Genomic DNA, 72,089 nt, shown 5'->3' with positions numbered 1-72,089 from the left:
TGTCTATGTACATCGATATTCATCTGGACTGTTGAGTGTTTAGAAATGTGAGTGTGGCTGGAAGGCCAATCAAGTGACCTTCTCTTGTTATTTCTGGAGCTTCTGATTTAACAGATTGAAAAATTATTGAGGAAAACAATTCTGAATTACTCGGTAAGCTGTGAACATGTATGCCAATCATGTTTAGACAAATCCTTGCCTTATTACTATTCTTTTTTTGTTGCGGTGGTGGGTAAAATAAACATATTAATCTCTCTACGTCCTCTGTTTCCTCATCTTTGAAAATGGGAATCATTATGATTACCCCTGGTTTGTTATGAGGACTCAATTATATAATGCGTGAAACTGATCACACTGGTCTTGGAACCTATTATATAATCAATAAATAGTAGCTACTGTGGCTATCCATGAGGAAAGGGTAAAAAGAAGAGTATTTGTAGAATTCTAACTTCTCTTTTCCTTTCTACAGAGAAGTTTTTTGTTTTGTTTTTAGCTTAGAATTGAAGTATTTATAAGGAAATATGTAGTCAGAGAGAGGGAGGAACATTTTCTTTTTTTTTTTTTTGGCCACACGAAGTGGCATGTGGGATCTTAGTTCCCTGACTAGGGATCTAATCTGTGCTCCCTGCAGTGAAAGCACAGAGTCCTAACCACTGGACTGCCAGGGAATTCCCAGAAACATTTTCTTAAATTCTAAGTTTATGTGCATTCAAGTTTTAAAAACATCTTTCCTCCAAATAAAGTTAACTGGAAAACCCTATTACTCACGTCTAACTAGAGAAATGCTACCATTGCTAACGGCAAATTAATAAGGTAAGTAATAGTATAGTAGGGGTACTTATGTGGCCATTAAGGCATGTAAATCATTTAATCCCCTTCTGTGTGTTGAGCATCATGTTGGATTTAATAAGTACATGAATTAACACTAAAGAGTTTACAGAGTAGATGAGGACATAAAGCAAATAATACAAAAGCTAAAATATACAAAAGCTTAAAAATAACATAAGTATGAAAGAAGAGAGCTCTCTAAAGACGCTGGAGACAATAGTGACAGGATCTTACATATTCACACTGTACAATGTATTATAACATTAATTCTTTAATTTAAATCTCACCAAAACATACTGTTTTTAAATTACAAACTAAAGATTAGAGATGTTATTTCACTTCTAAAATTCACATACATGAAAAGTTCTAGAGCTGAATTTATAATCTATGCTTTCTGATTACATACCTATACATTTCATCAGCTTGGCTTTATAACAAATAATCAATATGACTCAGTCAGATTCTTCTTGGCTGCTTCTTGACCCATAGTTCTTTGACATTACAAGATAATACTTTGGTCAATTTTTTTCTTTTACCACAAGACCATTTTGTCAAATATTATTAAGAAATGGCCTGTGTTTAACAATTATTATTCAAAGGCTCTGTTAAGGTTTTTTTGCAATTCTAAATTGCTAAAATCTGAAAATTTATTTTATAATCCACTCACTTTCTTATACATTCCATTTTATTTTGTTGCACAGTGAAATAGAGCACATTCAAAGTGTTAAAAGAATTCCGTTTCTACATGGTTGTCATTGATAAGGAAATTTTATTTCATATAGCCTATGAAAGCAGCAACTGAGGGTCAACTTTGAAGGCCATGCTGATGAAGATTTATGTTGCCTGAAGGCAGAGTCCCTAAATTAGGTGTCAAAGCATCAGTGAAACTTCTACCACAGTAATGAAGAATTCACTTTCTAAAACCCTTCTTCAGCTTTGAAAATCATTGTAAAGATACATTACTTGGCAAATGGTGGAGAGAGGACATCATTTTACATTTTAGGATAAGATTACGTTATGAATGATCTCAGTGCTGAGTAAAGAAAATAAAGAGAAAAAGGGAAACTAGGGAATTCTACGCAGTGATATTTTTGTTTAGCATTCATAAGGAAAAACTATGAGTTGTTTATAAAAATTTATATTTTGACAGTACATTTATACTAGTGTATTATTAATCTATTGAATAGGCTTAGGGCTATCATTTTATAAACTGGTTTTAAATTCAGTAGTTCTTAACCCTTTTCAGCCACTGTCTTCTGTGAACACTTAATGAAAGCTATGAATTCCCTCCCCCTAATACTTACACATGCATGTACAATTTTATTTATAAATAAACATGGGACTCATAGAAACCTTCTGAAGCCCTGACCATTGACCTATGCAGGATACATCTGAACATATACTATGTAATCACTGAAGTCTCTTCTCTAAATAATTCAAAAGCATTTCTGACAATTATTTCTGATAGACCCAATATAATTTTATGATGTTGCAGCATGGGCTGGCTATTGCTCTTTGTGAACTGTTGTGTTTACTTCAGCTCTTCTTTCTTTGTTCACCCGTTCCTATCTTATTTTTGGATTGTTTTAATGATATTTATTTTAATTTAAATATTAGCTTTTATTTTCTACTTTTTTTTTTTTTTTTGGCCATGCCACGTGGCTTGCAGGATCCAGTTCCCCAACTAGGGATTGAACCCGGGCCACGGCAGCGAGAGCCAGGAATCCTAACCACTAAGCCACTTCTAACTATATTTTTGCCTCATTTTTTAGTGGTTAGTCTAGAAATTGATATACATCATCAACTTAAAAAAATTTTACACCTTAATTGAAGTATAATAAATAGAATATATTTAAAGAATACAATGCAATGTGTTTGACATATGTATACACCTCTGAAAATATAACCACAATCAAGGTAATAAGCGTATCTATCATCCCCCAACGTTTTCATTTGCCCATTTATATTCCGTCCCTTCCCTCTCTACCTCCCCTCTTCTCCTAGAAAGCACTTATCAGCTTTCTACTACTATAGACTAGTTTGTACTTTCTAGAATATTATATAAATAGAATAGAATCTGTGCTCTTTTTATTGACTGGCTTATTGACTTAGCATAATTATTTTGTTGCATGCATCAATAGTTGATTCCAGTTGCTGAGTAGCATTCCATGTTATGAATATGACATAATTTGTTTACCCTTTCACCTGTTGATGGACATTTGACCTTTTTTTGATATGGGACTATTGCAAATAAACCTGCTATGAATATTCAGATACAAATGTTTGTGTGCACATATGCCTTCATTTCTCTTGTCTAAATGCCTAAGAGAGTAATTACTGGGTCTAAGGCACTCCCCACATTGCATGTCTTTCATTACTCTCAAGTAATGAACCTGGGCACTTCACCTATGGTATAAAAACCTTGCAATTTTCTGGGTTCATTTAATACCTCTGCCCTTTACACTACCGTTGCCATATGCATTATATTATAAACCCCTCAAGATTATAATTTTTGTTTTAGACCAGCCTATACATTTTAGGTAGAGTAAGAAGACAAATTGTCTTTAACTTTACCAAGATATTTACCATTTGCAATACTCCTCATTCCTTCTTGAGGGTCCAAGTTTTAAGGATTTGCAGTAATGCAGGCCTTTGGAGAGAGATTCTTAGTTTTTTAATCTGAAATATTTTTATTTTGCTGTTGCTTAAAGGTTATTTTCTCTGGACAGAGAGTGGAGGGTGGATTGTATATTGTTGTTTTCCAGCATTGCTAGGATGTCTCACTGTCGTCAGCCCTTCGTTCCTTCTGAGGAGAAGCCAGTGGTTATCTATGTTGTCATTTCCATCCATGTAATTTTCATCTTTGGTATTTAGCTGTTTCTACACAGAATTGGGGTTCCCCCTCACAGGCTTTCTCATTTCTGAGATTCACACCTCAATTTCTAGTATCTATGTTTGCAGTGAAGTCTGTTCTCTAATTCTCCATGATAGTAAAACATGGATTTCTGAGTTCCAGCTACCTTCTTGTAGCCACCTGGCAGATCTCAGATCCAAAGCTGTAAAAAAAAAAAAAAAAAAGATGAGAAAAAGTGAAAACTTACTCCATGCTCTTCTTTTCTAAATGTTAATGCCTCCATAATATTGATCTAATTTTATTCACTCTCCAGTGTCTTCAGGTAGTTATTTTATAAATTTTGCCTAGGGTTTTGTTTTTACATATTTAAAGGTTGGTCTGACAAGGAACTTAGTCATGATGAGAAGGGAAAACTTTTTTGTTTTTAATGTGGAGAGATTTGAAGACATTTAAAGGATTATGGGAAATAAACAGAAAAGAAGGGGATTTTAAAGATAATGGAGAGCAAGGGAACTGATGGAGCCTGGGCACTAAAGGAGAAAGACAGTGAGACATCTAGTGAACAGATATATGAGCCTTAGACAGGAGGACACAAATGGTGAAAGGAGTAAGGGAAGGGATGCTTTATGAAGATAAAGTTTGTAGGTATTTTCAAATAGATTCAGAGTGCTTCTATCATATTCTTTCTATTATCTGAAGTATAAAGAAGTGTAAGCTCTATTTATGGTGTACAGTCATGTCGGTAATACTATAGAGTACATTCTGTAAAAACAGGAATTTTTAAGTATTCCATAATTCATATTCTTTTCTCTAGCTCCCTAACTGAGCCTTCACATAGCTTCCTACACCTGAGATTGGCTTCACAGTGGGATGGCATGTCTACCTACATGAAGTGTTTCTCCCCCTGAAACACTCAGGTACCTCACATTTAACATCTTTGTTCACAAACTGGCTCCTAACAAGCGAACTAACGTATGAAAAAAAGAAGGAATAAATGAAACAAAATGAAATAAAATAACCATTAATGATGCAAAAGACCTCAGAAGACATTTATTCTCTTCTTTGAAGAAATTCTTATGAACTGATTTGCAGACCTTTAATCCCTTCACAGCACAAGTGGGAGAAAATTTCATGTCTTTCAGACAGATGGATGAGAAGACATGCCAAAAACAGTCACTTCACTGGGTCTAAAAGAGACCAGCCAAGCTACTGGTGATGACAGGGACAGATGGGAAAGACTGAAGTCTGCAGTATACCCAAAATGCAACAATATTTTGGTTGGTGTTATACCTATCTATACTTATCCCAATTTTGCTGAAAAAAGGGCAATAAAATTGGAATTGAACAGGAGAAATAGTATGGGCAGCCTCACCCAATTCCCCAGGGTCTGGAACATCCAAAGGTAATACCTTGGCTCAACAAGACTTCTGGCTTCAGACTAACACACTATTAAGGCCAACAAGACTATGGTTTCCCAGCAGCAGTAACAGCATAGACTGGTAAGGGTTGGTTTATCCAGAATGAGGTCAGTCTTCCTATTACTGTGACTCAGTCCCAGACGAACTGAACACTCGGCTGCTCAGCTTAGTGCAAGACATAGAAATGAGCTCTTTCTGTTGAACAGAACACAAATTATTTCTATACCTCTCTCGTTGTTCTTCTACGTAAACATCCTGTATAATTTTTTTTAAAGCATAGGAAATAAAAAGAAGCAAGTAATGTGACATAACAATCAAGAATAAAATTAACAGAGGTTAACCTCCAAATGACCCAATCACTGGGATTAGTAGACAAAGACTTTAAAACAGCCATTATAAAAATGTTCTCAAATATGCAGGAAAAGATATAAATAATTGATGAATAGATGTGGAAATCTTACAATGAAAAATGAACAATAAGAACAAACTAGAATGTGTGCTTCAAGAAATCTAAATAAAACTAAAACCCCTGGACACTATATATGGAAGAAACACAAGAAGATTCTGAAAGGTAAAGAGCAGAAGAGAGGCTGTCCAGGGACATGGTAGTGAATTCTCCTGGGTTTTCTCTTATGTCTCACAGATCCCAGACATGGAGTTGAAGAAAATGACAACCCAGAAATGTCAACAAGCACAGAGAGCAAAAGCCCTGACAAACCCTACTATCTAATCAAAGGACCAGGAAAGGGGCAGTGCAGCCAGATATAAAACTTTTTGCCAAACCCTACAGAAAAATGTATGGCCCCATACCCACCCATGCCAGCAAAAGCCAGGTAGGGAACCTAGACTTGTGCCCTCATGAGGCTACACTGAAGCACTCCACTACTGTGGTTGTTTCAGAGAAGGCAAAGAAGGGAGCTGAGAATTTCATTCCCATTGGCCAGCAATGAGACTTTCACTGCCTCCCTGCTCCTCAGCCCCACCCACCACGGGAGATCACATGGGGAACCTGGACTTCCACTCCCATCAGGCAGTAACAAGGCACCCCTTTCTCCCTCTGCTGGGATGGTTTTGAGAAGGCCTAGTGGAAGGTCAGTACTTTCACCATCATCCAGTGGTTGTTATGAGGCCATCTCCACTCAGTGGAAACAACTTGGGGCACCTGAGCTCCTACCCCTACCCAGCAGTAATGAAGGACACCTCTTTTCACATGTCAATGGAAGCCAAATGGGGAACTGGGACTTTTACTGCCACTGCAGTAATGAAGTTGCATCCCACCTTCCCCAGCTGGAGCAGTGTCAGAGTAAGCCAGCTAAAACTGAAGATTGACATAAGATACAGAGTTTTATAATATAATACAGAAGTGTCAAATTTTCAGTCAAAAATTACTTGTCATACAAAGAACCAGGAAAATTTCAAAATGAATGAGAAAAAATAAGCACTAGATGCCAATACCAAAAAGACAGATATATTAGAATCATCGGACAAATGGTCATCATAAAAAATGCTTCAATGAGGAGTTACAAACACACTTTTAACAAATGAAAAATTAGAAAACTTCAACAAATAGTCTCCATAAAGAAATAGAACATATAAACAAGACTCAAATGGAAACTGAAACTATATTTTAGAACTGAAAAATATAAAACTGAAATAAAAAGCTCAGCAGATGAGTCAACAGCAGAAAAGAAGGGACAGAGGAAAGAATCAGTGAACTGTAAGATGGAACAATACATATTACTCAAATTGACAACAAAGAGAAAATAGATTTAAAACAAAAAAGATTCAGAGATCTGTGTGACTACATCAAAAATTCATGTCACTGGAGTCCAAAACGAAAGGTGAGTAAGGAAAGGACTGAAAAAGTAATAAAAATTGATGCCTGAAGACTTCCCAAACTGGGCAAGAGACATAAACCTAGAGATTCAAGAAGCTGAGTGAACTGCAAACAAGATAAACCCAAATAAACCCAGGTCAAAACACATTTTTATTAAATATAAGAAAAGTAAAAATGAAAAAGAAAAAAATTATTGAAAGTTACCAGAAAATGGCAATGACAATAGGGGAATTTTTTTGAAAGGTAGCAGATTTCTCATCAGAAACCATGGAGGCCAGAGGAAGGAACGTAATATTTTTTAAGTGCTGAAAGGAAAGTACTGTCAACCCAGAATCCTATACAAGGTGAAAATATACTCCGTAATTGAAGGGGAAATCAAAGCATTCTCAAATGAAGAAAATGAAGTGAATTTGTCACCAGCAGACCTACCCTAAAAGAATAGCCAAATGAAGCTCTTGAAACAGAAAGGAAAGAATAAAGCTTGGAATATCACAACAACGGACGCAGATGAGACTTCCCTGGTGGCAAAGTGGTTAAGAATCCGCCTGCCAATGCAGGGGACATGTGTTTGCGCCCTGGCCCAGGAAGATCCCACATGCCGCGGAGCAACTAAGCCCATGCACCACAACTACTGAGCCTGTGCTCTAGAGCCCACGAGCCACAACTACTGAAGCCCACACCCCTAGGGCCAGTGCTCCGCAACAAGAGAAGCCGCCAAAATGAGAAGCCCGCGCACAGCAACGAAGAGTAGCCCCCATTTGCCACAACTAGAGAAAGCCCGCATGCAACAAGAAGAGCCAATGCAGCCAAAAATTAATTAATTTAAAAATATATATATTCATTGTAAAAAAAAGGATGCAGACAGTAAGCAACGTGAATAAATAAAATTGACTTCCCTTCTCTTGAGTTTTCTAAATTATTTTTGATAGTTGAAGTAAAAATTGTAACACTTTATGAAGTGGTTCTAAATATATGTAAAGGAAATATTTCAAATAATTATATTACAAATGCTTGAGGATAAAGAGATATAAAGGGATGTAAGTTTCTACACTTCACTTGAACTGATAAATACCAGTATACTAAGTTGTGTGTATATAATGTAATAACTAGAGTAACCACTATAAAATCTGTACAGAGAGATACACTGAAAAACAGAATACACAGATCACAATAGAATTCTTGAAAACAAAAAAACTGAAGTAATCTACAGAGAGGGAGAATAAACAATACAAAAAATAACATGGTAAAATTAAACCCTAAAACCTCAGTAATGACCTTAAATGCAAACAGTAGAAATACAATTGTTAAAGACAGAGACTATATTTTACCAATCTCTGGATAAAAATCAGGATAAATCAAACTGTATGCTGTCTACAAGAAACTCACAAATATAATGAGATAGACTGGTTGAAAAAGAAGTATGGAAATATATGTAACATATATGTTTGTTTTATACATACTAATATATAATATATATTACTTATATATATTAAATATATAGGTATATATTTAGAATATATATAACAAATATTAGTCAAAAGAAAGCAAGAGTACTATATTAGATAATGGAGTCTTTAGAGCAAATAAAGTTACAAGAGACAGAGAGGGATTATTATATATAAGAAATACGTAAATCTACCAAGAAAATATGGCTATCCTAAATGTGTTTGCAACAAACAACAGTGGTACAAAATATATGAAGCAAAAAGTAATAGAACTTCAGCACAATTTTTTTTAATATTAAAATAGCTAGCTAGTGGGAACCTGCGGTACAGCACAGGGAGCTCAGCTCGGTGCTCTGAGATGACCTAGATGGGCGGGACGGGAAGGGGTGGGAGGTCCAAGAGGGAGGGGATATATGTATACATATAGCTGATTCACTTCGTTGTACAGCAGAAACTAACACAACATTGTAAAGCAATTATACCTCGATTAAAAAAATAGAATATAATAAAAAGTGATAGAACTACATTGCTTAGACACTTTTAAAAAGTGATTTGAAAACTAGTAACAGGAACTGTTACTTTGTTTTGTTTTTGGCCGCACCATGTCCCTTGCGGGATCTTGGTTCTGAGATCTTGGTTCCCTGACCAGGGATCGAACCCACGCCCTCGGCAGTGAAAGCGCAGTCTTAACCACTAGACCCCCAGGGAATTCTCACTTTTTTGACTATAATTAAATGAGAAGGAAGAGAAATATGAAGGCAAAGGACTGTGTTATGATTTTGTAAAACAAACAAACACACAAAAATCACTATGGAGGCAAAAGCTTTAATCAAATGTTTACTCATATTTTCCTAAAATAAAAGAGAGGAGGGGAAGAGTAGGAGAACGGAGAGGGAGAGAATATAGGTTTTATTTTGGAGGAACGTTTTCGGACTCAGATAAATTTGAAAAATGCCTAGGGTTAATGTAAAGTGGATCCAGAATTGGCAACTAACTGTGCAGAAACTGCTCTAAGTACTTTATAGACCTTATCTCCTTTAACACGAACTATATTCTTTCTGAGTGAGAAATTATTCCCTTTCTGAAGATGAGAAAGCTAAGGGCCAAAAAGGGAAAGTAACTTGTTCGAGGGTTATAAAACCTAAAAAAAGTTTGTTTTGTTTTTAAAACTTGCATTGTTTCACAAACACATCTTTTCTTACATGTACATTTCACTGTTTTGACAGATACCTTCACCTGTGTAACAACAGCCAGGTCAAGAGACAGATCATTTCCATTACTCCAGGAAGTTCTCTAGAAGGTTACGCGATTCCTGAGAGACACTTTGGACATCTATCTTTTTACAGGTACACCTCCACATTACTTGCATTAAAAGGGAGATGGAAGTTGTTAGAGATAAGCAGTGTGAGAGCAGCAGTGTTCATAGCTCATGTAAATAGCTCATGGAGAGCCAAGTGATAAAGGTTGAAAAAGTAAAAACAAAACCTCAGAAACATACTTCGGCAAATTTAACTCTGTTCTTCTTCATAGTTCATGAGATTATTACTGTTTTGTAAACTAGTTCTACTTTTTAGTTTCATATTAATACTCATACACATTTAACTATTTTATTGAGTGCTTTCTATGTACCAGACACTATACTAGGCGTCTTCTATGCATTCCCATTCAATACATTTGAGATAATTACCATTTATTAATTCCCATTTTACAAACAAAATTGAGGCCCAGAGAGCTTACACAGCTTCAGGATCTGCACCTAACTCTAAAATCAGAAACCAAATTCTTAACCCTGATGGTGTTCCATGGATCATTCTGTAATACTAAATTATATCTGGTACTTTGTTTTTTAGGAGGCAATAAATTATGTACTGTCTAGGAAATATGTAATACCTTTCCAGTAGTTGACTTCAAATCTAGTCAATATGTCTTTGCTTAGTATCTGCCATCGTATACACTAGGCAGTGGTTACGTAAAGGTGAAAATATAATCTCAAGGAGTTCAGCATATTTGATGAATTGAAAAAAACCATAGTATTTTCAATTAAAAATCCTGGATTCAGGGACTTCCCTGGTGGTCCTGTGGTTGGGACTCCATCCTTCCAATGCAGGGGGCATGGGTTCAATCCCTGGTCAGGGCACTAGGATCCTGCATGCCATGTGGCATGGCTAAAAAGTGGGGAAAAAAAATCCTGGATTCAATTTTGGAATTTTTTTTTGTCTTTTTGGTTTTTTTTAAACTCTATGACCTTAGATCATATTGTTTCTGTTTCAGTTTCCCTGTCTGTAAAATAGAAGTAACTACTTCACAGTGTTGTTTAGAGGATCAAATGAGATAATATGTATAGGAGTAAAATTCTAAAGTGTGGAGTAAAATTCTAAAGTGTGAGGTAAAATCTTACGGATTATTGTACTAATAACTACAGTAAATTTGATTAATTCTATATGAGAGGCATTGGTTATGAAAGAGCGTGGGTAGCTAAGGAGTAATTCATTTTACTGAAGAAAACAGTATGGGGAGTAAATGTAAATGGTTGGTTAGTAAACATTTTACAGAAGAAGTGGCAATTAAGATCGACAAATTAAAACACTGTCGGTGAGTAAAGAAGGGATAAGGTTATCTATTGTTTGTTAATTGAGATAACTTACTCCTCTTGTGTTTGATAAAAAGTGTGTCGCTATAATTCATAAATTAGAGCTTGAATAAAGATTCTACATGAGGGAAAAGAAAAAGAAGGAAAAAAAGTGATAGAACTGAAGAGAAATAAAGTCCACAATTATATTGGAGACATCAATACTCCTCTCTCAACAACTGATAAAACAACTGGCAGACAATTAGCATGGACTTAGGAGAATTCAAAACGATTAACAAAATGATTTACTCAACATCTATAGAATACTCCACTCAACAACAGCAGAATACACATTTTTTTTCAAGAGCTCATAGAACAAATTCTAAGACAGACCATATCCTGGGCCATAAATCAAAGCTTGACAAATTTAAAAGAAATGAAATCATACAGTTTGTTCTTTGATCAAACAATGGTATCACATTTGAAGTCAACATAACTAACATAAGAAAATCTCCAAAGACTTGGAGACTAAATCACATACTTCTAAATAATCCATGAATCAAAGGGTAATTCTCAGAAGAAAGAGCAAAAAACATTATCAGTGACCTAAATGCCCATTAACAGAATAATGGATACACAAATTAGGGTATATCTAAACAGTAGAAGACTATTCAGCAATAAAATAGTAATGAACTACTTGAACACTCAGCAACAGGAATTAATATCAAAAACACGCTGAGAAAAAGAATCTAGACACATACAAAAAAGTTAAAGATCAAAGAACACTAACCTAACGATACAGAATCGCGGTTCCATATGGAAGGTGAGGGATGGACAGAAAAGGGAAACTTTCGCAGGAGACAGGGATGTACTATATCTCGATTACAGTGTAGGTTATACAGGTTATACAACTGTAGGTTATACAGTTGTATATGTTTTCAAACTGTATACTTAAGATCTCAACATTGTATGAAACGTAGTCCTACTTCAATAAAGATACAAAAAATTAAATAAAACAGAATAATTCTTAACTGCATCCTCTTTTCCCTTTTCTTATATATTCTATTTCCAAATGCTGTTGATCTATCCTTCAAAGTATCTCTCAAAGTGTATCACATTCTATTAGCCCTGCTGTCACTGTCCTGGATGAGATCTTCATTTGGACGGGGACAATCTCCATAGTTATCCCCTTGACTTCAGTCCTTCAGTCCTGTTAGTCTTAAACCATTCTCCCCAAAGTTTCTAAATGATTAAAAGAAAAAAAAATGTTAACATCTCCCATAGATAGAGTTCCAGTGCCTTAGCACACAAGGCACACCTTGATTTGCTGTTTGCCAATGACTTTATTTTGTAATCATCTTTTCATATGCTTGCCTTCTCATTAGACTATGTGCTTTATGAAGACAGGACTAAATCTTATTTTTTTAGTAAATCTTAATTAATGTTTGCTGAAAGCATAAGTAGAGTACATTAGTTGATTCCCCTGAACTGGCTACTCTCTGCTGTGATTTTGAGGTCTTATTTTGTCAAAGCAAATTAGATCTCATTGTACAGATGATGCAAAATTTTTGTTAGAACAATATGCTTTAACCTTACCTAACATTTTGACTGCCAGCCAGAGAATGAACTTAAGTTTTTCTTTCTCAAAATTGATTTATCACAAATTGCAATTGGTGAAGCGATTAAAAAATAGATGTCAGTTCACCAAAGGAATAATTTCTAATTGAAATCTATACATTGGCAACACAAAAAGTGTCCTAACAAATTTCTTCATATTTGATTTCTCTCCTCTTATAAAAATTGATTTAAAAGGCTTTGTATTAGTTGGCAATACTAATAATTTAAGAAAATTAAACAAAGAAAATACATGCACTAATACCATATTAAGTATAAATACAGCTCATAGCTTGAAACTAACATTCTTTTAAAAAAAATTCTTCAAACTATCAGGATTGAAAGTATTTTAACCATATGTATTCATCCTATATTCTCAAAAGCATAAGCCTATAAACATTTCAAAGTCTAAAATATTTTGCCAGGTTCCTGATATTTTTTATTAAATTTATATTTTCATAAATAAAGATTAGTATTAAACAAAATCAGTTATTTTGGACACTTTGCTAATTCAACCAAAATTGCACTCAAGATTTATTAATCTTTTGATGAACTCTACACCACTTGAAGTCTTTGAAGGTCAGTTGTCACAAGTCCAACAAGATTAATGATTCCCTTTCTATGCTTCAAAAATATAAGAAAACACTGATGAGTATGTGATAAAGCTGTACTTTCAGCATCCTGTAGAACTGAACTTTAATGCAAATGTGGAGGTCTATTGTTGGCCAAAGGATTTTTTTCCTTTAGCCTAAAAAATACACTTGGTGATAAATTTTTGAAAGTAAAGAATGTCTCAGTGTTCATTCTTAGGAAACTTTCAGATTTCAAAAATCTAAGATTATCAGGCAGATGATCTTAAATGAAGTGTGTAGTATGTCCCTGAGGTTCTTTTCCATTAAGTAAATGAGAAATAACTGAAGAAATGGTTTAGAGACCCAATGAGATGTAATGTCAGCTATGGGAAAACCTGTGTTCTTGCTTTGGCTTCGCTGCTTATTAAGGTTTGGACTCTGAAGCAAGCCACTCTACTGATCAAAGTTTAGTTTCAATATTTGAAATATGTTTATAATAAAGTTTACTTACTTTAAATTGAGGTCCTGTAAAAAAAGGGCCTTTGAGTCTGATAAACCTAGTTTTAAATCCAAGCTTTGTGCTTGCTGTTGCCTGTGTGGCCATAGGCAAGGTAACAACCTCTCCAAATTTTGTTTCCTCATGGTATACAATAAGGATAATAGTTTCTACATAATGAGGTTGTTTTGAAATTAAATGAAATAATAGTTTTCTAATCCAAGTGTTCCTCTAAAATCTTGAGATATGAATAACATGCTCCCTAGTTTATAAACAATCGAGTCCTCAAACTGCAGCACATGAAATATTGAGCAATTTGGCAGGAAGTCTAGTCTCCTGTCCTTGCCTCCTCTTAACCTGCTCCCCCAGTGTTGAAGTCATAGAAACTCCCCAGGTTCACACTGTCCTTTCTCATGTCCAAAGGACCAGTCTTTTTTGTACTTTCTAAGAACTGAATGCTTGACCTCAAACTCAGCTACCCCCTTTTTCTGGAGAACTTCCCAATCATAACCTCAAGCTCATTGCTCCAAAATGATCCGGCTCCGACCTGCTCTGCAGCCACAACAGGAGCCCGGTGTGGTCCCTGAAACAGTCGGAAGAGGTCCCTGTTCACAGGTGCTGCTGCGTCCCTTGGAGTAGCATCTGTACTACTATGAGTGGTACAGATACTACTTTGCATCAGAGGAGGGAGGTGGGAAGTGAACCTTACAGTCAGTTTATGGCCTCCGTAACTAATAAAGCTCACCCTGGCCTGCACTGGTCCCACAAGGTATAAGGTAGGACCATCTTCTGCCAGTGTTGTACTTTGCCAAAGTTGAGCCAATGTCAAAATTGAACTGTTTTCGAAACTGCAGCTCTTTGAAAAAATCACTCACCTTTCCTCTTAAGCATTGCTTTCTTTCAGGATGATGCATTTGAGAAAATTTTGGTGTCTGTCCTGAGAAACTTCAGGCCATGATTAATCAGCTTTGTATTTTCAGCATATCTTTCCCACCTTGAAACTTACTAATCTTGCCAGATACCGGTTTTGAAAGAGATCAGCTCTATCCACAGGACAGAGTTTAGTAGCCTCGAGTTTGTGGGAAAGAGGGTACCAACTTAACCTCCTTTCTTCCTAGAAGGTCCTTGGTTCCTTATATAAATTAGAATATGTCCTCAACAAAAACTATTAAAAAAAGTGAAGACAATAGAGTAAACTTTCATTACCAAACAATAAAATCCCAATTATATTCCATATATACTACAGTGTCAAGCAAAATACTGTAGCACATTTTAAATAAATACAATTAATATCTCAAGTGATTTAGGTAATACCCAAATAAGTATGGGAAAAATTGAGAAATACGTGGATTTTTCATAGTCATAAAATTGATTAGATATGCCCCTTTTCCTTCTGAAATATCTCATATTCAGAAATGTGCATAGTATCCTTGAAGTAACATTGATGGCTTCACAAGACCAAGTGAAACCCTTTGAGGTTAAACTTTCCAATTAAATAAAAATGTTCCTACACTTATCTTTTAACATCACTGAGTTCTGAATCTAGGATTATCACCGAGTAACAGCCAATTACTTAATAATTTGGAACTTAATACTTTCACAAGAATTATGCTGAACTTAAATTCAGAGTAAAAGTATGGAAAACAACAAAACATATGTATAAGCATATATATGAAATCCCTTCCTGGACTAAACATTTAATAGATTTATTTTTAAAAATGAATATATTCTCCTTATTCAAATCAACACAGAAACATAGTTTTTAAATGCTTGATCCTCTTCTCACCTATTCTACTTTCAAATAACCAAAATAAACAGTTTGATATACATTATTGCAGGTACACATACACTCAGACATATATACACACATTATTTTATTAGTATTAAAGGCTATTATACTGAAAATATTTTAGAAATATATATCATATTACAAGATGAAAAGATCTTAAAGGGGTGAATTTAACAAAATATTAGGCCAAAGAGATAGACATTTATTTTTTTGAATTTTAGTTTATTTTTTATACAGCAGATTCTTACTAGTTATCCATTTTATACATATTAGTGTATATATGTCAATCTCAATCTCCCAATTTATCACACCACCAACCCCCCGCCACTTTCTTTTATTTTAAATAAAAACGAATTCAATGCAAATTTATAAGTGAGATCTAGTTTTTATAGAGTGTTATTGAATATACTACCTACTTAAACAGGCTTTTTAGAAAAGTACTTGATAAATAACAGAATAGGCCCTCATTTATAAACACAAAATCATCAGGTGTTTGAAAATTCAAAACAAAATTAAACATTTACCATATACCTCTTAAGTGTATACCTAGAGTAGGTCCCTGCATACTTCTAAAGATTGCATCCTTTGTATTATTAGTCAACCTGAAATTAAAGTGGCCATGAAATTGTTATTAACATTTCTTTTTTTCTGAGTAAAATGGTCAAACAAATGAATTATTGAATTTATATCATAGTATATCATGATTTCAGTGAGATTTGATTGTTGCTCTAAGTTAATTCAAAATTGGTGAATATTCACATTCTGCCTTCGAAACTTATTTTTTCATTAAATATTTCCTGAAAATAATATTTTCATTCTCTGAGTATATTTGCCTCTCTCTCTCTCTCTCTCTCTATTGTGCTTGAGCAGTGATTATTTAACAATTGTTCATGCCTGAATTCTCCTTGATATTTACAATCGAAAGTTTTAAAATGTTGGCTTCTATCTGTAAATGTACAAATTTCTGAATGTGATAAAAAAAACTAATTAAATGAACTATATTTCATTCAAATATATTTTCATTGGAAGAGGTCATATAATTAAAGTACAATATATTATGACAACATTTAACATCAATTCTCACCTTGATTGTACTAATTTTTACAGTGTTCACTCCCCCTTCTCAGTAGGATTATACATCCTTGCCCATTGCCATGTGATTTACTTTTTGCCTGTGAAAAGAATACTCATTCCTGCCTCAATGCACTCTGACTTGACTGTGACTTACTTTGGCCAATGGGAAGTGAGCCACCATGATATACACCATGTCTGAGCAGAAGCTTCAAATCCTATTGCATGGTTTGGCTTAGCCTATGCTGTTCTCTACTGTGGAGACATGCATGTCCCACAAAGAGGCTGCTTCTACAGGGTGGACGTTTTAAGCCACTGAGATGGGGACGAAGGGCTTATAATACAACAAAGCTAACTAATACTAATACAAGTTTTGAGAAATAAATCTGACTGATACCAATTTTGAAAAAGAAAACCAGGTGTTTACTTCCAAAATAATTATAAGTAAATATGCTTTGTATGGAAATGGAAGCTTGTTCATGGGGCTTGCTCTAAACTACCCCCATTCTCTTCCCTGAACGTCTGATTAAAGTACAGCATACCAAAAATATGTAATTTCCCTTTAAATAACAAGTTAGCAGTTTAAAATGACTTCCAGTTGCAGGGACTATAGTCAGAGGTGTAACCATAACATATTCTTCTACCTTTTTATAAGATTATATAAGCTAAAGATGGTTTAAAATACAGAACAAATTGTTTCAAAATCACACAAATTGAGTAATATCTGATAATAGTTTAGAATCTATTGAAAACAATATAAGACATCTAAACAAAGTGATATTACTAATATTTATTTTACCACAATGCATGAAATTTGTGACGAATTCCTGCCATATTTTTATACTGAGAAGTTGAAAGCAGTTTTCTGAGTTGCATTTAGAAACTATAAAGTCTTACGATGCATAGAAAAGTGGCAATTGGAAAGCCCAGTTGGTATTTTAAAACTACTGCTTCTTGATACTCTATATTGGCAATGAAAAATCCTGGCCATGACTGGTTTCTCAGTTCAGCCTGATATCTTATTTCAGGATGTGAAGATCTGAATGTTGCTTTCCTGTTGCTACTTCTCATATATGCCCAGATGTTACCATTTTAGTGCTAAAAAACATTGCCAACTTTTTCACTGGCATCCTTTTATGTGATGAAGTAGCTAGTCTTGCTTTCTAAGATTATGCATTCTCCCTGATCTCCCATAAAACTGTGAATCAGGCCAGGGAATCATGGCCATGTGTGAACAGTCAATGCATTCCCCCTCCCCCTGGAATTAAAAATGATTTCAAAAAGATAAACACTGCCAGCAAATAACTCATCTGTTTACCAGCTCCCTCCAATGATATGACCGTTTCTAACCTCTGCTCTTTGGAAAAAGAATATTGGATCCTTGATATGTTCATATCACTACAAAAGATATTTTGTCCCTCCCTCAAATTTCTTCTTTGAAGAGCTATATGAGCTTAACAATCTTCAGGAAGTTAATCACTACTGAAAACACAATAGAGTAGAATTAATTATAGTCACCAATTATAGTCATGCTGCCTGGACACATTTCTATAAATCTGAATCTCATAAATTTGAATCTCCTTCTTCCTACTCACTGTTTCCCCTTACTTCGCAGAGAGATAAAAAACACTACAGTTGCAGTTATGCAAAATGTTATCAATGACCTCCTTGATATTTTTGGTCTTTGTCTGCTTGAATTCTTGAAGGAATTCTATATAGTTACTTATACCCTCTTCTTAAAAAAATCTATACCTTCAATACTTCCCAAGTGAATCTTTTCTTAAAACCCTGATCTCTTCCCTAAGCTTCCGACCCATCATAAATGCATGGACCTACAAAATTTGAAGTTTCAAAAGTACTCTGAACTCTTTATGTCCATAAGATCTAACCCATCAAATCTGGTTCTCTACTTACGTGAGTAGAGTGAATGGATTCCATTCACCATATGCTCCAACCAGAATCCCAAGAGCCATTCTTCACAACTCCTACTCCTTCACCATATCTAGTCTGTCATTGGACTCCTTTGATTTTACTTTCTAAACATATCTCAAATTTGTCATATTTTCTTCATGTCAAATACTCCCTGGTCTCCTAACTATTCATCCTAACTTAGTTTTTCCACATTTGAATCCATTTCTTTCAAAAATAAAAATGTGACCGTGTCGCTAATTTGATTACATCTTCAATTGCTTTTATGTCAATATGTAAAACTTTTTCATGGCCTACGGAGCTGGTGTAGTCCAGACTTTTCCTACCTCTGCAGACTCATTTAATGCCACTGTTCACTTTTCTTTCTGAGCTCACACCTTTGGCTTTATTTCTGACCCTCCGACACAACACGCTTGAGTTGTTTGCATGGTCTTTGCATATGAAGTTATAGTCTTTTGGCACGAATTCTTTTCTTCTGGTGACTTCCGCTATTTGCTATTGATACTTAGAGGTAAACTCAAATGTCATTTCTTCAGGAAAGACTTCCCTTATCTTCCAGTCTAGACAGCATCCCAATTTTATTCTCTCAAATGATTTTTATTGTTAGAGTATTTGCCAGAGCTTACTGATATATAATGTTTAGGTGACTATACAAGTTATGACAGTCTCTTACACTGGACTGTAAACACCATGGACCAAGGACCATCTATTTTACTCAAGAATGTATCCTCTAAGCAGCAGGATATGTATTGCTAAGCAGCAACAGGTACTTAATGAATATTTGTGATGAATGTTTTAAAATGGATGACTCAGTGAATTCAAGAATGAGGAATTGTCACCACATTTTTGTCAAGCTCCTCTGTTTTTTAAGGTAGATGTTATGCTTACTCCTAGATTGGCTTCTAATTTTTAAAAACTGGCACCACACCTATTTTACAACCCATAATTGGTGTATTTCACAGCCTTTTCAATGAGAATGTCGTGTTGAATTCAGGACTATTAACTATTTTGAAAGCTTCAGTTGGAAGAAATTATATCTGTAGAGACTTGCCTTAAATCTAAGTATTTCAACAATTTTCTAGATCAAAGATGTCCATCAATGGGTCTACATTTTTCCATGGGTATGCTGGTGGGTAGGAGTGGCCTGGGTTGAGGTAGGGAGAAAATATGAAGTAACTGCAAAGAATTTCCAAAATCATACCAGGAATATTAATTAGAGTGAATAATAAAGTTAGTATATGTTCTAAAGTTTTAAGTATATAAAGACAGTGTTGTGAAAAACAACATGTAACTTTCTAAAAATTTTCATTTGATTTATAGCAGTTTTCTCTCTAATGCTTTTTCTATATCAACTGATAATAACAGCATAATTATGTCATGTAAGGATATAGAACATTTTTTAATATCATAAAGCCTATTTAATCATATGTGGGCATTACACAGCCTAATAAACAGCTCCATGATTCAATGGCTTAATACATAATAATGTATTTGGACTCATATATCAGCAAGTCACCCACTGGTTGGTTGCTCTATGCTGGGTTTTTCTGGGCCTCAAACTGTGGGTTAAATCAGGTCTGCTGTGGATATCTCTCATCCTCCTCAGGCAAATGAACAAGTTTGGGCATATTCTTTTATTAGCAGTGACAGAAAAGCCATATATATGGAAGCAAACCCTTGATATTTCTTAAGGAATAGGCTCACACCTGGCACAGTCTTAGTTCTGCCCATATGTAATTGGCCAAAGAAGACTACATGGCTAAGCCCAATCTCAATACTGGGGAGAAAGAGAATCTGATTCCAGTGCAATAGGCTATGGAGTCACATAGAAAGGTATGAAGAATCAGGAAAAGAAAATGCAATCTATCCCACAAAATATTTCTCCTAATTGAGAAATTTGAGATCCATTATTTCGGATGTTTTATGTTTTTCCATAATTAAGCCAGAGGGGTGTATTCTTGAATTGCATCACCAGATCATTTACTTATTTATACATTACTCAGTAAAATACACTCTTTTTCAGTGTATTATTTTGTGGGTTTTAACAAGTGCATCATTATACAACATTTACCATAATCAGGATGCAGAACAAGGTTGGCTGTTACCCTAAATATTCCCACAAACAGCTTCACTTTTATACTCTGTTAACCATATATATATTAGTTTGGGATTTTCTTCCAGACTGTCATATAAATGCAGTCATACAACATGTAACTTTTCCAAATGAACTTCTTTCACTTAGCATAACACTTTTGAGATTCATTCGTGTTGTATATATCAAAAATAGATTTTTCTCTTTCTCTTTTCAGTTCTGTCAGTCTTTGCTTCACATATTTTGCAGCTCTGAGTTTCATTAAAATTGCTTTGCCTTCTTAGTGAATTAACCCTTTTATCATTATTTAATGACTTTTTATTCCTGACTTTTTTCCCTCTTCTGAAGTTTCCTTTTTTGATAATGATATAGCCACTCCAACTTTTGATTAGTGTTTGCATAGTACATCTTTTCCATCCTTTTACTCATAACTTTGTTATTTCATTACATGTAAGGTTTCTTATATATAAAAAATATCTTGACATCTAATCTGACACTCTTTCTCTTTTAGTTGGTTTGTATGTACATATTGGATTTAGACCTTCTATTTTACTAATAGTTTTTAGTTTGTCCCTTCTGTTTATTTTTTCTGCACTGCATTATTTTCCCTGTACTTCTGGGGCTACCAAGATTTGGATGCTAACACTTTTGATACTGTCACACATGTCTCTTAGGCTTTTTTTCATTAGAATAGCTATTTTGCAGTTATGTATATAGAATAATTTCTATTGATCATTTGCAAGTTCAATGACACGTCATTTTTATTCTGCTGTTGAATTCCTCTGAAGTTTTTATTTCTTTTAATTTATTTTTCTTCCTAAAGTGTCCACTGTTACATTTTTATAGTTTCTATTTCTTTGCTGATAAGTTCTATCTTCCCATTAATTTCAAGGGCTTTCACTCTTCATAAAAACATGGATACAATAACTACTTTGAAGTGTTTGTCTAACAGTTTCAACATTTGAATTATTTATGCTTGCTGTCTATTGATTATATTTTTTTCTTCAGGACTTTTGACATTGTTTGCTCTTTTTTATGTTGAATAATTTTGTCTTACATCCTAGAAATTTTGAATGTTATGTTATGAGTCAGTATTGTTAAAATCATCTGGTGAATGGGTACTTTCTGTCTTTTAGCAGTTAGTTATAGACCACTTATGTCCAGATTCACCTGCTGTGTGGCCTGTGATTCCAATCTCAGCTTTGATTTCAAAGTCTTGAAGTGTTATTCTCATCCATTCTGTGTGTCCAATTCTCAGGAGTCAAAATGGCACCTAGGTGGCCATCTACATTGTATTTCCATTCTCAAAGGCTTTGCTCTGTTGTTTTGTATCATTTCCTCACCTCCACAGATCAGAAATGAGTCCAGGACTTTAAATAAACAGGGTTTTAAAGGATCCCTTTATCCAGCTCTCTCCTCTCTGTAATTCTCTCACATATTTTAGCTTCCAGGGGACTGATTTTGGTGCTTTGGCTAGAAAGCTGAAGTTTTTGTCCTCTGTGTTATTTCAAGCTTTCTGTGATTAGGTGTGTTTTGACGAAAAGTGATGAGAGAAAAAATAGAGAACAAGTAATGGAGATTCCCTCTATGTATTTTGGCCACAGGAGCCTCTTTCTTCAGTTTCACTTGTCAGAAAGAAGGATATTTTTATCAGTATTTTAGGTGCTTGGGTGACTGCCATTTCTACTGCCATGACCATCATCATTGCTGTTGCCCTCCTGACACAGGAGTGCTGCTTCTTAAGAGGGACTTGCTTTGAGGCAGTGCTGAGAGTACAAAGAGAAAGAAAACAAAAAGATTTCCTCCCACTCATATACAGAGGTGGCCCTTCCAACCTCTCTGACCTGAAAGAGAGTGTTTCTCTTGGAGATCATCTGTCGATATCAAGTGAACATTTTGGGTCAGGGTTTTTAGCTTTAATTCATGGGAAAGAGAGTATACTTTCTTCATCTTACCCTGATCCAGAAGTTGGGCTAAATCATTCTGATTGCTAAAAGGATTGCTCTCATTATGCTTTCAGCCTTCCCAGAAGGATATTATCCAAAAGTCCCTTTAAAAATTTCATTGCTGTGTTCACAGCAAGTATGGTGGTGAGGAACTTGTTTTGTACCATAATTCTCTTTTTGAAAACTCACAGGACATTTTCACTAGCTTCAGCATGTGGAATAATTAGGCTACTTCTGTGCACCTAACTTATCTTTTATTACAGGTGATATGATTTGTAATTTGACCTTTGTCTGACATTGCAAAGAAGTATATTTTTCTCCCACATTTGGCAAGTTTATTGACTAAATTTTATATTAATCTCACTTTTGACTTTATCATAACTGCCTCTTTTAATTTTTCTTTTGATTAACTTCATTCATCTGATTTAAATTTTATTTTAACATGTTGTGTTAAAATAACATGTTGTGTTATTTATGTAGACAATTTTACTCTGAAAAAAGAAAGGATATAAACAAATAAATCCATGTACTATAATTACACTGCATATCATAACTGAGAAGAAGTCAATGTACATGACTGGAACAGAAAAGACATGCATATTTTAAAACAAATATTATTTTGAACTGTGTTAATTTAGTCTGCATTAAATAATTTGAAGTTTACCTTTATTTTAGAAAACTTTGATTAATAGGCTCTGGAAATTAATTTTCAGAAAAATGCATTCAGGTAAACGTTTAAAAGAGATGGAATAAAATTATTTTATATTCTCTTGAAGCTCATCAGAATCATCATTTACAAGTCAATAGCTAATATTATTATGTAATCAACAGATGACTAATGCTTAAGTAGTTGGGACCAATAGGCAATATGCAATTAATTTAAATTACTACTTTTCAAAATTAAAAACTTTATTAAAGAGAAAAGCACTTTCCGTAAGTCAAGTCTACCAGCCTCCTATTGATAGCTCTCCCCAACACCCATCATGCTTACTCTTCCATATTACAGCAAGGTATATATATTTTTTCATGCTGACATTGAGCTTATAGGCACAAACTCCTGATCTGCACATTTTAGAAAGAGATTAAGCAACTAAGTTGTCTAGGAAAAGCAATTCTACAACTTCTCACTCTAACTGTGTCAAATATACTTAAAGAAATATCCCTGTGCTTTGCCCCATTATAACCTGTTATTTTTATCTCTAGCACAGAGGATTGGCCTCTTTTCTTAGAACAGACCTTGTTCTTCTATCTACACAAACTTCTTCCTTATTTATGTGTCATTATCAGCTTAAGGGGTTTCAAATCCAGCTTTCATACCATCTCCTCTTTGATGCTATCATGGGGTAAAAGTTTTTATCTTCAGAATGGACAATCCCACATATCTTTGAGAATTCTATGGGGTTTTTAAATAATAAACATGAAATGGCGTCTTAGCTATAAACATGAACTAGGAACTATAGTAAAGAGTAAACCAGTCATTTTAAACTCACATCTAAAAGTATCCTATCAAAATTATATTTGGGGCTTCCCTGGTGGCGCAGTGGTCTGCCTGCCGATGTAGGGGACACGGGTTCGTGCCCCGGTCCGGGAAGATCCCACATGCCGCGGAGCGGCTGGGCCCGTGAGCCATGGCCACTGAGCCTGCGCGTCCGGAGCCTGTGCTCCGCAACGGGAGAGGCCACGGCAGTGAAAGGCCCACGTACCGAAAAAAAAAAATATATATATATATATTTGCAAGGTCCTATGCTGGGCAGACAAGTCACCTCATGTACTGTTAATGTGTAGAATAAGAGTTGGTAATGAAAGTGATGTTACAAAACAAGAAGAACAACATGATTCTCGATGTAGATGGCATTATATGTGTGAACTGACCAATAAAGGATTCCCTGATCTCTGACAAAAAAGTAAAATAACAACAAAATGCCTATTGAGTTGAGGGTCGAGGAAATGGATTATTTAAGTTCCACTAAAGCCTAACCCTAATCTTTAATATCCTTTTGAATTATGAGAACACAGCAAAATTTTTCCAAGAAGTTATTTTTATTGAATCTGTCTTTTTTTTAATTAAGAAAATTGGTGTGTGTGTGTGTGTGTGTGTGTGTGTGTGTGGCAGGGGAGCTACAAGCCTGTGTGATAGCCCATGTCTAGGATGGGGGAAAGAGAAGTGAATATGACTGCTTCTTGCATTAACTATGAAAAACCGCCATGACCTCAGCTCCAAGAACCTGGGTGTCATTGGTGCTTAATTTCAATTACCCTGCCATCTGTGAAAAAATTAGAAGCCCCTGGCAAGTTTTTCCTATCATATTCTTCTTCTAGGATGCCCCCCCAAGTCCTGACTTATCAATCAGAATTCTCCAGAGAAACAGAACCATTATGATATCTATCTATCTTTCTATCTATCTATATATCTACCTATCTATAGAGAGAGCGAGCGCCAGAAGGAGACAAAAAGAGACAGAGACATAGAGAGCAACAGATCAGAAGTCAACAGATTAACTGATTGTAGATGTTTTACCTTCACAACAGCACTTAGATTAGTGTTTGATTAAATAACTGGGAACTATATTTAGCCAAGTGCACACATAAGACTACCCATTGCACTTGCCATTTTCTAATATTAAGCAATGTAGCCTTCTCCATGTCCACAACTCAGCTTTAGATGATGATATATTTAGGATTTCAATTTTGTCATTTTAATTTGTAAAGACAAATTGGATTAATTTCGTAGGCAAATTTGCCTTCCTCTCCAATCTCTAGGATAAAAGTGCATATCATCACTTATAGAAATATCTATATACTACTCCATGGAGCTGAAAAAACAGCCTAATAATATAATAAATATTCATCAATTTCTAACTTTATTTTTATTGGGTTAATATCTAACAAAAATTACTCTATCAGTTTTCTAGGTAATTTTTCTGTGGTCTCTTTTTTGGTGGAGATAAATAATTACAGTCATCCATAAGTTATATAGCCCAACTAAGGTGGGTGCCAGAGATAGAGAGGTGGTAGAGAAAATTTATACACTTGGACGAAGGGACTGGATTTGATTATTATAGTCTCAAAGGAACTGTTTAAAGTGGGGATTTAAATTTCCGAAATGCTATTTGTTGATGATTATTTCAGCTTCAACAATATGCTGAGAAAAGGGACACAAGAAGTTCAGGCATCATTTAAAACAAGGGTGAGCAAACTTTGTAAAAAAGAATGATGAAGAAATCTACACACTGGATTAGATCCTTAATTGTTTTTAAATTAATTTTTATTGGAGTATAGTTGATTTACAATGTTTTGTTAGTTTCAGGTGTACAGCAAAGTGAGTCAGTTATACATATACATATATTCACTCTTTTTTAGATTCTTTTCCCATATAGGTCATTATGGAGTATTGAGTAGAGTTCCCTATGCTATACAGTAGGTTCATATTAGTTATTTTTGGACTTGCCATGTCTTAAATAGGATTGGGAGAGAAGAGGAAACTGTGTGTAGTCATCCTGCCACTTAGGCTATCTCCCTTGACACAATTAATCATACAGAGAACAAACAGGTATCCTTCATTTTGACAGAATTGAATTGTACCAAGGAGCAAATGCTTCCAGGGGATAATATCTCAAAGATCTAGGCACAAACTCAAGGCTTAAGGTTGAAAAGGATTGACTGATAGTAATAATGGGTGCAAATGTCTGTGAATATGTAACTGTGCAACTCTTTTGATTAAGATATATTTCCTAATAAAAAGAGTGCATACATATATGTATATGTATTTTTATATATGGGTATATATTTATCTATATTTTATATGTTTGTATATGTATACATATGTGTATGTATATCTATATGATTTGATTATGAAGCTTTATCTTTTACTAAGTTTTATTAAGATTTGTTTATAATTCTTGTTTTCTCACTAGCCCTGTTATTTTTAGTGCAAGATTTTGCAGAATATTTTCTATAAATAAATACTTTTTATGGTATTATAGGAAAAATGCCTATATCTGGAAATCTTCTGGAATGTTATCTAAAGACAACAGGATAGAGCAGTGCTTATTGTCATGAGTCCTATAATTCTGAATGAAAATATATGTAATTATTAAAATGCCAATGATTAATTATTTTGCTAGTAGACAGCCAATATGCCATGAAAAATTTAGCTATATGGCTGTAAGTCTCTACAAAACAACTGTGTTCTAAATGTATCTATAGTGCTACTTCTTTCCAAGTGGATCAGTCCATTCAAATCTAATGTCCCCATATTACTTAGTATATTATATTTTAACAATATTTAGATTCCCTTTGGATTCATTTTTATCCTCCCTTTACATAGATCGTGTACAGTAATTAAAATTATAGCCAAGAAATAATTTTGCATTTAGCTTATAATACTGATAGCCATAGAATACATTTGGGTTGTATTTTGCATGGGAAAGGAGCCAATGAAGTATGAACTCATGCATACAAATCTGTTTCTCTCCCCAGTAGCATATTGCATCTGATGTTTCCTGAAAGTGGCTTCAGAAGAGAAATATAATAGTTTGGGGTTTTTTGGCTATGAGGGCAATATACTCTTTTGAAAATGTCCTTTTTCCATTTTAAAAATAAAATTAATCTTTGTTATAAAATGCAAGCTGTGCTTAAGTCCTTAATGAGTAGTTATGATAAAAATATGTTACACAATATTTTTTCTTTATTTGTACTTGGGAAAGTGAAAACAAACTACAGAATAGTCTTCCTGTATGTGTCATACTATCTCCCAAGGTCAAGCTCAAGCTTCATTTAGTTTTGGTGGTTCTAAACTAGAGTTTGTAACCTTCATTGACCTTTTTAGCTATTATAATCTTGATTAGATGTCTAGATAATTTATTTGGTAATTAATTCTATTTGACTTTGCTCTGATACTTGTTTATTTGTTTGTTTTTCCATCTCTGCTTTTTCATATGTAAAATCCTTGGGATAGGCAGCATGTCAATATTTCTTTTCCATGCTTTCCAGTATCTGGTAGTGTCATACACATGGTATATTATAGTTCATAAAGACTTACCATATAAATCGATGAATGAATACAATAAAGTTATAGGGTACGATTCTATCATATAAATTTAAAAGTCCAAATAAAATATTTATGACAGTAGAGATCCCAAAGGATTTTAATAATATAGATATTAACTGGCAAAAAAAAAAAAAGAGGGAAAAAGTTAGTACACTGGAGCATCCAATTAGCTCAGAATTTAAAAGCATGCTATTACATTAAACCTGCGTGAAACACAGAAAAGTAATGATGAAACCATTACAATGTACTTGGAACTATATTTGCTGATAGTAAAGATGCAAAGCTGAACCTGCAGCTCTTTTTCATGTTTCTGGATCATTACTCTGTTTCATTTTCTCAACTACCTGTATTATCTTTCTGAAGTCTACATTGTATACCCAATTTGTGGTGGTTCATTAACAAGGAATATACTACTTAATTTTATCCCTTTCCCTCTTACTCTCTTCTCTGGGTTTCACTTGAAACGCTGTCCTTCTCTTAAGGAAAAAAAATGTGTTCTGGTCAAAGTTGTTACATAAAATCCCTGTGTTTCCAAATTAAGTAGCTAATTTGAAGAAATAATTTTTGTTGTAAAGTATTTTTCTTCAAGTATAAATTTAAATCAAATGATAGTTTGACTAATAACTACTGATTGTGATTATTTTATTTCCTAGGAATACAATAAGTTAATAAACTTGCTCTACGTTCTTTCAGTAAATCAAAAAATTTGTGGTATAATTTACATATAAAAATGCACTGTTTTCAGTGCCCACATAAATGAGTATTGGCAAATGTATATGTTCATCTAACCACCACCCCAGTGAAAATATACATTTTCAATACTCCCCAAAGATCTGTCATATCACTTTGTAGTTACCCCAGTTCTACCCAATCAGACAACCATTGCTCTACTCCTGGTGACAAACATTTTAAAAATTGATTAGTGATGTACATCTGATTTTAGTGACTGCTTTTTAAACCACTATAGTATAATGACTTCCTATTGAACATTAGTCATTTTATACATGTTTCAAAATCATTTATTACATAAAGCATTTTATAGTTTTGTAATCAGGTAGCAATGTGTAAATATGTAACAATGGATAATATCGCATCATCTTGAGGTCAATTTTTATTGTTTATTTTTTTTCTCTTGGGAATGAATCATGTTTTCCTATTTCTTTGTAAGACAAATAACTTTGGATTACATCCTAGACATTGAATATTTTCAAGTATTAAGGCAATAAGTGATACCACAAAATAGCCAGCCAGCATAAATTCTTATAGAAGATCTCATTCTAACTTTTGTTCACATTCTTTCCTCACTGGAAAAGATTAAATGCTTGAAAGTTCTCATGAATGGTACCCTTTGAATTAAAATTAGCGAGTTAATTGGCAGATTTTTTTATTTCCATTGCTTCTGTATCATCCAGATAGCACTGACAGAGTCATCATGCAAACATCCTAAATTAAATGTTTATTATTTTCTTAATTATATCTTTTTATATTGGTTTTTAGTGATTGCTCAAAGGATCCTACCATACATTCTTAATTTTTCTACTGGACCACATCTTCTTAAACATAGAAATCTTGCAATAACATAGGTCCAATTACGATATCTAGCTCCATTTTTTTATGCTATAGTTGTTATAGTATTACACCTATATATGTTATAAATTCACAATAAGATATTATAATTTGTGCTTTAGTTAAATATATTTCATGAAATGTAACAAAAAATAGTCTTTTATGTTTATATATTTCTTGAACCTCTTAGGTTTCCTGTAAAATCCTTTCCTTTCAATCTGAATAACTTTCTGTAGCATTTATTATAGTGCAAATCTGCTAATGATGGATTTTCGTCATGTTATTTTATCAGAAAATGTCTATATTTCACCTCCATTGTTGAAGGACATTTTCACTTTGTATAGAATTATGGCTTGAATTCTCCTTCAGCACTTTATTGTTCTACTTTCTTCTGGCCTCCATGGATTTTCATGAGAAGTCAGTCAACATTCAAATTGTTGTTTTCCTATATTTGACACATGATTTCACTCTCACTTGTGAAAAATTTTCTCTTTTTCCAAACAGCTTTCAGCAGTTTGACAATAATGTCCCTAGCTGGGATTTTCTTGGCATTTACACTGCTGGGGGTTGAATGAACTTTTTGAAACTGTAAATTTATATCTTTCAATAATTATCAGAAGGTTTTTACAATAATTTTTTTTTTCAAATGCTTTTCCTGTTTCATTCTCTCTCTCGGAATAAAATTACATGAATTTAGAGATGTGTTCATTTTGTTTCCCAAGTTACTGAGGAACTGCTCTTTTTTTTTTTTTTTTAACATCTTTATTGGAGTATAATTGCTTTACAATGGTGTGTTAGTTTCTGCTTTATAACAAAGTGAATCAGCTATACATATACATATATCCCCATATCCCCTCCCTCTTGAGCCTCCCTCCCATCCTCCCTATCCCACCCCTCTATGTGGTCACAAAGCACCAAAGCTGCTCTCTCTGTGCTCTGCGGCTGCTTCCAACTAGCTATCTGTTTTACATTTAATAGTGTATATATGTCCATGCCACTCTCTCCCTTCATCCCAGCTTACCCTTCTCCCCTCCCCATACCCTCAAGTCTATTCTCTAGGTCTGCGCCTTTATTCCTGTCCTACCCCTAGGTTCTTCAGAACCATTTTTTTTCTAGATTCCATATATATGTGTTAGCATATGATATTTGCTTTTCTCTTTCTGACTTACGTCACTCTGTATGACAGACTCTAGGTCCATTGACCTCATTACAAATAACTCAATTTCCTTTCTTTTTATGGCTGAGTAATATTCCATTGTACATATGTGCCACATCTTCTTTATCCATTCATCTGTCAGTGGACACTTAGGTTGCGTCCATGTCCTGGCTATTGTAAATAGAGCTTCAATGAACATTGTGGTACATGTCTCTTTTTGAATTATGGTTTCCTCAGGGTATATGCCTAGGAGTGGGATTTCTGGGTCATATGGTAGTTCTATTCTTAGTTTTTTAAGGAACCTCTATACTGTTCTCCATAGTGGCTGTATCAATTTACATTCCCACCATCAGTGCAAGAGGGGTCCCTTTTCTCCACACCCTCTCCAACATTTATTGTTTGTAGATTTTTTGTTGATAGCCACTCAGACAGTGTGAGGTGATACCTAATTGTAGTTTTGATTTGCATTTCTCAAATGGTTAGTGATGTTCCGCATCCTATCATGTGTTTGTTGGCAATCTGTATATCTTCTTAGGAGAAATGTCTGTTTAGGTCTTCTGCCCATTTTTGAATTGGGTTGTTCGCTTTTTAATATTGAGCTGCATGAGCTGCTTGTAAGTTTTGGAGGTTAATCCTTTGTCAGTTGCTTCATTTGCAAACATTATCTCCCATTCTGAGGGTTGTCTTTTCATCTTGTTTATGGTTTCCTTTGCTGTGCAAAAGCTTTTAAGTTTCATTAGGTCCCGTTTGTTTATTTTTGTTTTTATTTCCATTTCTCTAGGAGGTGGGTCAAAAAGGATCTTGCTGTGATTTATGTCATAGAATTTTCTGCCTATGTTTTCCTCTAAGAGTTTTATAGTGCCTGGCCTTACATTTAGGTCTTTAATCCATTTTGAGTTTATTTTTGTGTATGGTGCTAGGGAATCTTCTAATTTCATTCTTTTACATGTAGCTATCCAGTTTTCCCAGCACCACTTATTGAAGAGGCTGTCTTTTCTTCATTGCATATTCTTGCCTCCTTTATCAAAAATAAGGTAACCATATGTGCATGGGCTTATCTCTGGGCTTTCTATCCTGTTCCATTGATCTATATTTCTGTTTTTGTGCCAGTACCATGCTGTCTTGATTACCGTAGCTTTGTAGTATAGTCTGAAGTACGGGAGCCCGATTCCTCCAGCTCCATTTTTCTTTCTCAATATTGCTTTGGCTATTCGGGGTCTTTTGTGTTTCCATAAAAATTGTGAAATTTTCTGTTCTAGTTCTGTGAAAAATGCCATTGGTAGTTTGATAGGGATTGCACTGAACCTGTAGATTGCTTTGGGTAGTGTAGTCATTTTCACAGGGTTGATTCTTCCAATCCAAGAACATGGTATATCTCTCCAACTGTTTGTATCATCTTTAATTTCTTTCATCAGTGTCTTATAGTTTTCTGCATACAGGTCTTTTGTCTCCTTAGGTAGGTTTATTCCTAGGTATTTTATTATTTTTGTTGAAATGGTAAATGTGAGTGTTTCCTTAATTTCCATTTCAGATTTTTCATCATTAGTGTATAGGAATGCAAGAGATTTCTGTGCATTAATTTTGTATCCTGCTACTTTACCAGATTCATTGATTAGCTCTAGTAGTTTTCTGGTAGCATCTTTAGGATTCTCTATGTATAGTATCATGTCATCTGCAAACAGTGACAACTTTACTTCTTCTTTTCCAATTTGGATTCCTTTTCTTCTCTGATTTCTGTGGCTAAAGCTTCCAAAAGTATGTTGAATATAATACTGTTGAGACTGGGCAACCTTGTCTTGTTCCTGTTCTTAGAGGAAATGATTTCAGTTTTTCATCATTGAGAACAAAGTTGGCTGTGGGTTTCTCATATATCACCTTTATTATGTTGAGGTAAGTTCCCTCTATGCCTACTTTCTGGAGGGTTTTTATCATAAATGGGTGTTGAATTTTTTTGAAAGATTTTTCTGCCTCTATTGAGATGATCATATGGTTTTTGAGACTTGATATCAATTACAGGAAAAAATCTCTAAAAAATACAAATACACGGAGGCTATACAATACACTACTAAATAACCAAGAGATCAGAGAAGAGATCAAAGAAGAAATCAGAAATACCTAGAAACAAATGATATTGAAAACACAATGACCCAAAACCGATTGGATGCAGCAAAAGCAGTTCTAAGAGGGAAGTTTATAGCAATACAATCCTACCTCAAGAAACAAGAAACATCTCAAATAAACAACCTAACCTTACACCTAAATCAGTTAGAGAAAGAAGAAAAAACCCCCAAAGTTAGCAGAAGGAAAGAAATAATAAAAATCAGATCAGAAGAAATAAATGAAAAAGAAATGAAGGCAACAATAGCAAATATCAACAATAGCAAAGAACTAAAAGCTGGTTCTTTGAAAAGATAAAATTGATCAACCATTAGCCAGACTCCTCAAGAAAAAAAGGGAGAAGGCTCAAATCAATAGAATTAGAAATGAAAAAGAAGTAGCAACTGACACTGCAGAAATACAAAGGATCATGAGAGATTACTACAAGCAACTATATGCCAATAAAATGGACAACCTAGAAGAAATGGACAAATTCTTAGAAAAGCACAACCTTTTGAGACTGAACCAGGAAGAAATAGAAAATATAAACAGACCAATCACAAGCACTGAAATTGAGACTGTGATTAAAAATCTTCCAGCAAACTAAAGCCCAGGACCAGATGGCTTCACAGGCAAATTCTATCAAACATTTAGAGAAGAGCTAACATCTATCCTCTCAGACTTTTCCAAAATACAGCAGAGGGAGGAACACTCCCCAACGCATTCTACGAGGCCACCATCACCCTGATACCCAAACCAAAGATGTCACAAAGAAAGAAAACTACAGGCCAATATCACTGATCAACATAGATGCAAAAATCCTCAACAAAATACTAGCAAACAGAATCCAACAGCACATTAAAAAGATCATACACCATGATCAAGTGAGTTTTATCCCAGGAATGCAAGGATACTTCAATATATACAAATCAATCAATGTGATAAATCACATTAACAAATTGTAGGAGAAAAACCAATACTCTTTTTTTTTAAATTTTTTCTCAGTGTTTTCTGTTTTTCAGATTGGTATAAGTGGAAGCACTTAAGCTGGAGAAGCCAATTAGATATCCAAGATATATGTCTGATGAGATCTTTTATAATAAAAGGAGTACTGTACTCTTTAGTGAATAGGTGCTAGCTAAGTATTCAACACCAGTCTCTGCTCCTGGAAGGTTAAGCATTGTGCAGTGGAAGTGGCTATAGTAGCCTAGGCGAGAGGGGACACCCACAATTTGGTACATGCATAACCACAACCCCTGCCATCACAGTCACTCCATTCAGATGTCCACAGTACAGACACTAGAGTGGTCAAAGGAAATGTCTGATCACTTCCACATATCCTTTTTACAGATTAGCTTGTTCCTTATATTCTAGAGTCTTTCTAGACTCTAACTGTAACTAAGCCATTTACCACTGCCCATGGGTTCATGTGCATCTGTACTTTAGGCCACTTCTCCTTCTATTTCTACTATTTCTTGTAAATGTACTGGAACCCCAAATCATGTGGGAGGGTTTTTTTCAAATGAAGAGTGATTACTTCAGAAGTAAGTAAGGCCTTGGGTCTGGACCTTAGGGATCTGCACTGTGACTTTTGTATCAGAAATTGACAAAGACAGTCCACAAGTTTTGTTATCTACTACAGATATCTTAAGCATCATTGGTTCTGTTAGATCACATATTCTGAATGACCATAGGGCATCTTATTTTGTAACCTAAACCTCTGCATAGTTTCATCATGTTGTAGGCCAAACTTGAAACTGGGAATCTTTGAGTTGACCAATAAATGAATTAGAATATCTTTTCATGTATGTTGCCTCTCATATCCAAATAGGTTTACCAGGGGCTGCAGGTCTTTCTTAGTGATAGAGGAATAAGATGCAACTACTTGAAATTTTCTTTAGAGAGGATTCTGTGACATGCTGTATACCATTGGGCACCTAAAAACATTACTGACATGATTATTTCCAATATTCTTTCAGACATGTATCTTACTAGGAGACATCACCATCACACTAGCAATTGAATCCATAGAACTATTAAAGAAATGAGGGACACAGTTCCCAAATCCTATTTTTCAGGTTTTCTTTTTAGGGTCAATTTGGTAACAAACATCCTTAACATGATTCCCCAAAAAGGAGAGCCTGAGGTAAAGACTTAAATGATGCTACTTTATTTGGGACTATAAACATAGGAAACAGGAGTAAGAGAAAATGCAAGTGAGCAAGGGAATGAGAGACAAAATTACATAATTACATTAATAATCTGGCTATCAGAAAGAAACCTGAATAGCCCATGCAATCTTGAGAAAAAAGAGCAAAGCTGGAGGTATCATGCTCCCTGACTTTAGAGTATACTGCAAATCTACAGTAATCAAAACAACATGATACTGGCACAAAAAGACATAAGACTATACAATGGGGAAAAATTCTGTTCAATAAGTGGTGCTAGGAAAAGTGGACAGCTACATGGAAAAGAATAAAATTAGAACATTTTCTCACACCATATACAAAAATAAACTCAAAATGGATTAAAGACCTAAATATAAGACTAGAAACCATAAAAGTCCTGGAAGAAAACATGGGCAGAAGACTCTTTGACATAAATTGCAGCAATATTTTTTTGGATCTGTCTCCTAAGGCAAAGGAAACAAAAGCAAAAATAAACAAATTGAACCTAATTCAAATTAAAAGCTTTTTCACAGCAAAGGAAACCATCATCAAAACAAAAAGACAATCTACTGAGCAGGAGAAAATATTTGCAAATGATATGACCGATGACGGGTTAATATCCAAAACATCTAAACAGCTCATACAACTCAATATCAAAAAAACAAACAACATGATTTTAAAAATGGACAGAAGACCTGAATAGACATTTTTCAAAAGAAAATATACAGATGGCTAACAGGCATGTGAAAAGATTCTCAACTTTGCTAATCATCAGGGAAAGGCAAATCAAAACCACAAAGAGATATCACCTCACATCTGTCAGAATGACTATCATCAAAATGTCTACAAATAACAAATGTTGGCAAGGAAGTGGAGAAAAGGGAACCCTATATTCTGTTGGTAGGAATGTAAATTGGTGGAGTCACGATGGAAAATAATATGAAATATCCTCAGAAAACTAAAAATAGAACTATGATTTGATCCAGCAATTCCACTCCTGGGTATATATCCAAAGAAAGTGAAAACATTAATTCAAAAAGATAAGTGCACTCCAATGCTCCTAGTAGCATTATTTACAAAGCCAAAATATGGAAGCAACCTAAGTATCCATCAACAGATGAATGGATAAAGAAGATGTGGTGTGTGTGTGTGTGTGTATATATATATATATATATATATATACACACACACACACACACACACACACACACACATACACAATGGAACATTACTCAGCCGTAGAATGAATTTCTGCTATTTGCAACAACATGGATGGACCTAGGGGGTATTATGCTTAGTAAAATAAGTCAGACAGAGAAAGACAAATACTGTTTGTTATCACTTACATATGGAATCTAAAAAATTAAACTAGTGAATATAACAAAACAGAAGCAGGCTCACAGATACAGAAACAAACTAGTCTCTTAGAGGAAAATTTAGGCAGAACACTCTATGACATAATTCACAGCAAGATCCTTTTTGACCCACCTCCTAGAGAAATGGAAATAAAAACAAAAATAAACAAATGGGACCTAATGAAACTTAAAAGCTTTTGCACAGCAAAGGGAACAATAAACAAGACCAAAAGACAACCCTCAGAATGGGAGAAAATATTTGCAAATGAAGCAACTGACAAAGGATTAATCTCCAAAACATACAAGCAACTCTTGCAGCTCAATATCAAAAAAACAAACAACCCAATCCAAAAATGGGCAGAAGACCTAAATAGACATTTCTCCAAAGAAGATACACAGATTGCCAACAAACACATGAAAGAATGCTCAACATTATTAATCATTAGAGAAATGCAAATCGAAACTACAATGAGATATCATCTCACATCGGTCAGAATGGCCATCATCAAAAAAATCTACAAACAGGGCTTCCCTGGTGGCGCAGTGGTTGAGAGTCCGCCTGCCGATGCAGGGGACACGGGTTCGTGCCCCGGTCCAGGAAGATCCCACATGCCGCGGAGAGGTGGGGCCCGTGAACCATGGCCGCTGAGCCTGCACGTCCGGAGCCTGTGCTCCGCAACGGGAAAGGCCACAGCAGTGAGAGGCCCACGTACCACAAAAAAAAAAAAAAAAATACAAACAATAAATGCTGGAGGGGGTGTGGAGAAAAGGGAACCCTCTTGCACTGTTGGTGGGAATGTAAATTGATACAGCCACTATGGAGAGCAGTATGGAGGTTCCTTAAAAATCTAAAAATAGAACTACCATACGACCCAGCAATCCCACTACTGGGCATATACCCTGAGAAAACCATAATTCAAAAAGATACATGCACCCCAATGTTCATTGCAGCAGTATTTACAATAGTCAGGACATGGAAGCAACCGAAGTGTCCAACAACAGATGAATGGATAAAGAAGATGTGGCACATATATACAATGGAATATTACTCAGCCATAAAAAGGAATGAAACTGAGTTATTTGTAGTGTCGTGGATGGACCTATAGACTGTCATACAGAGTGAAGTAAGTCAGAAAGAGAAAAACAAATACCGTATGCTAACACATATATATGGAATCTAAAAAAAAAAAGAAAATGGTCAGAAGAACCTAGGGGCAAGATGGGAATAAAGATGCAGACCTACTAGATAATGGACTTGAGGATATGGGGAGGGCGTAGGGTAAACTGGGACAAAGTGAGAGAGTGGCATGGACATATATACACTACCAAAAGTAAAATAGATAGCTAGTGGGAAGCAGCCACATAGCACAGGGAGATCAGCTTGGTGCTTTGTGACCACCTAGAGGAGTGAGATAGGGAGGTGAGAGGGAGGGAGACACAAGAGGGAAGAGATATGGGGACATATGTATATGTATAACTGATTCACTTTGTTATAAAGCAGAAACTGACACACCATTGTAAAGCAATTATACTCTAATAAAGATGTTTAAAAAAATTAAAAAATTAAAAAAAAAACAAAAAACTAGTGGTTACCAGTGGGGAGAGAGAAAGGGGGAGGAGCAAGATAAGAGTAGGGGATTATGAGGCACAAACTACTATGAACAAAATAAATAAGCTACAAGGATATATTGAACAGTACAGGGAATATAGTCAGTATTTTATAATATTAAACGGAGTATAATCTATAAAAATATTGAATCATCTTATACACCCCAAAATAATATTATATTTTAAACCAACTCTACTTCAATTAAGAAATAATAATCTGGCTGCAACCTAGTGTCAAGTGTGACCAATTGGTGGTCTTGTGACTTATAAGAAATATATTTTTTTTTTCAGATGACTAAAATATATTTCTCATATATATTTGGTGTTTGTTCACAATTCCTGGCACACAGATCCCAAGATCCTTGGAATTTTCTGAGCAACTAGAGCTATGGGACTATCTTTTTTGTACTATTTGGTCTCTTGACTTCCGTTCTTAAGTTGCTTCAGAGCCATAAAGTTGAAATGGGTGTCTTGTTTTTCATAACAAGCCCCTTTTCACCACAACCGGGTTTGTGTTATTGAGGTGACTTTTCACCTAAGGATGGGAGCTTGTTGCCAAGGGAACCAACCATGAATAGAGGGTTGGAAATTTCAGTTGCACACCCCTGACTTCCAGGTAGGGGAAAGGGGATAGAGGTTGAATTGATCACCCATGGCCAATGATTTAGTCAACGATGCCTGTGTAAAGAAGCCCCTATAAAAACCCAAAAGGTGAGCGTTCAGAAACCTTCCAGGTTGGTGAACACATGAAGATTTGAGGAGAGTGGCATACTCAGAGAGAGCACGGAAGCTCTGTGCCCTTTCCCCAAACCTTGCCCTATGCACCCCTTCTGTCTAGAGTTATATCCTTTTATAATAAACCAGAAATCCAGTAAGTAAAATGTTTCTGTGAGTACTGTGAGCCACTCTAGCAAATTAAGCAAATCCAAGGAGGACTTCTTTGGAACCGCCAATCTATTGTCAGTCTATCAGAAGCACAGGTGACAACCTGGACTTGGAACTGGCAGCTGCAGTGAGGGAGGAGCAGTCTTGTAGGAGTGACCCCTTAACTAATGGAATCTGATGCTATCTTCTTATAGAAAGTGTCAGAATTGAGTTGAATTGTAGGACACTCAGCTGGTGTTCGAGAATAGCTTAGTGATGGGAAAACACCCTCCTCCTCCAACATTAAAATTGGATCCAGAACCATTACTGCCTAATCTTGGGACAATCTTCTGATGTCTTCTAACAATGAAAGGCTTATAAATGCTTGCTTCTGAGGACCATTCACTGAAGGAAGGGAAAGGATAAACAAAGCAAAACAAAACGATTCACTGGATTCTATATCTTACTGGTTGAAAGTTCGCCTTACAAGGTCTTAACCTCACTGAGTTTCTGGTTTGCACATGAGTGGGCACTGAGTGAGCGTACATGGCAGCTCATGTCTCAACATCGGCAGGGAAGCCCCAGGGCTGGAGGTGAGGAGTTGTGCAGCGCGGACATCAAGCAAGGCGCTCTGGGCTTGCGTCTGCGCGAAGTCTGTCAGGACCTACACACAGCTGGTCAACCCAGTAGCAGCTGCAAGAGAGATGAGACTGAATGGACTTGAGGTGGTGCATAAAAAGTTTCTTATATATACACTAAGGAATGAATAAGCCTTCTTTTCTGCTAGCATGTTTGCAACAGTTCTTGAGCATGATTACACCAATCTTGCCACCCCCTAATATGCGGGAGACTAAAATAGAAATACTCCTAACATAGCAGTCTCTCACTTACTCTGACTGCAAAATTAAAACAATAAGATCAGTTAGAACTAGCCTGGGTCGTTTACACAACTGATCCCGCAGCTGATTTGTGTGCTGGGCGTGATGCTGAGCCACTGTAGGGAAACTGCCCCTGTGCTGACAGATGACAGGAAGGTGTTTGTTGTGGGCAGTCATGCAGACAGCTCCCTTGGTGGGAACCTGATGTCTTTCTAAATTTCTAGCCCAGAAATTCTTTTTTTTATTTTTATTTTATTTTTTTGCACAATACACCTTCTCCAGAATTTCCAGAACATGCTTCACTTACCTCTTTCCTTGACAAGCTCTTCTCCAGGCAACTTTTCCCTCAACTCTTCCTGAAAACTCCATCATGATTTCCTGCCTACAAAAAAAGATATAATTATTTTCTTCCTCCTCTCAGCTTTGGACAAAATTCTGCTGTCATGTTCTTCATGTAAGTTTTACTTACACTTACTTACTTTTAATACTTTCATCATAAATCAGTCCAGACTTATCATATGACTCTTCATAATCTGACCAAATAAGGACATCCACAGACCCCAAAATGTATTTAGAAAAGGCAAATTCACTTTCCGTCTGCCATTACTCTTGCATATCTCAGTGTACGTGTTGCAGATTGCTCTCCTATCACTCACTAACCTAGAATCCCTTCAGTTAAAAATTTTAAATAAAACCCACTACAAAAATTTGGCTTTCTGAGCCGCCTATCTTCATGTCTTCCTATTTTTATTGAAGAAGCTAGTTCTCAAAACGTAATTAATTTTTCTACTCCCATATAGAATTTTTAAAAATATTCCTGACCTGCTGCAATTCTGAACTCCATATTAATCAACACACTCACAAGTTTTAATAAACTGTGTTCTTGTACTTTCACTTACGACCGCTTTGTTACCTGCTTCTTTCTTTATATCGCTAGCTCATATTAGACCTTCTGTCTACCACACCTCTCTCACTTTGCCAGGGCCAGCACTGTGACTTTGATCTTACCTTTTCAGAGTTTTTAACCCCTCATTCCACAATGGAATTAATTTCCTTCCAACTACCATGGGAGTGGGTGTTTGTTCTGATTAGTATAACATATTTAATATATGTCTGGGATTGTTCTAATTTCTTTCAGTGTATTAACTCATTTAATTCTCAATGTTATTCTAATGGTTGAGAACTATTTTAGTCACATTTTACCAAATGAGGAGATGGACTGTTTACACAGTGAATAAGTGACAGAGGTAGAATACCAACCTAAGTAGCTTGCCTCCAGGCTGTTCATAATCTCCGCAGAAACTAGATGACTGAGGCCAGGGTAGAAAGGGGTGGGATTAAGCACAGTAACCCTAGCAGAGGGTTTAGACAAGGAGACTGGCCACTTGGTCTTAGGGGTGAGGTCATGTAAAGTGCAAGACGCCTGGCTCTTACTGACCCACAGTCTGGTCAAAGTAAAGCTAGTTTGAGAAAGGGTTGGTATTAGCTGATGAATAAATCCTCTTTCAGAAAGAAGAAATCCATTTTATAAAGTAGCTATAACGATATGAAAAAGAAACATTTCACAATTTGTAAAGGTTAAAGGTCATGACATGTAGAATGTATGAAAGAAAGAAATGATAATTTTTATACTATATTTATACTACATTTAATGGCTGTTGCTGTGACTGAGGAATTAGTGGCAGTGACTTCCCAAACAGTGGCTCTGGGAGTGGGGACCAGGGATGATCAAACGGTTTAAGGTGAGAATGGCAGCTGGCAGTAGTAGCCCTGCTAGTGAAGGATGTGCCTATCTCCAAGGGGGCCAAGATAGGGACAGCTGTAATGGTAACAAAGGCAGTAATGGAGAGGCCATCAGGATTTGTGGACAAGGCAGAAATTCTTGTTTTTTCTAAGTCAATTTATCCTGGGGAAAGTTGTTGACAATGAAGTATGTCCTTAAAAAAATTCTCATTATAAAAAAGAAGCAGCATTCAATTTCAGTTTATATTTTGTTTACCTTTCCTGAAACCTAAATGACCTTCGGTTTTGTTATGACACTTGTTCAAGTGGTTACATATGTAGGGTTCCAAATTGTACAGGACAATAATGTCTGCGTAATTTCTTCACTCCTGTCTCAGAAAAAATTCTGTTGAACTTCATTCTATCTCATTCTCCAGCATCTAGCATAAGGGCATTATTTATTATTTTCCTCCCATAAAATAAAGGCTGCCCTAGAAGGTTTTCAATATAAAACCATGGCTGTTTTCAGGAAATTGCAAGTAAAAGATTCTAAATGGGTTTCCTAACGATTAAGGCATTCCTTATGAGACTAGCTAAGAGAAAAAATACCCTTCCTTCAAGTCTGCAATACTTCCCAGAAAAAAAATCTTAAATCAGTTTTCCATGGCTTGACAGAAAATGCCAATACTGTTGCAAATGGTAAGTTTTCTAGGGTTATTACAAATCTCTTAATTTTAAACAAAAAGCTGTTTCTACCACACTTTTGGGAAGCACTGAAAACAGTAACACTTGCTCAGACCTGATAAAGACGGATGATTATAATTGTGTATTCAGATGATGGCATTTGCCATGAAAGCATTGATCACTGTTCAATGCATGCACACTCTATTTTAAAGTTCAATTTTAGAGGCAAAGACTTTTCAGCACACCAAGTTTTTATGGCTTGTTTTGACTGATTACTCTATTTCTCATTTAATATCTGTTGGTTACTAGCATGCTTGCTTTCTATCGATGTATATGACTTACTGAATTTTACTTTCATTGGCCTAATAATTTGATGTATACCTGTCTTTCCTGGCCAAAACAATAACAATGAGAATAATGCTTTGGCTCTCTTTAGGGTTATAGAGTTTAACGTGGGAACAGAATGCTTTTCAGTTTGAAATCCAATGATTCTGTGTAGGGCTTCAGCTTGGGTGAAGGTGCTGAAAGTTATTTGTTAGAATCACTTAGAGAGGCTTTGCAAACCACATATATCAGTTTACTCCTTCCTTGTTCCTCTTTAGAGAATTCCTTTTGTAGAGGACTACCATTAATATATCCTTACAGGTACTGAATTGAAAAAAAGTGTTAATAGCCAAGAGTCAATATGGAAACAGAAAAATGACTTAAGCAATTTCCCAAAGAAGAAGCAAGTTTTAAATATTTTTGTTTTTAATCTAAATGATAAAAAATGGTTCTTCACTGAGAACTTGAACCCATCCTCCCTGTAGAAAAAAATAATAGACTGTTCATTGATTTCACAGAGACTACCCAATTTAATTAATGATGGGACTGAGCAATAATCTATGTTGGTATGGTGAAAAACCAGCAATGTCTGGAGAGCTGCTCTGTCCTTATATTTTTGTTCATAAAGAAGTTAGTTTACATTAAAAAAAGACTTTTATGCATGAACTACAGACTTACCCCAGGTTTCAACTGTAACAGAACTAAGAGAGATGATTAAATTCTGACCCTTTACCTGTAATTATGGAGCTCTCATCTTTAAAAGTTCTTTTTTTCCTTCAATGATGCTTGACAAGCAGCTTGATGGTTTAAGGAGTTATCACAATATTCTAGGAAATGATCCATTTAAGATATAGTCCTTATCTTTAAGTAGTCACAGCTAAGAAAACTTATTGACAATATAAATTATGAAACTTCATTCCATTATTGAGTATCTATTTATAGGTGCCAGACTCCACTTTAGCCATATGAAGACCAACATAGGAATGATGATATGGGCTGAATGTTTGTGTTCCACCCTCCTCAAATTTATATGCTAAAGCCCTAATTCCCATTATGATGGTATTTGGGGGTGGGGCCTTTGGGAGGCAATTAGGTTTAGATTAAGTCGTAAAGGTGGTGCCCTTACGGAGGTAGTGCCCTTATAAGAAGGTGAGGAGACAGGAGAGCTATCTCTTTCTGCACATGTGCACCAAGGAAAGGCCATGTGAGTGCACAGAGAGATGCCAGCCATCTGCAAGCCAGGAGGAGGCCCCTCATCGAGAACAGAATCTGCTGGCACCTTGATCTTGGAATTTTCAGCTTCCAGAACTATGATAAGTAAATGTTTCTCTTTAAGGCACCCAATCTATGGAATTTTGTTATAGCAGCCCGAGTTGACTAAGACAAATGGTTTCTGCTCTGAAGAAACAATCTCATGATTAACCAACCCTGTGTAAGCATATTATGCTTAAAAACCTCTGAGATTCAAGAGGGCACAGCGTCCGAAGCATTTGTGGTAATCTTGATCATGAATATTTTGTCCTTTAAGACAGAAGCGATGGAAAAAAATCTAAAAATCATGTCATGGATCGTGCCGTAGAAGATTCAGTGGAATATGTTAGGACTGCAAGGACATGTGACTAAAGGAGAAAAATGAAGTACCTCTTCAAGAGTTAGGAAGGCTCTCAAATGGAGCAAAGAAGAGGTTGATTTATGCTCAAGTGCTAAACTAGGATCAATAAGTGGAAATTCCTGGAAGATGATTTTACTTTCATAATCAAAAAGAATTTTCCAATAGAAGTGTCCACTATTGGAAAGTACTGCCTGTACAATAATTTACTAGTTACTGAAAAAGACATTTTGAAGGTTATTCATGCCTTAGTTGAGGACATTGGGTTACAGTGCCTCTAAGTTCTCCTCAAATTCTAAATTGTAAAATTTAATTCTAGGATTTTGCATTTTGATTTTAAAGCATGGTATCGGATGCAAGTTGTATTTTTATAGAATGAGCACCTATAAATCATGGGCAATGATGTTAAAATAACAAAAGATAACTTGATAAAAGAAGTTTAAAAATCATTTCATGTTTTATTTTTTTAATGAAACTGTTGGATTCTCTTGAAGTCTGTGTGTGTGTTGGGGGGTATGGATGTATGTGGGGAGGTGGTATTTAAGTACACTGTTGTTTTATGGCTACGCATTTGTGATATAGTTTGCTGATAGACTATAAAAAAGACCAAAAGAAAGTCAACCTCACCTTGAAAAAAGTGCATGCTTCTTTTTTTCTAGAGAGTTTGTTAGTATTATTTTGCTGTATCTGTTTGTCATTTAAAACATGACATTCATGTAAAGTTTTATTGCTAGTGGCCTACTGTCAGCTATCACAAAACTGGATGTATTGTGCTATTGCAAGCTTTGTATAGGTGAGAACTTTACAAAAGTAATTAACAAAGCACATTGAGTATAATAATCAATGCTAACAAACAGTCATGTAGATAAAATTATTTGCATGAATAATGAATTAGTATGATTACTAATTAGTAATCATACTAATTAGTATGAATTCTTTCTTGTATGAAGCATGAGAACTATAGATGATAACCTTTTCAATATCTTTAATTCTCTGAAGCACTTCTAGTTCTGGTAATAGTTTCAGAAATCTGTCATAGCAACTACTTTGGGAGATTAACATCTCTAATGCCTTCTTTGTGCTGGTAATATTAAGCTTTCAATAACCATCTTTTGGATGGTTTCCACTTAACTCTATACTGCGTGTAAATTTTAGTCAATGTCTTTTAGATAACTAATTCATTAAAAAAATATGAATGCATACTATATGTATCTACACATCAAAGATATAGCAGTTTTTAAAAATAGAATTCACCTTTATTAAACTTATATGACCATATTGGTCAATTGTCAAAATACTTTATCAAGTTGTTAAGTGATAATAATTTTCTTCATCTCATTTTTTTTTTTTTTTTTTCCGGTACGCGGGTCTCTCACTGTTGTGGCCTCTCCCGTTGCGGAGCATAGGCTCCGGACGCGCAGGCTCAGTGGCCATGGCTCATGGGCCCAGCCGCTCCGCGGCATGTGGGATCTTCCCGGACCGGGGCACGAACCCGTGTCCCCTGCATCGGCAGGCGGACTCTCAACCACTGCACCACCAGGGAAGCCCTTCATTTCATTTTTTGAGTTCTGCTGGCTATCTTCATCATGAGGGGAGTGTATCAGTCATGGAAAAAACTACTTCTCCAAGTATTTAAACAAAAATGAATTTAATAACAATATAAATTTGTACAAAATTATTGACATAGAATCATTGAAGAGGTTAAAAATGATTGTTGATTGCTAAATAATTACCAGTGCAGATTACAAAAGCATATATATATATATATCACAATTACTAAGTTACTAAATATTAGTATATTAAAGAAGCTGACAATTGCTTACCTCCTCAGACTCCTTTGTCAGAGAATGTCCTTCTCATCATTGATAGCATCATGTGACTTTGATACTTCTGGGCATAGCATTTGGACCAGAACTGGACATTAGACCAAAGGTGAACCAACTCATAGGCTGGAATAAACCAATTATATTTGATTCATTCTTTTTTTCTTCCAACTTTATTGAGATATAATTGATTTATAGCCAAATAAGTTTAAGGTATACAGCATAATGATTTACATATATTATGAAATGATTATCACAATAAGTTTAGTAAACATCCATCATCTCATATAGATAAAAAAATTAAAGAAACAGAAAAATATTTTTCCTCATAACCATTGGATTGGCCAAAAAGTTTGTTCGGGTTTTCACAAGCTCTTACGGAAAGACCCAAACAAAATTTTTGGCCCAACCATGGAATGCTTAGGGTTTACTCTCTTGACAACTTTCACCTATAACACACAGCAGGGTTCATTACGGTCATCACGTGGTACATGACATCCCTAGTGCTTCTTCATCATATAACTGGAAGTTTATACCTTTGACTGCCTTCAACCAGTTCCCCCTCCCCCCACCTGCCCCTGCCTCTGGGAACAACAAATCTGACCTCTTTTTCTATGAGTTTGTTTGTTTTTGAAGTATACCTGACCTACAACACTATGTTAGTTCCTGTTATACAACAGAGTGATTCGATATTTCTATACATTTCAAAATGATGATCTATCTGATTCATTCTTTTGGTAGTTTGAACCATGAGATACCATATCCTGAGTTATTTCATTAGGGAATATCTTTTTTGGAACCACTGCTGTTGACAACTTGGTTCATACACTTCCAGAATTCTGTTCGTTTGGCTTGTTTTGTTTTACCCTTGAAATTTTTAAAACATTTTTGTGTGTTCTAAGATATTTATAATCTTACAGGACCTTCCCTCCTCCTCCCTCCTGCCTTGAACAAATTTAAATCAGTTTCTCTTCCTTGAAATAATATCTGTTCTGATTAATAAAATAAGTCCTAAATTTGCATTTTTGAATTATATGTTTGACCTTCACAAGTGCTAAATCATCGAGTGCCTATAATTCAACATATACCTGTATGGATATATATAGATTTATGGACAAACTTTTATATAGCTTAAGAAACTTTATTTGTTCAAACTTGTTTAAAATTTCCAAGTAATTTTAACCGTGAAATGAGTTCTTGTTTGTATGAGACTAAGGTCTTCCATTGATATATCCATCTATCTGGTAGATAGATGGATAGATATATCAATATCTATATACTATCTATAAAGATATTAATATCTTTCTATCTACATACACTTCTGAAAACACTACATTTCTGAAAAAGTGATAACTGATACAGTATAGGTTACTGTCATGCCTTACTTAATCATTGAAACATTTCAAAATACATATATAGTTAGCCTGTCCTAAAAACCATAGATAAGTGGATTTTGGTGGTCATTTCAGAAAGTTCAGAGGTTGAGTTGGAAGAACAAAGTACAGAGCTACTTAAAAGGAATTATCTTTTAATGTCTGAAAAAGACATCTGGGAAAGAACTTTGGAATAGGAAGCTGAATAATTCTATTTACATATTTAAATGTTCTTTTAATGATAAAATCATAGATCTTTAAATTACGGAACTTGTTAGATATAACCCATTTCAACGTCCTCAGAAAATTAAAGTCAAGATTATGTGGTTTGTGCAAGAACAGAAATAATGGTCAACATTTATTGACTTTTTATTGATATTATGTACCAGGAAACTCTTTAAATTTGTTATCGCATTTGATCTTCACAACAATTCTATGAAATTGATACTTATATTATCTCTTTTTAGAGATGATGAAACTGGTGAACAGAGAGGAAAAGTATATTGCCATGTTCACAGGGCCATAAGGATTCTGAGATAGACCTTGAATCCTGCAACAGGATTCAAAGCCCTCATTCGTGACCACCAAACCTGGTTTCAGTCATTCGTTAGTACAGAGAACAGTCCCAGACTTAAAGCTTGGAAATGATCATTTTAAATCTGGTTCCTTCTTCTGCTGCCCAGTGTGACCTCATCAGGGCATTTGGAGTTCCACCTGCTTGTGCCTCTGGCCTATCTCTCCTACTTCTAATGTCACCCTCCAGGAATTCCTAGAGCTATTCTTCAACTTTTCAGGCTCCACTCTGACTGTTGACCCTTAAGGTTACCCCGAATAACTTTTCTGAAACTCTGGCTCTCTACAGCATTTCTCTCTTCTGCAAACTTCATTGCCTGTGTTAAAAACAAGACAACAGGCTCAAAACAGAGTTGCTTATGTTATGCCCCATGTCAACAAACTGAGACTTAATTTAATTAGCTCTGGCTGTCCCTAAAACAGAATCTTAAACCGGTCAATCAGCAATTGCCTAATCAGTATTAGTTAGATAATCTGCCTGATAGACCCCTGCCAGCCCCTAAAGGAAGCTAATCTTGCAGTAACCAGCTCACATTTTTGCATAGTATAATTTCCTGCCTGCTCCCTTTTGCTTGTAAGTCTTTCATTTTGTACAGTTCCTTCAGTTCCTTTCTATCTGCTAGACTGGACGTTGCCCAATTCAAATTGATTTTTGCTCAAATAAACTCAAATTTTTTAATATGCTTCAGTTTATCTTTTAACACCTGTAACCTCAAAACTCCCCTTTTCTCAAACCTTTTCCTAATCCCTTACTTTCAGGCTCTCACCACTCTTCTTCCACATTCCATCCTCATCCCCTTATAGTGGTTTGACCGCTGCCAATGTCATTGGCGTCAACCCTTACTCTCTATCCTCAACTTTGTTAAGAGTCAAGCTGGTCTTGCAGGTCCTGCAGAGCAAAATGATCCTCTCCCACCAGGGCCTTCAGGCTTGTTATTCCCTCTTATGAACTATTCTCCATCCCTCTCCATTCGTCAATTAAATCCAGCCTACAGCATTGGCACCACTTGGAAGTTTGCTGGAAATACAGAACCTCAGGCCTCTGTCCCAGGTAAACTGTACCAGAATCTGCATTTTAATAAGATTCCCAAGTGATTCAAATGCTCATTAAAGTTTAAGAAGCCCTATTCTTTCAGAGCACTCCTCATAATTATAATGACATGATTGGAATCTATTGTTTATATAGATCTTCCTCTTATGAAGGTGAGCCCCAGGAGGGCAAAGGCCTCATCTTTCACTTTCACTGCTTTATTCACACTTCCTGGTATGGTGCCTCGCACAAAATAAACTCAAAAATAATTATTGAACAGTCAACAAATTTCATATATTTTGTATTGAGCAAAAAACTCTCATATACCTAAATGATCAGAACAGCCTAGTGAAGATGACCTACGGCCATAAAATTGCTTAAATTTGTATTCTCTCCAAAGAATAAAATAGTGTCAGTATTATAGCACCTTAGATACAGCATAATATTTTAAGCTATATTCAATTCCATATAAAAAAATAAATCTAAACTTTGGCATGTATTAAAGTTTTAAGAGTTTGCCAAAATACCCAATAAATGTACTATCAAATGACTATAGTTAAAAAATAAATGGATTCTAGCTAGTGCTCAAAAGACAATAGAGAATACATTTTTCAATATGCAGTTTGGTAGCTATAAGATTGAAATCAAATAATCTTTTTTGGGGGGGAAGTGAGAGGAAATGCTACTTTTTTCTACCTCTCAAAATATATTTATAGGAGTGAGACTTAAATCTGTATTTGAAAGTCTGATATCCTACTAAAAACACTGTAAGAAACTGAAAGCTTATTTTTCCCACTAATTATAATGGAAACTACTAGTTCCTAATTGCTACTAATACCATAAAACATAAAATTAAGTGATAACTATTTCGGATACTGTTAAAAGCATATCTAGTGGACAAGATGAATTTCCTCTTTAAGGTTATTGTCACTATTAAATCAAAGCTTCTTGAACAGCAAGAAAGTTGGGGTTGGTATTTCTTGCATGTTCTCTCCAGCTGGGTGTGATACGGATTTTTAAAGGTTCTGTGTTGGTGACACAACTATCCAATCCACTTTGATCTAATAAGAAACTGGGCATGAGCCCATAGTTTGTCTTTGCTTCTGTTTTTCTGAGCAAATCTTGATGATTTTCTCTTTCACCTTATACTTATGTTTCAGATGATTTGAGTGGTTCAGTCTCTGAATCACTGGACTGGAATGTTGTTTAGAATCCTGATGTTAACTGCTTGACTGAAAAAGTCTTTCTCAATTTATAAGAGAAGCTTAGAAATGAGAAGTCCTCAGTGAAACATGTTTAGTAATTGAAGTTTCTGGCAAATTGCAGTCAAGCTCTCAGGCTTCCACAGGCCTCCTGAAGCTTACAGAGTTTCTGCTGGAACAGCTTCTTTCTCAAGGGAAAATTAGGGGCCAGGAAAGGCACAGCTTATCAGGGATACAGGTACCAAGCCTCTAGTTCAACACCTGTGATTTCAAGGGAAGTAAATGTGAAGTTCTGGGCTTCCCTGCTAACTGGAAATTTTGCATTTCTTTTAAAAATGGAATCTACTATGTCAACATCTTTGCATAATTGTTATACAAAAGTTTAAGTGGAATCATTTTACACTGTGCTTTTTGTTGTCATTTGTAGCTTCTCAGAATAACATGAAATGTGCCTTATAAATACTGGAAGTCAGAGATTTCTGAGTCATTTCATATTTTGTCTTATACATCATTTTTCTCTTCAGGCAGCCACCCTAATACTGAGTTTATTATCTGCACCAGCAAAGTATTTTCTCCATCCATTATTTACTTGTCTGTTGCTTGAAATACTTAATTTACCTTGGCAATCTCTACAGAAAATTGAAATATTGATGTGAATTACTTTAGTACTCTGCAGCCTCAAGGAATTAGCTACAGAAGAAAAAAATATATATGTAATTACATCAAAGGTGTGACTCCCACATTTTATCAAGCCCACTCCTTGGTTTCTTTCATTGTGGTCCTTGATCTGGTTAGTTGTTCTGCAATATGTTTCATCTTTATGACTTAGAAATTTAACAAATATGGCTATGGCAGCCATCAGACAGATTAATTTTGCTAAAGCGAAATGATGGTTATCTTGTTTGACATGTGCTGCTGTGAAATAGAGATGATTTGAATGGTCTGCTGAAACCCTCAAGGAGTGCAGTGATGGAACTCCAGTTCATGTTCAACCAATATGGTGAACGGCTTCAATCAGTTCAACTCTGCTATTGAAACACTCCTTTAAAAATAATCAAAATGATATCTGCATTTTATTAGAAAACGAAAGCATTTATTCTTACAAATAGGACACCTAAAAATGCACTGACTGGCGGCAATGCTGCCCTCAGGTGTAATAAAGTTGATGAGCCCACGTAATAAAATTTATGGAACCAGAGCGAATTCAATTTATTTAAATATGCTCATTTATGTTTTTGTTTATTCCCATAGCAGATGTTTAATTTACAAACCAGGCAATTACAACAGCTCTTCCTGACAAATAAGAGCAGATTAGTCAAACGTTCACATCAATTTTTATGTTTATCATTAGTTTTATGAGGTGTCATGAATATTCAGTGGTAAGAAAACCTATAATTATGGTACCTGGAAAACCTCAAAATGACGTTTTGCTTCTCTAAATGCTATTTCCCCCTTTTTGATAAAGCTTTTAGTGTGTGTTGTCTCTTATTACAAGTTGGGTTTACAGGCTGCAGTGAAAAAAGCACTCATTCTCTCCAGGGATCTTGTACATTCTAGTCAATGTGCTGATGGCATTTTTGTGGAAAGCATGTGACAATGTATAGGTGATCATGTTTTGATTTTTAGTATGGAGATAAAGACATATTTGTGCATTCTGTAACATTACCATGCAGATTTTATAAAATTTTAATTTTACTTAAAAATAACTCACCATACTTTTATTTATAAGGTTAATTTGCTTCCTCTTCTTTGCAACCCCTTTTGTTATACCAAGGGAAAGTTTTACTTTTCCAGATATCAGACCTGTTGCGGCTCTTAATGTTGAATCTGTAGATAGGAAGTCTTAATGTGAAGCCATTTATAAGGGAGGTCTTCACACAGCAGTTTTAGTTTTCTTTTATGTGCTTAAACTGTCAGAAGAAAAAGGCTGTAGCTCCATTATGAATCAGTACAACTACATAGCATGATCCGTAAACAAGGACGCGATATTTCCAGGCCGGCTGCCTTTGAATGGATTGTATGTACTTGGACAAGCTCTGCCCTAAAAGCAGTGATACATCCTCAATATACTAAACCTGATTCCCACAATGCATTTTTTCCCAATCTACTGTAATGGCAGGTTACCTGTCATTAGTCAGCATTCAGTCAGAAAAGAAAATTAGGAGATCAATGTGTTAAAATAGCTCTAGAGAGAACAGCTTCACTAGAAATATTTTCAATGTAACTTATACCAAATGTTGAAATAGAAACTGGAGGAAAACATGATTTTACTGCTAAAGCTGCTTTGAACTGAACTATGATGTCATAATTTTGTGGGCTTTTTAAAATTCTCACTAGCATACCTTTTTTGACAGCAACCAAAATATCATGTTTCTTTGTCATTAGTTATAGTATAAATCTCCCAGGAGTGTTAACTTTATCATACACTTGTGATAATTATATGTTTTGAATTTGATGTGGGCCACATCAGAATACTATTTAGCATATAGTCACCTCTTGGATTCTTACTGAAGCTTCTAAAAGCATTAGTCATTTTGAATTCAAAACAGTCAGAATTGATTTACATATTCCTATGATGTTTATCTGCAACGTAATTTTTTTTAACATCTTTATTGGGGTATAATTGCTTTACAATGGTGTGTTAGTTTCTGCTTTATAACAAAGTGAATCAGTTATACATATACATATGTTCCCATATCTCTTCCCTCTTGCGTCTCCCTCCCTCCCACCCTCCCTATACCACCCCTCCAGGCGGTCACAAAGCACCGAGCCGATCTCCCTGTTCTATGCGGCTGCTTCCCACTAGCTATCTACCTTACGTTTGGTAGTGTATATATGTTCATGCCTCTCTCTCGCTTTGTCACAGCTCACCCTTCCCCCTCCCCATATCCTAAAGTCCGTTCTCTAGTAGGTCTGTGTCTTTATTCCTGTCTTACCCCTAGGCTCTTCATGACATTTTTTTTTCTTAAATTCCATATATATGTGTTAGCATACGGTATTTGTCTCTCTCTTTCTGACTTACTTCACTCTGTATGACAGACTCTAGGTCTATCCACCTCATTACAAATAGCTCAATTTCGTTTCTTTTTATGGCTGAGTAATATTCCATTGTATATATGTGCCACATCTTCTTTATCTATTCATCCGATGATGGGCACCTAGGTTGTTTCCATCTCCGGGCTATTGTAAATAGAGCTGCAATGAACATTTTGGTACATGACTCTTTTTGAATTATGGTTTTCTCAGGGTATATGCCCAGTAGTGGGATTGCTGGGTCATATGGTAATTCTATTTGTAGTTTTTTAAGGAACCTCCATACTGTTCTCCACAGTGGCTGTATCAATTTACATTCCCACCAACAGTGCAAGAGGGTTCCCTTTTCTCCACACCCTCTCCAGCATTTATTGTTTCTAGATTTTTTGATGATGGCCATTCTGACTGGTGTGAGATGATATCTCATTGTAGTTTTGATTTGCATTTCTCTAATGATTAATGATGCTGAGCATTCTTTCATGTGTTTGTTGGCAGTCTGTATATCTTCTTTGGAGAAATGTCTATTTAGGTCTTCTGCCCATTTTTGGATTGGGTTGTTTGTTTCTTTGTTATTGAGCTGCATGAGCTGCTTGTAAATTTTGGAAATTAATCCTTTGTCAGTTGCTTCATTTGCACATATTTTCTCCCATTCTGACAGTATGGTACTGGCACAAAAACAGAAAGATAGATCAATGGAACAGGATAGAAAGCCCAGAGATAAACCCACACACATATGGTCACCTTATCTTTGATAAAGGAGACAGGAATGTACAGTGGAGAAAGGACAGCCTCTTCAATAAGTGGTGCTGGGAAAACTGGACAGGTACATGTAAAAGTATGAGATTAGATCACTCCCTAACACCATACACAAAAATAAGCTCAAAATGGATTAAAGACCTAAATGTAAGGCCAGAAACTATCAAACTCTTAGAGGAAAACATAGGCAGAACACTCTATGACATAAATCACAGCAAGATCCTTTTTGACCCACCTCCTAGAGAAATGGAAATAAAAACAAAAATAAACAAATGGGACCTAATGAAACTTCAGAGCTTTTGCACAGCAAAGGAAACCATAAACAGGACCAAAAGACAACCCTCAGAATGCAACGTAATTTTTAACACACACACACACCTTTTGACTTGGCTTGCTTTATTCCATTTCTGTCAGTTAGGTGGAGGATAATAGACTTAAAGCTGATTTATAAGATGTTCCTTTTTAATCTTGGTTTTTAGATCCACTAATAACAATAATCTGAAGGAGATGATGGGGATGAGTGTAGGACACAAAAAGAAACATAAACCTTAAGCAAGAAAGCATGCAGAAATAGACTTCTTACAGCTCTGAGTCTGCTGTTCAGCAAAGGCGATGCCATTCTATGGAAATAATGGACAACTTTTTGGGGGGAGGAAAAGCAGACACTGGGGCACGTAAACAGAAAGGGCCACTGGTAAATAACTGCACACAATATATTGCTGTCCAGTATTCTCCTGGGAATCCAGGAGATGCAGAAAATGGTATGCCACTTTCTATCTGTAGATAGGAAGTCTCGGTATGTTTAGATTATAAAGTTCTTAGAGTGCGAATTACTAGTGGGATTTGCTTTCTCTTAACAGGAATAAATCCTTTTAGATTGAAGGCTGGTAAGACTATCTAGTAATCTTGCACACCAGTCTGTTATAAAGAACATAATGACCTCTGTAAATGATAGAATGATATTTTTTGTAAAATGCAAACCAAGCAGTTCACATTTACAATTGCTAAACTAATAATAGTCTTCTGAATGGATTTCATAGTTTGCTTCTAACATAATTTGCTTTGGACCTTTATAGTTCATCATTGTTCTGCAGTGGCAAACATTATAAGTCTTTCTTTCCTATGAGACAAAAACTTTTGACTTCCATGATACAAAGAAAAATTTCACAGTTTTAAGGGTCTTCATAATAACTGTAGGTCAAAATTATTAAATATATTTCAAAAGCTATCAATTTATACTAATAAACACTAAAGTTCTTATGGATGAAATGTGGGGAATTTGTTCTTCTAATGCATTTACCACAAAATCCAAGTTATTTAGATTTCCCAATTGTTAGATTTTTGGTAGTTTCAAACTATTAAAATTATATAGTACAATTTATTTCCTTTTTTTATTACAATAAATGTGCTTAAGTAAACTAATGCAAATATAGAAAGAATAGAGTATATAAAACCTTTTGCATATTGGTGAATATCAATATTTTTTTACTTTACCAAAGGTTGAATTGTTTTATGTACAGCAGTTTTTTTTTTATAAAATATTTTAGTCCATTATCTTACATATATGTCATAAGAAAAAGATTTACATTACATCTTTTCATGTATATAACATTAACTTACAAAAATTTACTCATTAATATATTTTTAAGATTAAGACAGAGTTACTTTTTGTTTTATTAATTCCTGAAAATAGACAACAGCAACAACCTGAGAGATTAAAAAATTGTATGAAAAAAGTGTCAATCAGGGTGCATAATTTATCATTCTTTCATGCATTCACTTATGCAACATTGAATTGATGATTATTTGGTTAATCCTTTACTTCATACTTACTATTTTTTAGTTAATAGAATATAAATATAAATACTCACCCTCCCTTCACTTGATGAGATCAAAGTATAGTGTGGGAAATAGACTTACCATGTGAAAACTGGGGGAGCAAGTGTGTGAGCTTCAGTTTCCTTAGATGTGGAGTGAGAGGCGATACTGGATGTCTCTAAAACCTTTGTCTCTTTTTACATTCTTTAATTTGTCCACTTTGGTTATTTTTCAGAACTTAAAATAATCAAACTAATATTAAACATATTTAGTATTTATATAAACTTATTATATATATGTTAAGCCCATTTTGAATGTTATGAAATGTATTTATAATTCTCTCCAAATGATGTCTTCAATGATCAATCCTTAATGATTCGAGGGTTCTGTCATTGACATATAATTGACGTATAAGATTATATTAAGTTCAGGTGTACATCCCTAGGATTTATTTATCTTTTAACTGAAAGTTTGTACTTTTTTTTTTTTTTTTTTTTGCGGTACGCGGGCCTCTCATTGCTGTGGCCTCTCCCGTTGCGGAGCACAGGCTCCGGACGCGCAGGCCCAGCGGCCATGGCCCACAGGCCCAGCCGCTCCGCGGCATGCGGGATCCTCCCGGACCGGGGCACGAACCCATGTCCCCTGCATCGGCAGGCGGACTCTCAACCACTGCACCACCAGGGAAGCCCAAGTTTGTACTTTTTGACCACCTTTACTAGTGGTAACCACCAATCTGTTCTCTTTATCTATGAGTTTATTAGATGTTACAAATTAAAATATTTACATTTTCAAATTATGAAAATTAAAATTAAAGAAAGAAAACACACAACATTCAAAATGAGATTTTTCTACTTACTCATATACATTAGTATTCAGTTACTGCATTCCTCTAATAATATTTTGGACTACGTCTGCTCAGTGGTAGAAAACATTATGGTAAAATAAAAAGTAATATGTTTGCTGTCAACAATAGTTTTGAAATATGGAATTGGTCTTTTTCTTTCTTTTGTAAATACTCTTTCAGCTTTATGTCAACTTCTTTATTGACCCTCTATGAATTTGTTTCTCAAGCTGCCTTTCTTTTAATGCTTGCTCCAGTTTTATGTAAATAATGTACACAGTTTTAAAGTATTATTTAAACTATTTCATTAAAGTTGCTTTCTTCAGCTTGACTCTTTAAAGGTCAAATGGCCACATGATATTGAAGTTGTAAAGGAACTCAGAGATCATCTGGAGTCATTCTTTTCTAAACTGGCAGACAGCAATCTTGTTTTTTCTGAAATAACTCTGGGGGGTGGGGGGAAAAGTATAGCCTTTTCACCCCTGGTCAGCTCTAATTGCTAGAAAATGTTTCTTTGGCTTTACTAAAATCTGCTTTAGGAGAGAAAAAGGCAATAAGTCTTGGTCCCAACTTCCAAATGTTAAAGTTAATGAGGGGCGTATTTTTGCAAACACTTATCGACAGTAGCAGACAGTGAAAAAAGCCATCTCTACCTAAGGCAGAATGCCATAGGAGCCCAGGGGAGGAAGGGATGGCCCCTTCCACCTGAGGGAGGGGAGGTTCCCTGGATAGCCTGTCACATAATAAAGACCTTGAAGAGAATGGGCAGAACTTAGAAAAGTGATGTTTAAGGAAAAATCATTCCAGTCACAGGGAATAAATGGAATATAACTTAGCTGTTGTTAGCATTATTATTAGTAGTAATAGTATTACTTAAATTATCATTAAATTTATATAACAAAATTTAAAATGTAAATTTAAAGACAATAGATTTAAAACAAACAAAAAATAAACTCCTACAACTCTAGAAACTAGCAAAAGTCATTAAAAGTTTGGAGTAAATGAATAACATGTTTTATTACATCATTCTCTTCCTTACTTTGTTTTTGAGACAAAAGAACACCCTATCCCTAAACTTGTCATTTACAGCATAAGATTGACTTATGCTGGCAATGTTACTTACCAGCCCAACTAGCTTTTAGCAGTTTTGAAACCCAAAGGAACAGTTCTGGACGTGTTCTGTTTGATTTCCAAATAATCTGAGTCGGTTTTCCTCTAAGTCAGCTTTGAAGAGTTGACGCTACTCAAACAAAACTGGGTTACTTATGAATTGCCTTGGGTAAGGGACATGTTCAGTTTTATTATTTGCTGCAAACTGAAAAGACCAATTCATGGAAGTGGCCTACATACAGGAATTAATTTGCTTTACGTAAAGAAAAATTCTTAATATGAAAGAAAAACATGTAAGTAAATATAAAATAAATCAAGCTGCGGTAATATAATGAAAACTATATTAGTTGCACACCTAAACTCTGTCTAATACTATATCCTAACTCCACCCCTAGAAGTGTAATTCAGAGCAAGTTAGGCTCGCTTTGCTTTTGTTCCTTCATTAGTAGCAAAGGGACCATACCCTACCTACCTCATAATGTTGTGCTAGAATTTTTTTCAGGTGGTCCATAAAAAGTGCTAACAACAGCATATGTTGACCATTATTTTGTTGTTATACAGTTTACATTGATACAATGCAAACACTATTGATTTCTAAATTTACTTTAGCTGTTATGTAGCAATTTTTATAATTGAGGTTTGGATAGTATGCAGAGAAATAGAAACATTTAACAAACATAAAGCATAATCTCCAGTCATAATAGCTGATGACAGGTACTTCTAAATCATCTCAGACCCTCCAACTTTTGCAGAGGCAAAAAGCTGTTGTGTTTATTCTTTTATTCAATTAGTATTTATTATGTGCCTGACGTGTGTCAGGCATCCCACTTAGGCTGGGCATTTGTGGTACATAAGCCACAGATTCTAGTGGCAAGTCCAGTAACAGGTGTCTTTATTCTTTTGGACCACATCTTAAGGGCCTGTTCTTATAAGGTCATGAAAAAAAGAGAAAAATATACAAAGCTGAGATTTTAAAAATTGCTTATTTTGGCTGCTGCTGTAATAAACCTATTTAAAACAACAAAGGATTTTCTGCTATCAGTAGCCACTACACATGCCTTGTTAACCGTGCATCCCAAGCACATAGAACACAGTAGATATTTGCTGTGTTCAGATATTTGCAGGTACTCAGCAAATATACAATGAAAGAAAGAATTATAAAACATTAAAATAGCTAGTGATGTTCTGGTAATATTTAACAACCAGTTCTCTGGGAAAAGGGCTGATCTGTAGTATTTGCTGGCCAATTTCTGATTTTGTGGTATGAAATCCACAAAATGGCCAATATCAAGCTACCAATGTAGTATCAATTGACTCAACATTTCTGAAAATTTAACAATCAGCTCTCACAAGTCTGTCTAAACCAGCTGCAGCTAAAATATATATGTGTTTACTCCTGGTCAAAACAGAGGCCATTTTATATATATATATACTGTCTCCATTTATCATTATAGAATGTTTTTTCAGATTATTAGACACGATTTAAACAGAAAGTCTCAATTTAAATTATCAAAATTGTTCTAAAAATTTAAGCTTAATCCCATATCAACCCTCTGAGGTATGTTCAAAAGTTTTACCTATTTTACAAATGAAGAAACGAGGGCATAGAATACTTAACTTGCTTTAGGTCTCAGAGCTAGTAAATGACAAAACTGGAATTCCAACCCTGGCATCAGTAATTTGGTTCCAAAGCCTGAATTCATAATCATCATGTTATATTGTCTCTTGAATGATGAAAATGATAAAATACATGTTTATGTTTCTTCTCAAAATTTTACTCAATGGGATTTGATGATTGATCAATTCCTTGTTCCTTTAGTCCCTCTCTTTGGTTACTTATTTGTTTGTTTCTTTGTTTTGATGAAAAATCTTAATAGGCAGGGGATCCAGGAGGAAAAATAGAGGTTGTCGAACCTCTGAAGATTCAGCTCTGGAATTGCTATAATTGTTATTTGTCTAGTGGAGAAACCACGTAAATATTTAACAGCCTAGTAAAATAGTACCTATTGCTTCTATACACCAAAATTCAACTATATTACAGGCCCAGTAATTCCTTAACTGTGCTTCCCTAGGAACCAGAAGCATCACACTAATTGGGAAGGTCTTTATTTCTGTCTCTCAATACCTATAGTAAAAAGAGGCTATAATAAATAACCATCAGTAATTACTAAGAGCTGAATTTTAAATTTCAAAATGTACTTTTTCTGATGCATTTACTGTATTTTACCTTTAGCCTAAAGTGAATACTAAATTTTCCACATATTAAACCACCCCTGATTTGCTCTTTGGTACCAAATTTATTTATTTTTTGATCTGTGAACAGTTTGAGAGAATTTATTATCCATGTATTTATAGAATGTTCATCAAACAAGAGACCTTGGTACTTTGGGAAATACAGTAACTTGTGAAAAACCATACACATTAGACTTGTCAGTTGGGTTCCCCAGGGCCATCCTCTCTAACTCTAAAGCAGAATTCCTACTGTTAGTTAAATACTATTCCACTCCCTCAAATTAATCATCATAGAACCTTTTTTCCACATGAATAGCAGCCTTGTGCCATAAAAGTGCTTTTTTTTTTAGGGAAGGAGAAACTGTTTTATTTTTTATTCTTTTTAACATCTTTATTGGAGTATATTTGCCTTACAATGGTGTGTTAGTTTCTGCTTTGTAAGAAAGTGAATCAGCTATACATATGCATATATCCCCATATCTCCTCCCTCTTGCATCTCCCTCCCACCCTCCCTATCCCACCCCTCTAGGTGGTCACAGAGCACCTTAAAAAACTAAAAATAGAACTACCATATGACCCAGCAATACCACTACTGGGCATATACCCTGAGAAAACCATAATTCAATAATTCCTTTATATAGGATGTCAAAATTATTGAAATTTTGTAAATAAAAGATTTGTGGTATATTAGTTATTGTTATTACAGGGGCAACTGAACATTTAAAATGGAAACTTGGTATTAGAGGCTTTCTCAAGATTTAAGTTGTAGTTAAAAACAAATCAAATTCCTTGTGCAATAGTATGACTAAATTCACCTCTTACAACCTTACTGTCTGATTCTTCTTTGGAGAGGTGGGGTTGGGAAGGCAGCCACAGCCAGGTAATTTCCAGGTAAGGACAAAAGGCACCAAGAACTCAAATCCTGAAAGGGATGCCAAGGTTAAATAAAGTCTAGACACAAACCTTAGACAAATAAGCCAAAAGGATGAGTGAGAGAGGGGGAGCCCAAAGTGCGAGATTAGAAATACCAGAAAAGGCGGGAGAGAGAAACAAAGCAGCACAGCAGATGCCTGGGTATCTGACAGTCTTCTCTAAGGATGCATTAGTTTGTGGAAGAGGGTCCGAATGCAGCAGACACTATTCTCACCATGAATAGAGACTTGGAAAAGATAGAGAATGAGATGTGGCTGAATATCTCATTTGTTTGTTGTCCCTTAGGAAATCAAGAGGAGAATACATGCTTCATTTTCGTGTTTCTCAACCCATTGCAGAAATCAAGGGATCAGAAGAAGAGAAAATTATACAGGTATGAGCTAGAGTGAAAAAGTCCATATCCCTTAGGCAGTCTTTTCAACACATTAAACCACAGTGAGTGAACATCACAGGCATGAGGGTGTGCCCCACAGGCACGTTACCCATGTATTACTTTTTCTTTGAATACCTAAATTCAGGTGCACACCATGTAATTTGACACGACTGTATTCTCTCTTGTATTTTTTATTGTTGTTTCAGATACTAACAATATGTGAAAATAATATTGTTTACTAATTGTGTTAGACAACTGGTAAATGCCTCCCCTTCTTCAATGTCTGATCCATCAGTTCCCTGTTCTGCTTTCCTATGGACACACTCACAGCCAGATGCCATAGTCCTGATTCCTATCTACTGGCTGACACCCCATTGCTGCCTTCCTGGGCCATGTTCCTATGCCATTGCTACTGATTCAGTGTCTTCTCGCCCAGATCTCTCTTCGGTGTTGATTTTCCTTCGCTATATATGCACTGTGTTGTTGGCTGTCACTGAATTTATTTAAAAGTACCATGTGAGGGACAGAGATTATACTATACCCAGATGAATCACTTAATTCTCGTATTCTTGAAACTTAATTGCACATAACTACTGTACTTGGCATTTTTATTTGGATGTGATTCTTTTTGGGCATTGGCTAAGGAAAAAAGAAGAGCTTGCTTTCCTGTGAGATTTACATTTCTTCTCCAAGAGAAGAGGTGCTGAAATTATTTATAATATAGATGTTTTGCAATTTCACATCAATCCCTTGAGAATTACATTTCTCACAGGTCTGCTTTCTGCCTATAATTCTAAATATAGTTGACACAGAGTTTATATTTGTGCTGAAAAGGCTGATTTCAAAAGTTCACTTTCTTTCCTGGGAATATTGTGAAGAGTATTAGCAAAGTGCTTCTTTCCTCACCAATTCAGGTCATCAAAATGAGAGTGAACACTCAGTAGACAATATAAACCAAAACTCAAGTTTAGTAATTTACATGCATTATCTCATTTAATCCTAACAACACCACTTTGGTCAGCTACCCTTACTCCCATTTTATGATGATAAAATGGACTTGAAAAAATTACTTTGCTTACCCAGTGTCACTCAGCTGGTAAGTATCAAAGGTTAGACTCAAACACAGTTCTTTCTACAAATGAATTATTTGCTCTTACACATTATGCTATAGTTGTCTAATATTGCTTTGGTGCTTTCTAAAGTTTTATTTAATAATATAAGTTATTAATCAGAGGGGTTGCTGTTTAAAACCACTCCAGTTCAAGATCCAACATGGACATTGGTTTTACAATATCTCTAGAGAGAATTTATTAAAAAGCAGTAAATTAAGCATTTTTACACATGCGGAATGGGTTTGCCAGTAATTCTGGGGAAGCAGAATATTCTTAATCTTTATTTTTTCAGTTACCTAAAATCAGTTGTATAAATCCTAAATGAAGTTATTGTTTTGAAATTTAATTAATTACATATTTATTCTTTTGCCTCTGATATATTTGGCAATTGTGCCTATCCCCCCCAAAAAAGGAAAGAAGAAATACAATAAAAGCATTGATTTCTAAAATATAATTTTAAATCTCTAATCCTAAAAAATAAGCTACTATAAAATGAAATGCTAGTTGTTATTTATAACATTATCCTAGTAAAAAAAAAAAAAAAGCCTGGGGCTTCCCTGGTGGCACAGTGGTTGGGAGTCCTCCTGCCGATGCAGGGGACGCGGGTTCGTGCCCCGGTCCTGGAGGATCCCACATGCCGCGGAGCGTTTGGGCCCGTGAGCCATGGCCGCTAAGCCTGCGCGTCCAGAGCCTGTGCTCCACAATGGGAGAGGCCACAACAGTGAGAGGCCCGCGTACCGAAAAAAAAAAAAAAAAAAAAAGCCTAGCTGCTAACTGATATAACATAGTGGCATGAAAGTATATTCATAGAGAGATTAATCTAAAAAAAAAAAAACACAAGAGTTTCTCAGGAGCAAAATGAGCATATCCCTTTATGTTCATAAAGTCTTCAGATTCAAATGTCTGATAAAATGAAAGACAGATTAAGAAAGGTGATTTTTCATTAGATAATGCATAGAAAGTACATGATATAATATCCTGATCACAGTTTTACAAAATTACTATTTATTTTTTCATTTTCTAAATGTTAATGAGTAATGAAAATACCTTACCCCTGGCACTTTTAATCCCTCTTCTCTATTTTGGTCTGTCAGGTTTTGTCCCTTGTCATTTATCACAATACAATGTACTGCTTATTTTATTTATGTATCTCACTATTGTCTGTCTTGCCATTAGAATGACAGGAATTTATGATTAATTTATTACTACTAGATTCCTAGTGTCTAGAATGATGCCTGGTCCACAGTAGGTGGTCAGTAAATTCTAATTGAGTAAATAAATTTGCTTAATTTATAAAGAACTTACTCTGTTGGGAATAATAAAATCAGAGATTAAAAAAATTTTATATCTGAAGAAGTCAGAATAAAAGGGTATTGTGTGGCTGTAATCTAGTAAAATATGGAGCATGAATATGTGGAGACTTATAAATAAAAACAAAGAACTTCAGTGATATAAAAGCACTTTGAGACCAATTTGTATGTAAAAACTAAGCATTTAGCTGTCAGACATCGTGAGCAGTTCACACAGATTTCCCCATGTGTCACACTCTTCCCTCAGGAACCACGGGGGCCATGCAGTATCAGCTGTTTTACTCAGCAGGTGTGATTCAACAGCTCTTTCCGGTAAGGCATGTGCATCTGAGATATTTTCTTTTTTTTTTAATTCAAGAGATCTAAATGTAATCTGGTAAAAAATAGTGGTTCTGTTTACAAAATTCTACATGCCGGAAGCCATCTATCATTCTAATCATCATCGTTTTCCTCCTCATAGCTTTTTCAGAGGAGTTTTAAACATGGTAAATGTCGCCACATCTCAGAACGAGAAAGGAGATTTAGTTCTGATTTTCTCTTCTCTTGTTTTCTCTAATTTCTTATTAGATAATAGATTTCTTATTAGATCATAAATCTTTTATAAGCCTTTAAATGTATATGGAGGTTAAGAGTGTAGCTTTTGGAGGAAGAAAAAGCTTCACTTGAATTCCAGCTCTGCTGCTGTGGAAACATCTTTGGTGATTTGTCTGTTTGCCCCCTTCCCATCCTTCTCTGTGCTTCTTGAGCCTGAGTTCCAAGGGCTGCAGCTCTGGGGCTGCCAGTTGGGGTTGGCCAATGGGAAGTATGAGATGGAGCCTTGCTCCCGCCCAGCCTCACAGGCATTCTGGCAGTGGTTATGTTCCTTTCACTCACAACTCCTGTTGGTGTGGGTGTCTCTTATTCTCAGCTTCTAGTGCTCACAGGGTTCAGATAACACCATTCTCTCCCCTTGCTCTTTTAAGTGTGGAATATACTGGCTTCCTGCTGTTGTGCCTGCCTGATGTTTAACCACCCCATATTAGTTCCCCTAACCCTACCCACCACTCTGGATAGAGTCCCTTCTGTAGGGACACACCAACTGAAACATCAGTTTCTTTATGTGTAAATTGGAGGCAATGTCTACCTTTCGGCTTGTTGGGGTGATAAAATGACATCACATATTTAAATTATCTAACACAATGCCTGGCATAAATTGAACTATCTTGGTGGTAACTGTGATGGCAGGGCTAGTAATAATAATGGTTTTTATTATCCAGCCAGAACAGCAATGATTTTCGCAGTTTTTGTGTTTATTGCATACATTTCTCAAGGGGCAGAACACAGATGAGCATGATAAGATTTCAAAGGAAAAAAAATGCCTCTTTTATAACTGTTTTTATTATATCAGTTTCTGTGACAGAAACAACAAACACATCTTGGCTCCTAAGGAAGGTAATCCTACAGTCGTATGTCCGTGTTGCTGCAAAAGCACAGTTATGATGAGTTCAGTGATTGCGTCGGGGTTTGTTGTGGCTAACCACCAGCCAAATCTTTTCTTCTGAAACTCCATGCACGTATTCCTTGTATCCTAAAACTGAAGTATTGTGTAGGCCACTGACTATTTCCAGAAATTCAAATTGATGCCATCTATTTGAATGGAACAGATGGAAACATCTGTTTCAAATGTTACTCTGGTTATTGTTATAGCCCAGATCCTCAGCATAGAAGACACTGAGATCACTACCCTTTAACTCAAGAATCCTACTTTGAAGCTAGGGCAGTACACATCATGATACACACCAGCTGTATCATAGTGATATTTTCTTCTGTGCTTCAATTTTCATAATTTGAATTAGGACATTGACAAATTTCCATCAGAATCACTATTAAAATGGTGCTCTATAATTCAGAGCAGTTAGAAAAATCTTGGGTCTGTGGACTTGAGTAGTGAGATAAATTGTTGAGGAAGACAATTACTGACTTAATGGTATCATTTTACAAACCAATAAATTACAATTTGAATTTTTTTTTTTTTTTTTTTGCGGTACCGGGCCTCTCACTGTTATGGCCTCTGCCGTTGCGGAGCACAGGCTCCGGACATGCAGGCTCAGCAGCCATGGCTCACGGGCCCAGCTGCTCCGTGGCATGTGGGATCTTCCCGGACCGGGGCACGCCCGTGTCCCCTGCATCGGCAGGTGGACTCTCAACCACTGCGCCACCAGGGAAGCCCGAAAACATTTTTATGAATAGAAAATAATCTTTTAGTATTGTGTCATGAGCTTGAACTAGGATGAGTTAAATGGGAGTGGTGTACTAGTAAGAATTGATGTATTGGAAAAGATACAATTACAGATACAACGTTAATCCAGTAGCTAAGTGGATTATCAAGAAAACAAATGAAATGTTTAGATAAGTATATTGGCATGTAGAAATAGAGGTGATTATCATTTCAATCCAGTGTCTTAATGTATAAAGATCGTGGTTCATCTTTACAGAAAAAGCTACTTGAAAGAAGTAGATTCTAAAATTAGTTTTAAAACTCTTCCCTCAACTGATGAAGGAAAGGCAGGATATAATGTAAGAGATTTGCTTTTCCATGTAAACAATCATTTATGGTCACACGAGACAAGAATTTTGCCATAATATTTATAAATTTGTCAAAGCTTTTGCCATGAAAAGAGGAGAAGAAAAACTGGCATATTAACTCAATTTAAAAGCCACATATCTTCAGCATGATATTCATTGGGTAAATTTGCATTTTGTCATCATGTGGCTGATTTTGCTTTTGTTTGCTTGTTTTTGTTTTCCCTAAGGAAATATGAACAGAGCATAGTTTGGACTTGTTTTTCTCCCCCTCTTCCAGAAAAGCATGTTAGGTGGATAAGGACAAGATGGGAGGAGCAAGATTAAATACATGATTGTCGTGTTTATAGTCATCCATCACTTGGGGAGTAACATGCTTTTCTTTTTTCATCAAGTCAAAAAGCAAGGAAATTTAAAATAAAATTAACATAATTTTGTCGATGTGTCAAAGTGAGCTTTTCATATCTGTCTAAAATGTAAATGTCAGTCAAAAAAAACAGTTGGATATCATTTTGGTGAATATTTTCCTTTTCTCTAGTCTCACCAGAAATAATTTTAACTATCCCCAACTTTTTAAAAAAATTAAATATAAGACCTAATTATGCAGAAAAAGATGAAATCATATTGGGTGCCCAATATATAGTATTACTTTTTCTGCTCTGGTATTCTAAAGTAAAGTTGTGTTGAAGGAAAAGTTCTTAAATCTGATTCCAAGTCCTCTTAAAACAGTTATAATTAAATTCACAGCTATCAGAACTAGCCTTGTTTGATAAGAATTGCAGCTAAAATGTTTCCCTTGCTTTCACTTTCAACTTACTTGCTGCATCTATAAAAGAAGAACAGTGGAAATGTTCTGTTTCCAAAAATAAATAAATAAAGTTCAACTAGCACTTTACTTATTGGTTGTTAAACGGTTATTTGACTTGAAAAATGTTCAAAATCTATATATGTATGCATTTTATCTCTCACAGAGGTAAGTCAGAGTTAGGAAGACTCTGAGCATGCTAATTTCTTTTGCAGGGTGGTGCAAATTAATTTGTCCATAAAAAATGTTTTAAATGTTTTTCAATGCATTTACTTCTACAGTAAATTCGTTAAGTAGTATCAAATACATATTCACTAGTAATAATTTACTTTTTCAGGATACAGAATTTCAAAGATTTTTTTCTTGGTTCTGTAGAATTTGCAAGAGTAGGTGACACAGAAACAAGAAAATGTTAACCCTGAAGAACTATGTTATAAAGCTATGTGATTTAGCGACTTCCACAATTTTCTAAAATAAAATCTAAAAATTTTATGAGAATACTTTAGTTATTTTAATAAGTTGTAAGTCATTACAAGAATCTTCTAATCTTATTGACACAAATTGACACTCTAGTTGTTTCATTAATTTGAACTTGTAAGTATGTTCATAAAAAGCCTCAATTTTTTTAATAAATATCATCAAAAAGCAATATTTTAAAACATCCACTAGGTTGGAGCATGGTATTTTGCTCAATTTGGAAAAAATATGGTTCTTACATTTTTGAATATTAGCAAAATCTCTCTTCTTACAAATGTGGCATCTGAAAACCTCCAACAGGGGAAAATGTCAAAAATTTTCATTTTTCTAATCTATTACAATACTGTTTGCTTCTTGGATGAAGCCAGGTGGTAGGAGATGGGATTGGATAGGTGATTTTGATTAAATATTCTTATATAGCTTTTGAAATTTAAATTATGTGAGTATATTATTGACTCAAAAAGTCAAATTAAAATTTTAGAAAAATGAAAGCATTGTCTCTATTTCAGTTGTTAGTTATTTGTTTTCATAGTTTCACATAGTTTGTGAAGAAGCTACTATACTACCACTTCAAATTAATAGAAATAATTAAATGTTAGCTGGAAGGTTCTAGGAACATTTATCTGTATGTGGGCATAGAGAACTACATAATGCTTAGTGCCATGTCAGTTGGATAAGAGATGACTGTTTTTCCTTCTCCCTAAGGAGGAAAAATGTTAACACAAATCACAAATGCTTAGACCCAGTCAATGCTTTTGGAAGGAAATAAACTGTCTTTAAGTTCAAATGATAGTAAAGTCTGAGTCCCTTTATTGTTAATTCCAGATTTACTTCTTTACATTAACCAAGCCCATTAACAACCCTTCTGTTTGTATGTTTTGGGTCCTCTACTGTTTGAACTCAGAACGCAACATCATTTGAATGTTAGAAAACCCTCCCCTTAACGTACAGTGATGCCAGATCAAGACAACTGACAAACATTAGCAAGGTGTCTGAATTTGAGATTAACATCAGAGAATGATAGAATGATGGGTACTAAAATAATGCTTTTTCCAAGAAACACAAAATATCTTACTTTTTAAATTTATTTAGTCTTTATTCAGATACAGGTATTTGGCAGAAAGTTTCTCAAAAGTTATTGATGTAGACTATAATTTCAAGGAAAATAACTGGCAAAATTTGTTGTCAGTGATGAATTGTAAGTCAAGTGAAAATTAGGATTTTGGAAACTGTACCCACTATTGTGATCCCAATGATTTCTCAAGTCTTAAAGCCTTTCCTTATGAGATAACTATAGGTGGTGATATTAGCTAACACATGTAATGTATAATGAGATGTGCCAAAACTTGGAAGATTTGCATAAATAAGTGAACCAATATTTTTCCAAATGACCAATGGATAATGTTGCACTATCATGAATGGATAAAACATCCTTTCAGAGGACAAGCTAGATCAGTGGATGTTAGTGTAAAAAGCTTATTGACAGGGTTTCCGTTGCCACATTACTTGTCAAGTTTTGGTGTAGTATCAAGGAATAATATCCACAATTATCTGAAAAATCTATTAAAATACTCATCCCTTTTCCAACTACGTATGTGTGTGAGACTGGATTGCCTTTGCATATGACAGCAACACAATATCTGACTACAAAAGCTGATATGAGTCTCAGGTGCTCTTCCGTTAATCCAGACATTAAAGAGTATTTGAAAAAATGTAAATAATACCTTTCTCATTTCCATTTTGGAAAATATTTTTATAAAATAATATATTTATATTAACATATAATAGGCTTATTTTAAATTTTAAATGAATTAATGAAATTAATTTTTTTGGTTTTACTCTCTAATGTGCTAAATATCAATATATATAACCTGCATAACCAAAACTCTTTGGAGTCCTCAGCACACTTTAAGCATCTAAAGAGGTCCTGAGAACAAAATGTTTGAGAACTGCTATTCTACAAAATCCTCAACTGAATACAGTGACAAGATTAATTACACAATTTATTTGAGAATATCTATTAAATTGAGATTATCCTAATAACAAATCAATCACTGAACATAGACTGACAATGGGCAAAACATCCCTCAACATCAGTCTGCTTAAATTAAGTGAAATTATATATTACTAATCCCTTTGTAAAGCTAAATAGATAGAAGTGAAATAGATAATACAAGTTAATTAAAAATAACTACCTTTCCAGATATCCTGAATAATTTAACACCCTTTGGTGGTATTATTTACAGTGTTACATTTCTAAGCTTTGTTGTTGTTTTTTCTTGAGTGTTAGATGAAAAAGAAATAGCTAATTTGCATGTTTGCATATATTTGCATATCACCTTTAAAACTTTACTCCTCAGTATGTAAACTAAAAGAAAAAGAATGAATTAGCACAATTTACAGTGATTATATTCACGGCCCATATTCTGCATAAAACACCTAAACTTTTTAATAATTAACTGATGTAATACAATTTGAAATTGAGAATAGTAGACATGGATACAGATCTATAGTGTAAAACATGGATAAAGAACTCAACATAAGATGCAGATGACCTTGCCCAGGAGGAGGATGGGGTAGCAGGTAAATAAAAGGAATGTAGGAGACAAGACATTCTTTATCTGCCCTAGCTCTGCTGTTAGACAATGTATATTGTATACATTGATAACCCTAACCTACATATAGATATATATGTCTTCGTGTTTTCTATATTATACATCAATATTCTATATATTTTATATTAATATTGTATAGTTAACAAACACTTCAAGAGTTCTCAGGGTGGCCTTGACATCTTTGGCAGTTTGCCATCTCTGAAATGCAGTTTAGGTCTCACAATTATTTAAAGCTAGAGTATATTTTGCACTTATCATTTTATTAAAAATAATGGAAACCTGAAAAACTGTTTTTATTAGTGGGAATACAATCGAGACAAAGGCTCAAATCATTGCTCATGCCAAAATCAATGGATAGCCTCAGTAAAGTATTCCGTAGATTTAAGCTTAATGCAAGTGTGAAGAAAGAAGGAAAATGGAATGTGTTCAACGTACTATGATACATAAACATAAACACACACATAATACATATAATATACAAAAGTAGTACAGGATACTGTGTTTAACAGATGACATGACCGGATGCATTAATAATCAGCCAGGGGATCTATGGAGATATTTGTAAGGACATAGCTTGGCTATAGATTCATTTTAAGGAGAAGATACTCTTGAAATATTTTTTTTGTGGGGAGACAAAGTTTGTAAGAACATTTTAAACATGTCTTACTTTCTTCCCTAGTCCATTCTCAAGATATCAGCCAGCGATTCTTCAAACTGCAAAATGAACCAAAATGGACTTTTCAAATATTGCATTTGCACTCAGGATAAAATTCAAAACCTTTATTGCAGTATATGAGGTCAACAACTTGTTTCTTTCCAAGCACTGTGGGCTCACCCAGAATCCCTCTCCCTTCCCTCACTACAGATGACCAGTGGGATTTGCCCAGTTCTTTGAATAGGGCATGCCTTTTCCTGTCTCAAAGCATATACCCAAGCCCAGTGCTTCTGTTGGAACCTCTCTTCTCCTCTCTTTAATTTTTACTGATTGATAAATGTTTCCAATTGCCCTTCTCCCCCACCAGTACAGCCCTGCTCCAACCTAAATTATTTCCTTTTACCTGATGCTTTCCTAAAAACCTGTGATTTTCTTTCATAATTATTATCACACTGTATAAGTTTATACAGTATTGTGAAAGTTTGGTTTGATATCTTTCTCCACTTTGGAGAATGTTTAAATTTTATTCACTGTTGTGTCCTCAGAATATAGAATCTTTCACATAGATAACAGTAATGTGTTGAGTGAATACAAAAATGAAAGTCAATATTACAATCTATGCTTAATTTCTTGCTCAATAACCTGAAGGATGCCCAACTCAGTGCCCTGTAGTTACCATCATTCTTTCTTTTTTCGTATGTTGTGTTTGTTCTAATTATATTTATTGAAATATAATCTTTTGTCTTTTAAATTTAATAATAAAAATGCTGCCTTGGGCTTCCCTGGTGGCGCAGTGGTTGAGAGTCCGCCTGCTGATGCAGGGGACACGGGTTCGTGCCCCGGTCCGGGAGGATCCCACATGCCGCGGAGCGGCTGGGCCCATGAGCCATGGCCGCTGAGCCATGGCCGCTGAGCCAGCACGTCCAGAGCCTCCGCAACGGGAGAGGCCACAACAGTGAGAGGCCCGCGTAACGCAAAAACAAACAAAACAGAACAAAACAAAAAATGCTGCCTTGCATTTTGAATGCCTGTCCTTTTTTTAAAAAAAGCTTTAGTTAGATGTAATTATCATATCATAAAATTAACCATTTTAAGTCTATAAGTCCAGGTTTTTAGTATAGTTACAGAGTTCAACTATGACCCTAATCTAATTTTGGAACATTTTTACCACTTCAGAAGGAAACCCAGCAATCATTAGCAGCCCCTGACAATGCTCCCTCCAATCATAGGCAAACCACGAAGCCACTTTCTGTCTCTCTGTATTTCTTCTGGAAATTTCATATGAATGGAATCATACAATATGTGATCTTTTGGGACTGGCTTTTGTTTTTCTGTTTAATTCATTTTCTTAGTCACTGATTTTTATTTACTTTTACAAAGATACCAATCTGTGATTGATTGGGAATTTAAAAAGAGGGTCTTTATCCACAGGTAGGTTGAGAAGCACTATTTTAACAAATATGTATACATTGTGCATGTAATTGCTGGACAAATGACCACTTAGATCATTAGACGTCTTAAATATGTTCATATATATGATTAAAAGCAACCGAAACACTCTTGTACATTTGACTTTCCAAAAAGCCTTCAGAAACCCATGATAGGGTACTGTCTGGGTGCGAGAGGGGTAACGCAGGCAGCTTCTCTGAGATCTTCTCCTCGACCAAAGCTCTAAGCACTAAAATGTTTATCACAGATGCCGTCAGGTCATCCTAATTAAGCAGCGTGTGTGTGTGTGGAATTTTTAAAAAAGATTTCTTCCACCTGTGATAGTTTACTTTTCTCAGATATGTACATGTATTTGCATTTGTATATAATTTTTCAAACTTTATTTTCCAAAATATTTGAAGGCAAATCTTCATGCAGCAGAGGTTAGACTCAAAGGCTATGGTAGTGACTGCATAGAAGGTATGTC

This window comes from Delphinapterus leucas, chromosome 12 (assembly GCF_059928025.1).
Source record: "Delphinapterus leucas isolate spDelLeu-1000000601 "Yukka" chromosome 12, BTC_Dleu_Yukka2, whole genome shotgun sequence".
NCBI classification, from domain to species: Eukaryota; Metazoa; Chordata; class Mammalia; order Artiodactyla; family Monodontidae; genus Delphinapterus; species Delphinapterus leucas.
The sequence above is the reverse complement of the archived record's forward strand: the minus strand, read 5'-3'. Positions refer to the sequence as shown.